At 29.6% G+C, this 72,089-nt stretch overlaps 3 protein-coding genes across 4 annotated transcripts; 2 read left to right on the top strand and 1 right to left on the bottom strand.

The window, feature by feature from the left end:
- Positions 1-6,011: 6,011 nt before the first annotated feature.
- Positions 6,012-46,808, top strand: LOC123302262 (facilitated trehalose transporter Tret1-2 homolog). 2 transcript variants are annotated; one of them, XM_044885120.1, is made up of 11 exons: positions 6,012-6,127; positions 29,681-29,701; positions 37,748-37,874; positions 38,904-39,039; positions 39,861-40,046; positions 40,231-40,329; positions 43,616-43,818; positions 44,545-44,769; positions 44,857-45,043; positions 46,041-46,230; positions 46,495-46,808. In XM_044885120.1, exons 1-11 carry the CDS (start codon positions 6,114-6,116, stop codon positions 46,763-46,765), a joined length of 1,659 nt encoding a protein of 552 aa, XP_044741055.1. In that variant the 5' UTR covers positions 6,012-6,113; the 3' UTR covers positions 46,766-46,808. The 2 variants fall into 2 exon arrangements, with proteins under 2 accessions (XP_044741055.1, XP_044741056.1); XM_044885121.1 differs by lacking the exon at positions 6,012-6,127 and adding an exon at positions 18,038-18,041.
- A 6,668-nt stretch (positions 46,809-53,476) lies between these two features.
- LOC123302563 lies at positions 53,477-55,564 on the top strand. Its single transcript, XM_044885533.1, has 3 exons — positions 53,477-53,647; positions 53,724-53,933; positions 55,390-55,564. Exons 1-3 carry the CDS (start codon positions 53,581-53,583, stop codon positions 55,530-55,532), a joined length of 420 nt encoding a protein of 139 aa, XP_044741468.1. The 5' UTR covers positions 53,477-53,580; the 3' UTR covers positions 55,533-55,564.
- Positions 55,565-60,750: 5,186 nt separating this feature from the next.
- LOC123303053 (proteoglycan 4-like) lies at positions 60,751-66,644 on the bottom strand. The gene is made up of 2 exons (XM_044886151.1): positions 66,566-66,644; positions 60,751-62,995 (listed from the first exon to the last, which is right to left on the bottom strand). Exons 1-2 carry the CDS (start codon positions 66,642-66,644, stop codon positions 60,807-60,809), a joined length of 2,268 nt encoding a protein of 755 aa, XP_044742086.1. The 3' UTR covers positions 60,751-60,806.
- Between the last annotated feature and the right edge of the window lie 5,445 nt (positions 66,645-72,089).

Below are 72,089 nucleotides of genomic sequence, written 5' to 3' on the forward strand. Positions count from 1 at the left end.
ATTATACTATTTTTAGTAAAAATTTTTGAATAAAAATCGGAAATTTCAGTGTAATTTGTAAATATTGGGTTTTCCAAAAATTTTTTACTGCTACAAAGAAAAGAGATATAATTGAATTTAAATTATTTTATTTCGAAATTGATAAAAGCTAGAAAAAAGCAGATGGGTTCGATATAAATTCATTGTAAAAACTAACGTCCTTTTGACTATGATATTTTCCTTTTTTGGAATATATGGGGTCAAAGTTCAAACAAAAGTCATATTAAAAATTGTATTCAATTACACTTACAATTGAGAAGCTGGATGAAATAAGGGCATTAGTTGACAAAGTGAATTTTGAGAAAAACGCTTGGGTGATTGACGTAGTGCAACAAAGTGTAGAGTTAAAATTTATGTAAAAATATACTTAAATATTCTGATTTCGAGTCATAAAAGCACATTTTTCTTTTAAAATATTAAAGTTAAAAATCGTTATTTCTAAACTGTATATCACGTGACCTAAAACGCGGACAAGCCCTGCTGTGATGTCATATCGGTATGAGTCATAAACCATCAATTAGTTCAGTGTAGACAGCTGGGTATAATATATCCATAGGTAATAAGTTTTTATATTTATTATAATCAGATGTCTATGAATATATCTGTCAAACTTATCTGTGTTATTTTGTCTAATGATACCGATATTACGTCACCAAATTGGATGCCCGCGTTTTTGACAGTTTAAAATTTAAGTTTTTGGCAAGAAAGCTTGTGTATTTTTCGAAATAAATTTTTGGTGGCTTTTTATTAGCAAAATCAACATTTTGAGGTACTTTTTAAAAAATAGTAGAATACCCTATTACCTCAGCATGAGTTCCAGTTATGGTGGGTTTCTCACTTAACCAGATCTCACTGTAAATTCATAAATAGCCTCGTATAGTCGTGTTATCTATGCTGCAGGAGTGTGACTTTTAATCAGTTTTTGCAAGTAAAGAACCATAAACCTCCAGGCTATATATTATATACCTCACAAGTGAAGTGCTTTGTGTATTCAGTAAACGTATTTAGTATCATCACATCATAAACTGGCATGGTGTGCTGCGTTCGTACAACGATCAGCTGTTTTATATTGAAAACGACCCTCGTGTTGTGAATTGAGGAATTCAGATCGTGTTTGAACCGCCAGTGGTCAGTATCACAGCAGTACTTCGATATATTTATTATTTAGTGCTTGATATTCTTTTAAGAATAAACAGTGACATTCTCCAGTGAAATCACGCTCCTATTTTACAATGGAATCGTTTAAAAAATTGTGTTGAAAGTTTTCTTAAACTTATTTTATTCAAAACATAAAAAACACTTAATTTGTGAAGTTTTTTTAAATTTTTTATTATTATTTTTGTTTGTGTTTTAATTTAAAGAAATGGATCCAATTAGGTAAGTTTTGAATCTGTTTTTGTTGACTGTATTCTTGTATTTTTATTTCAACCCCTTTGTTGTGTAAAACTACCCCCTTTTTAATAATAGTGCATTAACCTCTACACTTTAACTTCACTGCAATGAAAACAAAGATTTTTGATTTGGACATGTTTACAAATGGGTTTTTTATGTGACAAAGACATATTATTTTGATATAAGGAAATAAAAAAAAAATCATCCCCTTGGATTTTTTCATTATTCCCCATTTACAGAAGTGTTTTGGAAATTTTGTATCGAAAATTACACTCAAAAAAAAAACTAAATAATAATAAAATAAAATAAATATTTCAAGTAATTTTTTATTATTTTAAGTCGGGATAAACCGATTTGCAACCTTTTTCGATTTCTGGTAATACTTGAAAAATTTCTTATTAAAATTTTGTCCGGAAATTTACAAGTTAAAAAAAATTTACAAGCTATATACTAATTTTTGCAAAAAAGGCGGGCAAATACGATTCGGAACATTTTTCGATTCTTTTCGAAAATTTTATACGTGTTTCAAAATAAAGGTTCCATAAAAAAACAAATTTTATAATTTATTGTGTTTTGAATTTGTTTAGGACATAATCTTTGTTTTTTTCGTTTTAAACTCGGAAAATTGTTAAGTTTCTTGTGCTACAGTTATTTTTTTTATTATAAAAGCCCAACTTTAGACCCTTAAAAATTGCAAATCCTTTTAAAAATATTTTGTAAATTTGAAATAATTTAAAATTTGTAAACAAGTGTATATTTCCAAAAAAACAGTCAGCCTGTCTGTCTACCTATTAACGCAATAACACGTAAATGAAAAGAGATAGCAAGCTGAGAAATAATATTGTAATAGTGGTAAACCAGTCAAATTTTACCCACAGAAATCTGTCTTTTTAAACCTTAAGAGATGAAGGAGAGATTCATAAACAAAAATGTTCTTTAAATAAAAAATATATCGTTTGGGTTCGTTTACTTATAATTATTATTATTTGTCTCATTTATCAATTTTTGTCATACCTGTAGCTCGCAAATTAGGGCTCAGATCCAAATTTGGCAAAGGGTTTCTTTGTTGCTCTTGATGAGCTTATTTTGAGAAGTTAGGTTTCTGCAGTTAATAACAGAACACGTTGTATATAGAATATTTAATGAATTAATAATCTGTTTTTGTTTGTGATTGTTTATAACTTTCAAATAAAATTTATTTTTCTGGTCTACGTAGAAATTTTTGATAAATTTTAGAATGATTTTCAAAATCAGACAAATTATGATGCAATTTATTTTTTAACATAAAAATTGTCAAAGTCTAATTTTATTGGACTATAGAAATGTCATATAAAAAATGATGATGTAATCTTTTTTTGAAATTATAACAGATTTGTTAAGTAGATAATATATTATCGATTGAGCCTACTTAACCCTTTTACGTATTTGGGGTCATTTTGACTTAATAAAATATTGAATCATTCGGCATTCGATTCGTTAGTGCGTCAGGAAATTAATATATATTTTATAATTGCATTTTAAATTGGCGGTTAATATTTAATTCACAATTCAATTAATAATGATGAAAATGATTTCAAGCTTGTTACACGGGGGTTTTGGGACCGCTGGACACGAATATTGTGACAGAATTGGTCTAAGGTACCCCTTTGGAAAAATCGAGAAATTCACAAAAATTTTTTTGTTCCTAAATTTGATATAACTGAGTTTATAAGGTAATTTTGACCCAAAAAGTTCAAAAATCGGGTTTATTTGCCGATTGAGCTTCTAGTTTCAGAGAAAAACGATATGACGGATCTTTTTTTAACATTATCTCGAAAAATACTAATTCTATTGTTAAATGAAGCGGATTTTTGAATTTTTTGGGTCAAACTTACCTTATAACATGAGTTTTGTCCAAATCGGAAACAGAAAATTTTTTTCGATTTTTGGCAATTTTTTTAAGGGGTACCCCTTTGAAAAAATCGAAAAATTCTCAAAAAATATTTTGTTTCAGAATTTGATAAAACTGAGTTTTAAAGGTAATTTTTACCCAAAAAATTCAAAAATCGGGTTTATTTGGCGATTGAGCTGATAGTTTCAGAGAAAAACGATATCACGGATCGTTTTTTAACGTTATTTCGAAAAATATTTGTTTAATTGTTAAATGAAGCCGATTTTTGAATTTTTTGGGTCAAACTTACCTTATAACATGAGTTTTGTCCAAATCGGACACAAAAATTTTTTTTCGATTTTTAGCAATTTTATTAAGGGGTACCCTTTGGAAAAATCGAGAAGTCCACAAAATTTTTTTTGTTCCTGAATTTGATATAACTGAGTTTATAAGGTAATTTTGACCCAAAAAGTTCAAAAATCGGGTTTATTTGGCGATTAAGCTGGTAGTTTCATAGAAAAACGATATCACGGATCGATTTTGTTCAAATCAGAACACAGAAAATTTTTTCGATTTTTGGCAATTTTTTTCCGAAGCGAAGGGTCAATTTTATTTATTTGTATAAAAAAAAGTTAGTTTAAACAATATCCTCCCAGATTACCCACCGACAACCTGCATTTTTACGTACAGGAACATTAAAAACCTTCCACTCTACGTTGGGAAATTGCTCGTTTCAGAATTTAAAGAAAAGACACTTATAACCGATTGCTAATTTTATTGGACTATTTCTTTGTTTGGGGGAATTCTTTTTTATTTTGGAATAAAACCCATATGCATATACTGATCGTACACCTGCGTTTGAACTTGTCAAACAAAGAAGTAGCATTTACATGATTTTGAACAGCTTAAAGCCTTAAAATCATTAAAAAAATGGTAAATACTTTTTAATTCTTTTTTTTTTTTGGTTAAAACTTGTTATTCTGTTGTATCAAATGTCTGAGTTTAATTTATTTTTTTTTTTTGGGGAATATTATTTATTACTTATTGAATATTTTGGAGTATTATTTATTTTTAAAAAATTGATAAAGTTTCTCAATATTTATTATTTACAAAATTTTGACATTATTTTGTATATATTGCGAAATATGACGTAACACTAAGATTATTGGGACACTTCCTTTAAAGATAAAAATCTGAAATTTGAAGAAAAAATTACTTCGAGATGTAACATGACTTTCTCGAATTTCTCGAAAATGTGATATTCTGGAGCAATTTTGAGCTTAGATTCGGATTAAGTACGCTAATAGTTTTTCGGAAAGTATACTCATGTAAATTTAACAAAAGAAACATAAACACCAATGACAAATCCAAGTTAAGAGAGAGGGGCTGTTTCTATGAACTTCGCTCTCTTCGTTACGCACATGAACAGGGAATTTCTGAGGTATCCAGTGAAGAAATTGGCACGAAATGACAGCCCTCATGTATGACTCTAGACCGGGCAAAGGCAAACGTAGCTTAGAGAAGACACTCATACATACTTCTGTATCTAAAATACGAGTAAGACAGTGACACCCTAACCATTAACAACCAAAAATACGAGTAAAACAAAGAGACACCATTTTTTTTTTTCTACCTATCTCATTACTATTAGAGAAACTGAGATAGGTATGAGAGTTATATACCCGTCTCGCTTCCTTCTCTATGAGCAATGCGGTCTTGGATAAAGGGACATACAATAAAGTTTATGGCACCCAATAAAGTAATAACAACGGTGGCTTTGACTTAAAATAACTCGTCCATGTCTGCTCTAGATAATATCCCAGAAATTATTCGTTTAATCGTCAAAGAGACCCGATTTATATATTTTTTTGGGGGTCCTAATTACGCTAAATAATTCAAAGACACGAAGATTTTGTTGACTTGGCGAATATCAATCAATTGATACAGACCTAAATATTGCATCTCTGTATATTTATTGCACGTGATATTAGAAATTATGTTTAGATTATTATTTCTAATAAATCTTAAAATTTATGAATAAAGAAATGTCCTTTTTTATGTAATCAGTCAATCATTAACATAATACAAAAATTTTATGCGTTCCAAACAAACATTTTAAACAACAAATTTTTGGCATTCCGTACCAAATTCTATCGAAAATTTATTAAATTTAATCCTATAATAAGAATTACACAAAAAACTCAAGGAATGCCCTCGAGAAGCTGTAGCTATGATTTCAAACGGCCATCGCCCGGATACCGTAAGTTAAGTGGCACTAGACGGCTGCTTCTGTCTTTAAAAATTATTTGCACAGTTTTGAGCAAAAATAATTTTAGTCTCATATCGTTAGATATCTTAAAATGCTCAAATGTTGTCAACCCGAATTTGAATTTTGGGTTTGGAATCTTTATTGGACGGATTATTTTTTTTGTTTTGTTTATAAACATTGTATTTCTATAATTTCAAGTCAAAATTGAATTACATATCATTAACCTTGAAATAAATATAATCAAAAATTTTAGATTGGAAATATTGTTGATTACCCTTCAAATTGTAAACGTCACTTTTTTGATAACATACATTGTTAAGTAGCTAGATAAAAATGAATTTTTCCCAATAAATTTTGATTTAAAACCGTATAATGATTCATCCATTGTCCTAGAAAACACGTGTTTACCTGTTTGTGTGGATTTTTCGTTGAAAAAAAAATCAGTTGCTAAATTTCCTTTAAACACAATTCATCGGAATTGAAATTATTATCTAATATTTATTTGAAAAATTCGATTAGTGCTTCGGATTTCGTTGTGCCAATATGGAATCAATACTGTAAGTAGTAAAATTAATGGTTTTAATCTTGAATTGCATAATGTTTGAAAAATTGACTTTATAGTTATACATAGACTAAGCATCCCCTATCTTTCCGTACAGTGAGTATCGTGCAAACATCTGAGGTGATTGCTTAGGTCAGCTAGGGATATTTACCAAAAAAATACATTTAACAAAAAAGCACATACAATGAATGTTAAATTTTCATATCACAAAATGTTTTACATAAAATATTGTGATTTCGTTGAACTTTTTCGCTTTTTGGCTTAAAAAATACTTATCACGTATCACTTTACATTTTTTCTTACGAATCTACAATGGATTTCACCTAAGCAATTACCTCAGATGTTAACATGCTTACAATCGTTTGATACTCAGTCTATGTAACTCTAACGTCAATGGTTTGATGAATGGTTTGAGAGTGTCAAATATCTAGTTAACCGTGAATATTTATACCCTGAATTTATGTAACCAATCAAGGTATAAGTACTAATTTTAGTCCCAAGTTTGTAACTCTTAGAAATGTTGATGAAAAGAACCAAATTATGGTATAGGCGTGCATAAAATGCACGCCTGTATAATAATAATTAAGTAAAAATACTTTCAAACAATTTCCTTATGATTGGAACAAGTGCAGATAAATAATTATAATATTTTCAATAGAATGGAATTGAATTTCAAATATGAATTCATTGATACAAAATCACTGAAGTTAAATAAACAAAATCATTACTTCTATGAAACAGATTGATTTTAGTTTAAAGTCATGAATTTTATTGATGGAAAATAAAATTGTATGTACTTAGTTGGAATAAATAATCGTGTAAATAAAGCGAATCGACGAATTAAAAGAAAATTTCTTTGCGTTTGCTTTTAAATATAGAATTTGGTTACTACGAACACATATCTGCCATGTCTTGTCTATATGTGGTTGTGTCTACTACATGAATATTTTTGTTACTAACCTACAGAAAGTTTGAAATAAACTTATTGATTGTTGCATTTAAAAAATTGCATTTTATCAATAAAAATTACTGAATTTGGTTTAAGGTGATATTAAAACTATGCCGAGTATGTTTTTATTATCTGCGTCAATTTTATTATAACATTTAGCAAAATTTCCGTAAAAAATTGATTATGAATCTCACATCACTTCCATATGCATGCTAAAAGTTGGCAGGCATTCTTAAATCAGATTTTATTAGTATAGATAAGGAGAATTATTCCAAGGAGGTGAATGGGTCTCGAAATAAACAAGTAAAATTTACCAAATTTTAAAACTCTTGCCAAAATAGGATACCTTAACATTTCGAATTCTCTAGTTATACCATGTATATAAAATATACTAAGGTATACTATGTTTAGTCCCAAGTTTGTAACGCTTAAAAATTTCGAAGCTATGAACAAAATTTTGATATAGATGTTCATAAAATCACCTAAATAGTCCATTTCCGGTTGTCTGTCTGTCTGTCTGTCTGTCTGTCGTCTATCCGCCTGTTATCAAGCTAAAATTTTTATAGCGTGCTTAGGAAGTGAGGGATTTTTATGTCGGTATTTTAAAGTCAGATCGAGTTTGTAAATGAGCAACATAGGTCAATTGGGTCTTGGGTCCGTAGGACCTATCTTGTAAACCGTTAGAGATAGAAAAAAAGTTAAAATGTAAAAAATTCTTATTATAAAAAAATAAACAACTTTTGTATGAAACATTTTTTCGTTAACATCACTGTTTACCCGTGAGAGAGCAAATTATGTGCAAATTGTATAGTATGTATTATATGTTAACATCAGTTATATATGTGTGACACGTATGTCTGTGTAATGTGACAGAGTTATCAACACTGTCTATATATGGTATTTCAACAATTAACTCAGTCAATTGTTTGTTTTCACTTGTTTTAAATAGTTTCTGAGAGATGATCTTAAAATATAAGAATTTTGAAGAGTTATCTGTAGATTATACCCTGGAGTCTATCAGACCTGAAAAATTTGCAAATGTGCAAATTTGGTGAAATTATCTCTTAAATGTGTATTTACTATAACGTATTTATATATGGAGGTTAAGATAAAGAGATTATTATTAAATTTTAATATCCTATCATTTTCAAGTAGTCATTATCGCAAGTTGTCTCCACTTAATAAAAACAATATAATTAATGTCATAGAAATATTTACTAATGGATACACCCTTATTCGGATAAATTCAACGTCATAGAACGCAAAAATTGATAAAGAAGTCTTAAGGACGGACGTTCTCAGAAAGTCACGTTTTCTTAGGATCATCTTTAAATCGTGAATATGCGTTCTCATTAAAACACTTTACAAGCAAGTAAATTTTTTAATATCCCTTAAGGTATAAGGACTCTAGGATATTTCATAGTAATTTAATAACCCAAAATTTTGTTTAAACTTAAAAAAAATGTTATTTTATAAAACGGCATTATAAAATTTATTACTAAAGTATATTTCAAAATAAAAAATTTCTAAATATTTTGATTCTTCCATTTTAAAATATATAAAAGACCTTGAATTTTGTATAATTTTTTTTGCAATATGATTGGTTACCACCTCTGTATCATTTGTGCAATATTGTAAAATTTATATGTAAATTGGATGTTGAGTTTCCAAAGAGTCTCCCTCTTTGGAAAAATCGAGAAATTCAAAAAAAATTTTTTGTTTCTGAAATCGATAAAACTGAGTTTATAAGGTAATTTTGACCCAAAAAATTCAAAAATCCGGTTTGTTTGGCGATTGAGTAGATAATTTCGGAGAAAAACGATATCGCAGGTCGATTTTTGACATTATCTCGAAAAATACTATTTCAATTTTTAAACGACGCCGATTTTTGAATTTTTTGGGTCAAAATAATCTTATAACATGAGTTTTGTCCAAATCGGAAACAGAAAATTTTTTTCGATTTTTGGCAATTTTTTTAAGGGGTACCCCTTTGAAAAAATCGAAAAATTTTAAAAAAATTTTTTGTCTCTGAAATCGATAAAACTGAGTTTATAAGGTAATTTTGACCCAAAAAATTCAAAAATCCGGTTTGTTTGGCGATTGAGTAGATAATTTCGGAGAAAAACGATATCGCAGGTCGATTTTTGACATTATCTCGAAAAATACTATTTCAATTGTTAAACGAAGCCGATTTTTGAATTTTTTGGGTCAAAATAATCTTATAACATGAGTTTTGTCCAAATCGGCAACATAAAATTTTTTTCGATTTTTGGCAATTTTTTAAGGGGTACCCCTTTGAAAAAATCGAAAAATTCTCAAAATTTTTTTTGTTCCTGAATTTGATATAACTGAATTTATAAGGTAATTTTGACCCAAAAAGTTCAAAAATCGGGTTTATTTTTCGATTGAGCTGGTAGTTTCAGAGAAAAACGATATTACGGATCGATTTTTAACGTTATTTCGAAAAGTATTTGTTTAATTGTTAAATGAAGCCGATTTTTGAATTTTTTGGGTCAAAGTTACCGTATAATATGAGTTTTGTCCAAATCGGACACAAAAAATTTTGTTCGATTTTTGGCAATTTTTTTAAGAGGTACCTTGATTTTGGAAAAATCGAGAAATTCACAAAATTTTTGTTGTTCCTGAATTTGATATAACTGAGTTTGTAAGGTCATTTCGACCCCAAAAAATTGAGTTTATTTAGCCATGGATTCCCTCAAAACAGTATACAATATAGCGTACACACCGATACTGACACAGTAATATCCACAAAAAATTTCTTACCATATAAGAGACCTTTTTGAGAGAATGACCCAAAAAGTCTTAAAAATTGTTACTTGGTTCCAGAAGTTAACGTTGAGTGGCTTTCGAAATTTATTAAAAAATTGGACCGGATTTTTATCTGAAAAACTTTTTTTATTCAGGGACGTCTTTACAATGGGAATAACCCAAAAAATCGTTTTGAAAATTTTTCTCAAAAGATGCGCTGATAATATCTATGCTCCACTAAATAAGTGATTTAAAGATCTATAAAACAATAATAGAAATTTCAATGGACTTTGGACCTTTTTATTTTGCTAATGTCTGTACAGAATACACATAAATTATGTAACACATGCAAAAAAAAAAAAAAAAATACATTTATGCCTAAAAATTAAAATTAAGTTCAACGAATGAAACAAAAAAAATTTACATCTAAACCGGTTATTTATGTTAATTAAGTTTAAATAGAATTATTATTTATTTATTGCTTATACTTATTACCTGACTAGAGTGATACCCACCCGCTTCGCTGAGTTTAAAAGTAAAGTATAACACTCGACATAATGGTAAGGATTGTTTTACACAGATAAAATATATGTATGGTTTTTGTATTTTTTTAAATGTATAATAGTCGTAATTATTCATTGAGTATAAAAGAAAAGATGGCCGTGAAATATTTTATATTGACTATTTTTACAGAAATCTGTAATTTATGGTAATGTCAAATTAAATTTATTTTTAATTTTTATTTTATTTTTTATTAATTTATCTTTATAAATTATATCTCATGTGTTATTCTGAAGTATGAGCTATATTGCTGTACAGTTTCATTAAAAACCATTCGCTAGTTTTAGCATGAAATCGTAACAAACAAACAACCAAACAAACATGCTTACTTTCGCATTTATAATATATAGAGATTTATTGCTTTTACTTATTACCTGATAGATTTAAAATTGGTCAAGCATTTGTCGGAATTTTGACAGGCAGGGTTCTGTAAATGTAAATTGCAGACAAATGAGCAAAAACTCGCGAAATGGAGAAAAAAAACAGTATTTTTTTTTATATAAATTTATATAAAAGTATATCTGTCAATTGAGAAGAATAATTTTCAAAATATTGAAAATTGAAAATTTGATTTCATTATTCAGAGTATTACATCCAGATTTCATCCAATTTTAATAAATCAAGTATGTAATCCTACTAAATTTGGGTCATACTTTTCAAATTTGTGGTCAAAATTAACCTAGCTATAATAGATTTCAAGAATGTGGAGTCCTCGTCCCGGAATTAAGCACATAAGTGATAGCTAGCGAAAAACTGACATCACAGCTGAAAAGAATGACCCAAAAATAGTGGGTTTCAAAAAAAATTCCAATAAGATCCGATCAAATTTGCCTGTGTTATCAAAAAAATTAAATTTTTATACTTCATGACGTCATCAAAATCCAAAAAAATTAATTTTGCTCTATCTTTCCCAAATTTTATCCAATTTTGATAAACCAAGTATGGAATCCTACTAACTTTGGGTCATAATTTTCAAATTTTTGGTCAAAATTAATCTAGCTATAAAAGATTTCAAGAATGTGGAGTCCTCGTCCCGGAATTAAGCACATAAGTGATAGTTAGCAAAAAACGGACATCAAAGCTGAAAAGTTCGAGCCAAAATTAGTGGGTTTCAAAAAAAATTCCAATGAAATCGGATCAAATATGCCTCTGTTATCAAAAAAATTAAATTTTTTAACTTCATGACGTCATCAAAATCCAAAAAAATTAATTTTGCTCTATCTTTCCCAAATTTTACCCAATTTTGATAAACCAAGTATGGAATCCTACTAAATTTGGGTCATACTTTTCAAATTTGTTGTCAAAATTAACCTAGCTATAATAGATTTCAAGAATTTGGAGTCCTGGTCCCGAAATTAAGCCCATAAATGATAGCTAGCAAAAAACTAATATCAAAGCTGAAAAGCTCGACCCAAAATTAGTGGGTTTGAAAAAAAATTTCAATAAGATCGGATCAAATATGAATGTGTTATCAAAAAAATTAAATTTTTTAACTTCATGACGTCATCAAAATCCAAAAAAATTAATTTTGCTCTATCTTTCCCAAATTTTACCCAATTTTGACAAACCAAGTATGTAATCCTACTAAATTTGGGTTCTACTTTCCAAATTTGTGATCAAAATTAACCTAGCTCTAATAGATTTCTAGAATGTGGAGTCCTGCTCCCGGAATCAAGCACATTAGTGATAGCTAACGAAAAACTGACATCAGAACTGAAAAGAATAACCAAATATTAGTGTGTTTCAAAAAAAATTCCAATAAAACGAATCAAATTTGCCTGTGTTATCAAAAAAATTAAATTTTTTAACTTCATGACGTCATCAGAATTCAGAAAATTTATTTTTGCTCTATCACATCCAAATTTTATCCAATTTTGATCAATCAAGAAATTAATCCTACTAAATTTGGGTCATACTTTTCAAATTTGTGATCAAAATTAACCTAGCTCTAATAGATTTCTAGAATGTGGATTCCTGCTCCCGGAATTAAGCACATTAGTGATAGCTAACGAAAAACTGACATCACAACTGAAAAGAATGCTTACTTTCGCATTTATAATATGTAGAGATTCACAGAGGTAGAGAAGTAAGAACAATTAGCGAGTTAGCCGGCCACCTTCAAAACCTTCATAAATAATGTATTACACATTTTTAGAAGAAAGAAAACATATTCATATTTTCATTAATTACGACCTTTTTGTTTAATTGTTTATTTATTTTGTTAAGGTTAACTAGAAATAAGCCACAGTAAATTTATTTAATTTCATAGAATATTTTTATTAATTTTTTTTTTTTTAATTAAAGACATTTTAATAAGTTGTTCTAAAGTTTGTTAATAATAATATTATTAAGGTTATTCGAGTTGTACTACAAAAAATTATACTCTTGTAAAAAATCTATTTTCTCGAATGCCATTACATTTACCTCATGTAGGCGACACTAAGGCTTTAAAAGTTTAAAATCTTTTCAGTGAATTTTGATTGAATCTGGATGAAAAATTACTGACATCTATTGTATGCATCGTGGTTCGCTTCGTATGTATCGTATAGTGTGAAGTCCGTTTGGCTTTGTCAGTTTTGGTTGATTTAACGTATATCGAGGGTGTGATATATGATTATCAAGGATTACGAATTTGATAAAACTGAGTTTGTAAGGTAATTTTGACCCAAAAAGTTCAAAAATCGGGTTTACATGGCGAATGGGCTGGTAATTTCAGAGAAAAATGATATCACGGATAGATTTTTAAGGTTATCTGGAAAAATACACGTTGAATTGTTAAATGAAGGCGATTTTTGAATTTTTTGGGTCAAAATAACCTTATAAAATGAGTTTTGTCCAAATCGGCAACAGACAATTTTTTTCGATTTTTGGTAATTTTTTTAAGGGGTACCCCTTTGGAAAAATCGAGAAATCCACAAAATTTTTTTTGTTCTTGAATTTGATATAACTGAGTTTATAAGGTAATTTTGACCCAAAAAGTTCAAAAATCGGGTATACATGACGATTGGGCATGGGGAATTTCAGAGAAAAACGATATCACGGATCCGGAAATGGAGCCGATTTTTAGGCTGTACTCAATATATGATATTCTTTCTTTATTCGTCCATTAAGAGAAAATTTTCTTTACGTTAGCTATCGAACATCCTGAAGATGTCATTACAAATCAAATAAGCCTTGAGTGTATATTAATGTTGATTAAACTATCAAATGAAATCAATTGTTACTATACAACAAGATTTTTTTATTATTATTATTGTTACATATTTTTTAATTATTTTGATTATAATTAAAATCATTTAACGAACATATGGTAAATTATATCATAATATTAATATTTTATTTTTAATAATTATTTGTGATTTATGTGCCCTACAGCCACAACTTTAACACTCATTTTGTTTATGTATTACATTAGTCACGTGCTGCAGCGGCCTTAGAGTGGTACGAATAGTACTCCTACACCTGGTACCGTCATCCGGTAGCACACGAATTTCCCAATTTTTTTTAATTTTATGTATTATACACTGAACAAAACATTCTTAATATGAATCGATATGAGGTTGTGTCAACCTCATTGCAAGTGCAAATATTTAAAAATGGGGCCACCAATGTGATACAACTACCATACGGGGTTGAGTGGTGAAGTTTACACAAGCGCATTAGTTGTTTGTATGAAAGACAAAATTTCAACCACTTTCTACCACTTTTAAATATCATCACAAAATACTAATGTGATTGACACAACCGCATGATCACGTTTGTTAGGTTTATTCAAAAAAACAGAAGAGTTTTCTTCGAGTCGGGCTTGAATTACCGTTGATTTGAGTGTCTTAAGTTCATTGTTGTATCAACTGGGCTACCGATGGTTGTTTTTATATGTTAAAAATATGTTCTCTATTATAAAAATGATCAATATGTTTATTTCAAACTCTCTGTACATTAGTAACAACAATCTTCATGTAGTTGACACAATCGCACATTGGCTAGTCCTGACAGGTATATGTTCGTAATAAAATCCTATATTTACACGATTATATATTCCACCTAAGTACAATTTTATTTTCCATCAATAAAATGCATGACTTTAAACTAAACCCAAGCTCTTTCATAAAAGTAATGATTTTGTTTATTTAAATTCAGTGATTTTGTATCAATGAATTCATATTTTAAATTCAATTCCATTCTGTTGTAAATACAATTATTTAGCTAGACTTGTTCCAATCATTAGGAAATTGTTTGAAAGTATTTTTACTTTATTTCAATATGTTTATTGAATAAAATTGAATAAAAAAGTGTTATTATATCTCGATAACAAATATTCTGATATCACCATTTCATTTTTTTTTTATTGGTCATTAAATCGATACTTTCTAACTAGAAAACGGACATTAATGACAATAATGTTAGTTATTAACCTATTTAAATTTTATAACCCTTAAAACTGACACAGTTCGATAGAATGAAATTTTACAGGATCTAACTCAAAGAAAATTTAATTCTAGGCAATCTGAAGTCTAATTTCTTTCGGTACCCAACGAAAATAAAACCTTTAGTTAATATACGATCAGTTTTGTGGTTTTCAAATTATCAACATTTTTATACTCTGTGTATATGAAATTTATCAGGGTATATAAAATTTAGTCCTAAATTTATAATGCTTAGAAATATTGAATCTACAAACAAAATATTGGTATAGATGTTTATAATATCATCTAATTAATCCATTTCCACCGAAAAGGGAAAAAATAGTGTATTCGAGATTATAACAATTTTAAAATGAAATAATTCAAAATTTTCCCTCGCAATAGGTGCCAAAACTCTGTTTATTGTGATCAAGGGACTTTGAACCGTACTTGCTAAAACATCCGAACTACCTTAAAAAAAATAAAAAAAACTTCATACTTAATAATTAATAACACATTTTTACAACAAGTTACAAATATTGTATTTTCAAAACAATTTCTATCCTCAATTACACATAATTTTATATTCTAAACATTTATAATAGCATTGCTTACGTAATAATTAAAACATAACCTCCTTGAAAAGCATAGCATACTAGTGAGCTGAGTTGATATACAAAGTTTAAAAAAATATTTATCTTACCGGAAGAAAAATTATTACAATAACAATAGCAAATAGATTATAATATAGGCAGCGGTTTGGTTTGTGTTGAATTGTTAGTTTTTATCCTTGGCATTTAACATCAATCTGGGTTAAACATTTATTAGCATCTATTAAATAGCTTTACTCTATACCTGATATCGCTTTCTTCAATATTCATAATAAATTACATAAATATGTTTGTTTAGTTTCTTGTTAGTCGCAGAAATAAAACACTAAAAACGGTCAAAGGCTCCAGGATTAGACATGGATACCGTTGTACCAGGTACCACAATAGGGTATTCTACTATTTTTGAAAAAGTACCTCAAAATGTTGATTTTTCTAATAAAAAGCCACCAAAAATTTATTTCGGAAAAATATACAAACTTTCTTGCCAAAAACTTAAATTTTAAACCTTTTTTAAACTGTCAAAAACGTGGGCATCCAATTTGATGACGTAATATCGGTATCATTATACGAAATAACACAAATAAGTTTGACAGATATATTCATAGACAACTAATTATAATAAACATAAATATTGACTATCTATGGATATATTATACCCAGCTGTCTACACTGAACTTACTGATGGTCTATGGTTGATACCGATATGACAACACATGGGGCCCTAAAACTTGCCCGCGTTTTAGGGCCCCAGAAACCCTTTTGTAACGAGTTTGGACCGATTACATAACAAATTTCCCGAAAACTCAACTAGACGATGAGAAACCGTTTACTCCGAGTACCAGGTACATCTGAAACCAATTCTACCACAATATTCGTGTTCAGCGGACCCAAAAACCCCCCGGGTAACAAGTTTGGAATCATTTTCATCACTATTAACCGAATTGTGAATTTAGTATATTTACGGTTAATTTAAAATGCATACTATTTATGCAAATTGCATATTTTTAATTTCTTATAAATCAATTTAGGTTACAAATTCCCTGACGCTTCGAATCGAACGAATCGAATGTCGAAAACCGCATTAAAATCCGACTTACTGTTCAAATTTTTCGAGCCGCATTGCTTCGTTTCTGAGACTATGTGTATACTTTGTTGGTATACATCTATGTACACAATGACTGTTGCTTATAAATATTTGAAAAGCATGCTTTCATTATTTTATTGTACAGTCAAACCTGTCAATTGTATACAAAATCTTGGATAAAAGTTCAAAAGGGGTACCATAGGAATCAATTCTTGGTATATTGTATTATTCACATAGAGTTAAGAATGTACAAGGTCCAGGACAGTTTTGGATAAGAGGCTTGATTTTTTTTATATAAAGTTGACCTAAATCAATTCTAAAAATTTAAGGGGCGGTTTCCCGATTATTTAAATAAATAAATGACTTTAAAAGTAACCATATTTAACATTGGTTTTATGGTAAAACAGTAGATGGATGATATGTTTTCATAGATTTATCCAAAACTAGTCGGTGGAAATTAAAAAAAAAACTATTTAAATTAAAGTTAACACATTAATAAATTATTGAAAAAAAAAATCCTTTGTGCCAGACAAATTTAAGGTTGTATTAGCACGGTAGTGTCGACACAAATTAAAAAAAAAATATATATATATTTTCAATTTTGATGGAATGAGTAACAAAATTTTCTGTAAGATAAGTAAATTAACTTGTGAAGAGGTTTTACTTTACGCCTCAATAAACTCATATGAAAAAAAATTTTTCTTTATCAAACAATGACACTTTTTTTTGTATTAAAATAAAAATTTCGCAAGATGTGTTAATAGAATTTAGGTAATAAATTTAAAGAATCAATTGTCAATAATTTCTATACTGTAGGGAATAATAAAATGTATTTTTTAAATTTTTGTTGACATTTTGAAAATTTCTCTCATCACGAGAGTAAAGGTGTAAGCAAAATAACGACCAACATGTGTACATATAATAAATTGGCCCTTATCACTGTATTTTCCCTTACTACTTGAGATTCTCTTTATTATGTAAAATTGAAATTACATGAAATCGAACATTATTAAAATAAAAAATTTATATGAAAAAAAAAAACAGAACTAATGATTGATTATTATCATGTTAAAAATGCATTTTTCAAATAAAATTATGTATAATTTTGTAAAATATAAACACACTTGCTTCTTGTTGCATCATATGCAAGTCAAGTAATTGAAATAATATGTTTTTAATTATATCTGTTTGAAAATGTGATTCCTTTCACCATACAATACGAGTTTTATGAAAAAAAAAAAAGAAATATTTTGATAAAGACACTATCAGAATAAAAATTGTTAATACAGTGTCCATAAACCGCAAAAATCGTATATTATAGAAAACAGTAAAATCTATAATTTTTTAAAAATCGGAAACTATCGAGGAATAGGGTATTCTAATATATTTGAGAAAGTACTTCAAAATGTTGATTTTGCTAATGAAAAGCCACCAAAAATTTATTTCGGAAAAATACACACGCTTTCTTGCCAAAAACTAAAATAAAATTTTACATTTTTTTTAAACTGTCAAAAACGCGGGCATCCAATTTGGTGACGTAATATCGGTATCTTTATACGAAATAACACAAATAAGTTTGACAGATATATTCATAGACATCTGATTATAATAATTATAAATACTTATTATCTACACTGTATATATCATACCCAGCTGTCTACACTGTACTAACTGTTGGTCTATGGTTCACACCATTTTTTCGTAAATATCACTGTTTACCCGTGAGAGCGCAAATTATATAGTATGTATTATATGGGAATATCAGTTGTTTGTGTGTGACATGAATGTATGTGTCGTTATTTTTCTTTACTTTCATAACGTAAAACAGTAAATCAATACTCTCTATACATAGTATTTCAACAATTAACTCAGTCAATTGTTTGTTTTCTCTTGTTTTTTCTTAAATTAAAGTTAGGAAAGTCAATTTTAGGATCATTCTTTATAACCATAACTTGTTCGTTAAGTAGAAAGTACCAGATTAGTTACTTTAAATAGGAATGAAAAACTTTAGTCACGTTTTCCATTATACATTTTATTTTTTTCTTAATGAAAATAATAGTTTTTTTTTTTTTTTTTTTAATATTATTTCTAGTTATGCAATTAATTAGCATTCATAATTCATATTTTTATTATGTAGGCTTGTTCTTTTAAATGATTTATATTCCAGAACAACAATTCCTACCCTTTTAAATGTGGGCAGGGTTATTGTTAACATTGTAACAAAGGCATTTCTTCTGTACGTCATGTTAAGGGTAAGATGATATGATATTGAATTTTTACATCCTGCTAATCATTGATTTTATCTATGAGTCACTCATACCCGACTATTTGTAAAAGCTTGAGGTGCTTAATTTAAAATATCAAAAATGAATCGGAACCCCACACCTACTCCACATACGTAGTTATTTTTCGATTCATTCTTGATATTAAGCGCCTCAAGCTTTTACAAATAATCGGATATAAGAGACTCATAGATAAAATTATTTTCTACTTTTTAGTACAATAAAAGCTTGTCTCTTAAAAAGTATTTTTTATTAAAATTTTTAATTTAAGACTAAAAAAAATGCATATATATCAAATATGGTGGAAGCGATGGGAAAATCAGGACGCCACAACCTTACCATGCATTGTTATCCAAACTAAATGTACATGCAAAATTTCAGCTCAATCGCAAACTGGGAAGTGGATCAAATTTGACTTCCAAGATTTGATAAAAGACAGACAACGGGACAGGCGAAACTAAATAAAAGCTTGTAAATTAGTTCAAACAGTAATATATTTGAATTAAACTTAGTATCCATAGAGAATTTAAATACTTAACTTTGTTAGTTGTGATATTTCTCGTTAAATGGTCTATTTACCTTAGGTAAATATTTTTAAATAATTTCAAAACATGTTGTAGACATGCCTGTTAAATTTTAATTTTTTTTTTTTTCGCAATATCAACAAAAAAAAATACACCTCAAAACGATTAAATTTTTATCTGTTGACTTTTTCATGAATCACTTGGTATAAAAAATAAACATAAAATAAATAACATAAAAATTAAATTCACAGTAATCATGATGAAATAAATAATTTTGTAATTAATTACAAATATAAATTATTATTAATTAATTTAAGTATCTCAACAATTTTATAGTTGTATATACAAAGTGAGACGTAAGTGGATATACAGTTTTAAAAGATATTAGTTTCTCTATACTCTTCTAAACTATCTATCTTTCTCTAATGTCACTCCATCTGGTGCTACATTATTGTAAAACTCTAACACTTTAATTCAACCGTTTTGTTTGTCATGACATTTTCAATTTCATCTGAAAGAAATATTAAAAATTAATTGAAAAATTTTATCCCGACTAGAATTTTCGGTTAGGCTTTTATTAGGTTTGCATGAGGCATTCCGAATTCTCGGTTTAAGGCGAATAAGGCAGGCACATAAGGCCCGAATGGAAAACGTAACGCACGTCCAGCTCCCTACCTAAAATAGGAACGTAGAAGAAAAGGAATATTTTTAGGCGTTTTTTTCCCATTTTCGGGGAAAATCCCATCAGCATGTATAGAACAGAAAATCGTAATTTTGGGGGGATTTTTTTTATTTTCCGGAGGGTTTCAATGAAAAACTTGAAGTTTTTCCCGTAGAGTTCAAGCAATTCCCCGTCGAATGTCGAAAACCGCATCTATCTATCATGTCTAAATTAATAAAGGCTAATTTTCTTAAGATGAAACTAATATTTACTAATTAACAGCATGAAAAATATTTTTCTTAAAGTGTGTTATTCTTCTATAAGCGATTTTCTCTTAATCTTTAGACATCAATATTTAAAAAGTTATGATGATGTATCGTAAAATTTTACTTTTAATTTTTTTCTAATTTTCCCAAGGTCTAACAGAATGCATCCCCAAAACATCTAAATTTGCCAAGAAAACTTTCCTCTGTAAGATAGGCAGTCATTTTTTTCATTTTTCTGGTTTTTGAAAAGTCCAGGAAAGAGACTCTACTCAATGCAAACACTGCAAAATTTGGTATCTTATAAAATGAAAAATTATGTTAACTCTTTGATGAAGTGCACAAATGTATCAAATATTTTGGTCGAGATGCTTTTTGTATTCGAAAAAATGTCTCTTAACGTAGAATGACCCATATCTAAGATTATCTGCGTTTAAATTATCATGCAGTACATTTGCATTTGCTGTTAAACAAATGTAAAAAGTTGAATTATAATAAATTTACATTTATTTTACTTACCATAAAATTCATGATTGATAACTCTGCAAAAACTTACAGTATCCAGTAGTTTTCATTTAAAAGGGTATCATTTAGATAGAAATATTGATTATATGTTATTATTCCATCATAGAAAAAGAACTTTCCTATTAAACACAATTGTCAGGCTAAGTGCATTCACTACTGGGGATTGTACACTCTCGTCAAATAAAATTGACTAAATTTATTTTAAAAAAAAGTGAAAACAAACAATTGACTGATTACTCTGTCACATTACATATACATACATGTTATACATATTTAGCTGATATTCCCATATAATACATATTATATAATTTGCGCTCTCACGGATAAACAGTGATGTTTACGAAAAAATGTATCAAACAAAAGTTGTTTATTTCTTTATAGCGAACATTTTTTACATTTTAACTTTTGTTCTATCTCTAACGGTTTACAAGATGGGTCATACGGACCCATAGGTCAAGGCCCAATTGACCTATGTTGCTCATTTACGAACTCGACGTCACTTTTTACGTCCTGAGTACGCTTGATATCTTTTTTCGTTTTTGAGTTATCGTGCCCACAGACGGACGGACGGACAACCGGAATTGGACTAATTAGATGATTTTATGAACACTTGTACCAAAATTTTCTTCGTAGCATCAATATTTTTAAGCGTTACAAACTTGGGACTAAACTTAGTATAGCTTGCATATTACATATATGCATGGTATAAAACTGTTTGAAAGATTTGGAGGTATTTAAAATAACCAGTTCACAAAAAAATGAAAGAATATTTCCACAAAATATATTTAATAAATTGTATGCAGTGGAAAATAATAAGGCAGTTGTTTCAATTTTTTTTATTTTGAGTGTATCTGAATAGTGTTTATATTTTTGGCTTTGAGCCAAAATTTATTTGATGTAGACAATGTGGCGACGAATATTCCGCAATCTAAGATAAAATAAATGACAAAAATACGTCAGATAAAAAAAAAATTATTTCTTGTATAATCTTTAAATTAGAGAAATGTTTTTATTTGTAAGATTAAAAATAAATTACCGAAAACTTCGATACATTAAATTTAACTTTTCAATGAATCGAAAAATTGATTTATTCTGCCTAAGAAAAAATAGTTGAATATCATTATTTGTCATTTTTGATTTTGAATCGATTTTAAAACCAAGATTATACCTACTTAGGGAAAGTTTTAGTAAATAGTAACCGATTTCAAAATAAGAGGATGGTTGTGTATGCATGATTTTTTTAGAAAATATGCGACCGATTTTGATATTTCTGTCATTGGAGCAGTACTGATTTTGACCACCCATAAGCTGGGTTGTTGCTTACAGCCATTAATCGTAAAAAAATAAAAGCGTTTGCAAATCGATCCATTTTACATCTTTTTTGACTAGTCCACCTTCTATTGCCGATTTTCCATGGCAGCGAGTTTTTTTACGTATTTTATGTACTGGATTTTAAATGTTAGAAAGTGTTTTTTTGACTTTAAAAGAAACAATTATATGTATACTTAGAGCTTTAAAACTACGCAACGGATTTTAATGCGATTTTGTCTAATAGAGGAAGGTTTTAATGTTTAATACATGCATAATATAGTAGAGTGAGGGGTTGAAAGGGATGGTCTTCAAAAACTTAAAAATTTGTGCATCGATTAAGCTCAAATATTGACAAGATATTCAACCAACTTCAAAGATTGTTTTTATCTATTTTTAACCTTCATGGGGTGAAAAGTGAGAATGACTAATCGAATATTTTCAAATATACTCAAGTGGGGTATCAAATGCAAGGGCATGACGTGTACATTACAAAACTATAACCCCTACGTAGGGGGATATGAGGGAGGAGTGAAAATGGGGATGTTATCCAGCAAAGCGGGTAGTGCACAGTTTGTATTTCGATACGACTAGAAGTAAGTCGAGATAATGATATACCCTTAGGAAAAGTTTAATGTAGCCATGAAAATTTATCTATCGGCTACGAAATGTGATCTGGCGCCTACAGAATAATACAAAGAAGTTCCACTTCCTCCTGACTTACTAATGGAATAACCTTAATAACAAAAAATGATTTCCTTCCTCAATAATAAAACTAGTGTCCTTAAAAAAAAATAATTGAATATTTATAATGATAATTAATTAGTTGATGATTTTAAAAGAATTATTCACTTCAATAATTAATAATTAAATGATATTTATGATATGGCGGTGTGCGTGTTACATACACACTCAACGCGTAACACACCCACATTTAGCCGACCATGAACAAAACATATGCTGGCTTGGTCGGTTTGTTCGCTCATCGCTGCCTGGCCTATCAGACAGACTGACTTAACAGTGTTGTTCAGTTGTTGTTGAATGTTTTGTTATTGTTCATGATAACAATGTCAAGGAAATTAAATTATACACCGTAAAAATATCAACATTATTAAAATAATTGACGCATCAATATAAACAACAAATCTTTAAGGAGTTTCATGACCTTACCACAATTATCATACGTCATTTTTATGACATCATTTTTATTGTTTTATTTAGATTTGAATTAATAATAGCTGCTACTCGGAACATTTCGAGAGCATATTGTAAGAAATTATCCCTGATTTAAGGATGTATGAACATGGTAGTGGGGGCACAAATTTAAAAAATATATATTTTCAATTTTGATGATAAATTATATTATAACTTGACAATATAAGACGAAAAATAAGAATAAAATTTTTCAATATCTGGCGTTATTTTCGAAATATCGAAAATTGAAAATTTTGTTCAATTATTTAGCTTTCGATATTTCTAAAACCAAGTTACATATCGAAAAATTGTATTCTTATTTTTCGTCTACATTCATGAAGTTATAACAAAATTCATCATCAAATCTGAAAATAAGATAAAAATAATTTCAACCCTTAATCTACCCTGCTCTTACATCCCTTATATGGACGGTGACACTTAGTTTTTTTCTTTTCTAATTCATTGCTAAAATCTTTACTTTCTATTAAAAAGTTTTTTTTTAATTTGTTTTCATTCCAAATGAAAATTATCAAAAACTTCCAAAATATGTCGTTTTTTGAGATTCCTCCATAAGAGCCAATGTATTTTATATCGATTTTTAATGACTTTTTTCTTAAAAATTTGCACGGATACCTAAGCTGAAATTTTAACCACATATTCTTTGAGTAAAAGACTACCTACAAACAAATTTTGAGCCTTTAAATCAAACACTGTTGTCATGCTCATACATCCTTAAACAAATAAAAATAAATTATTCAAATATTATAATTTCTGCCTCCTTCGAGATAATTCACAATTTCTTTAAGTTTTTTTCTACTATAATTGTCACAATTATAGTAAATAATAAGCTTCCAAAATTGTAAATCAACAAATAAAATTACCATAAAACAATTAGTATGATTATCAATTGTTCATGAAAATGACATCAAATAACATCACCTTAAAAATAAAATTCACGAGGTTAATGGGAGACTTATTGTTTTCGTTCTGTTTTGTCCAACAATCCCACGCTGTTGTATGACCTCCCACTCCTCAACCCATCAACTTATTTTATGTCATTTATTTTCCATAAATCCTTTTCAAGTATGGTTACAATATTTTTTACATAGATATTCGATACACGAAAAATAATTCATGGTTATTTACAATTTAATAAATAAATATAACTGATTATATGATTATATTTCTTGCACCAGGTACCTCTGAGACCAATTTTGTTACGATTTTCGTGTTTAGCGACCCCAAAATCCCCCTAGTAACAAGTATGGGCTGATTATATGACGAATTTCTCGAAAATCTCAGGAAGCGACGGGGATACCGTTGCACCAGGTACCTCTGAGACCAATTATATCACGATATTCGTGTTCAGCAGTCCCAAAAACCCCCTAGCAACGAGTTTACACTGATTATATGACGAATTTCTCGAAAACTCCAGTAGATGGCGATAATACTGTTGCACCAGGTACCTCTGAGACCAATTCTGTTACGATATTCGTGTTCAGGGACCCCAAAAAATCTCGTGTAACAAGTTCGACCCGATTTTATAACAAATTTCCCGAAAACTCCACTAGACGACGAGGAGCCGTTTACCCTAAGCCCCAGGTAACTCTTAGACCGATTCTGTAACGATCAGCATCACTTTTAACCGAATTGTGAATTTAATGTGAACGGTCAATTTAAAATGCAATTAAATCAGACTAAGTCACAAAATTTCCTGACGCTCTAACGAATCGAATATCGAAAACCGCATTTAAATTCCACGTACTGCTCAAATTTTTCGAACTTTATTCCATCGTTTCTTCGTCTATTTTTGGCGTTCAATCAAACAAATCAAATTATATGACAATTGTAATATTTTATAACTAAAATGAATATATTTTATGTTTATGAAATGTAATTAAAACTTGTCAAAATAAATCAATAATAGTGTACAAAATAGTTTTTATAATAATAATTATTATTATTACTAGCTCAACCCGTGAGGAACAAATTTCGTGATGAAAATTGGTGAAAATGTATCATGTATTACAAATTGTAATTATATGCTAGAGACTAGCATGTTTGCCTAATAATATTTTGAGAAAAATGTGCCAGATGTCTTCATCAATCAGCAGATAATTGGAATTTTAAGTAAAATTTAAAAAACCCCCGCCAAATTTTTCAGGCACGGAACCCTTAACTCGCACTTAAAGTATATCTATGAAAACTCTCCATTAAATAACCGATTTCCATAAAGACTTTTCCAAATTGAACCAATTTTCAACAATGTCGTCAATTTTTTAGTTTTTTCGGGTGTGAAACCCTAAACTCGCACTTAAAACCTATCTAAGAATACTCCCCATTAAATTACCTTTCAAACGAAACCTAAAAAATCAAAATCGTTTCATCCGTTTAGGCGCTACGATGCCACAGACAGACACACGCACACACAGCGGTCAAACTTATCAACACCCCTTCTTTTTAGTTCGGTTGCTAAAAACTTAACATTTATGAAGAAATAAGGTTATAGAGGTATTATTTAGGTCTTTGCTGAAAGCATGATTTTGTTTTATCAATATTATTGACTCGTTTACCATAAACTGAGTCAATAATATTGGCTGTGCTAGACTAGTCGCAAGATAAGTTATTAAAATTGCCTATGTCTGATTATGACGATAAAGATATTATTCAGTAAGAAATATTTCTTCGAATTTATTAAACTACAATATTAACTACAATTGCAATAATTATTACTATGTGGGTGGCGCCATAGGGGATAACATTTATAATAAATTCACATAAAAAATGATAAACTATTATTGTACCTACAGAGTAATTCACTACAAGCAATGGGACATTTTATTAAGTCCTGACTACACATCACGTAGAATACAAAAACAAATTTCAAATATTGTTGCTTTGAATAATATTAATATTATAACAAAATACTGATGTGATTATCACAACTACACGAGCAGGTGAAAAAAAATATAAGTTTTATAAATCCTAATAGGTTTATTGAAAAAAAATTGATTTCTTCAAGTCGGATTTGAACCAGCGTCATATGGATTACAATTGATTTTGTGTGTCCCAAGTCCACAGCTGAACCAACTGCGCTATCGTTGCATCGCATACGAAAAAAATATAGTTTATGTTATAAACATGATAAATATGTTTATTTCAAACTCTGTTAACTAGTAACAATCTTCATGAAGTTGCCTCAATCCCATATGGACTAGACATGATAGATAAGTTTTCATACTAACCTAATGCTACATTTAAAACAAACGTAAAGATATGTTATTTTAATTCATGGATTCACTTTATTTACACGATTATTTATTCCAACTAAGTACAATTTTATTTTCCATCAATAAAATACATGACTTTAAACTAAAATCAATCTCTTTCATAGAAGTAATGATTTTGTTTATTTAACTTCAGTGATTTTGTATCAATGAATTCATATTTTAAATTCAATCCCATTCTATTGTAAATACAAATATTTAGCTGATGTACTTGTTCCAATCCGCTGACGTTTTTACTTGACCAACATGTATATTTGTAATAAATTACAATAAAATAATCATATAATGAATAAAAATTATAGTTTTTATTGATTTCTAAGTAACCAAGGCTAGTGGTTATTTTCCAAATTGTATAATTGTCATGTCATTTGAATATCAGGTATATTTATGTTATATTTAAATTGTAAATTTTTACAATTGATAACATTTACAATAAAAAAAAAAGTTGTTCAATTATATTTTTAACTAGTTGAAAAACAGGGCCATAATCATGTTATATTTAAGTTTAATATTTCTAACGATATAAGACTAAAATTACACTGAAAAAATTCAAACAATAACAATCTCATCCCGAAGTTGGCCATATTGAAATGAAGTAAAAATACTTTCAAACAATTTCCTAATGATTGGAACAAGTACAGCTAAATATTTGTATTTACAATAGAATGGGATTGAATTTAAAATACGAATTCATTGATACAAAATCACTCAAGTTAAATAAACAATTTACTTCTATGAAAGAGATTGATTTTAGTTTAAAGTCATGCATTTTATTGATGAAAAATAAAATTGTACTTAGTTGAAGTGAAAGTGAATCGATGAATTAAAAGAAAATTTCTTTGCGTTTGCTTTTAATATAGGATTTGTTTACTGCGAACACATACCTGTCATGTCTAGCCAATATGCAGTTGCCTCCACTTCGTTAAGATTGTTGTTACTTATTTACAGAGAGTTTGAGATTAACTTATTGATATTGATGATTGGTAGCCGAATTAGTACAGTGATGGACTGAAGTCACTAAAATCAATAGTAATCCATATGCCACTGGTTCAAATCCGACACGATGAAATTTATTTATTTTTTTTAAATAAATCTAATACACCTGCTTATGTGGTTGTGTTAATCACACCAGTATTTTGTTATAACATTTATAAGTGATAGAACCAATTAAAAAAGATTGTTTAAAATTATGTTGCATTTCAAAACAATAATATTTGAAATTTGTTAGACAGTATTATTTCTTTCATACAAACAACTCATGCGTTTGTGACAACTTCACCACTCAATCCTTTACGGTAGTTGTATCACATTCGCCATATTTGATCTCGGGATGAGGTTGTGAAAACTTCATATCGGTTGATATTAAGAATTTTTTTTCAGTGTACTTATTTTGAAACTTGTGTTAATTATTTTTAGTAACATAGAGAGAGCATACGTCAAAGATTGACAGATATAATTGTCTAAAAATAAACCAGAAAAGAATACTTACAAATTGAAATCAGATGTTTCTCGGTTCCTCCATCACCATTTATACATTTGGCAAACGTTTTCAAGTTTAACCTCCTTTACATTAATAACACTATTGATTTTTTAAGTTTTTTCTTTTTTATTTATTTATTATTATATTATTATTGGCTTCTTTCTATCTCTTTCTAACGTCGAAATGAAAGTTCACTGAACTTATAATGTCTGTATACAGTTTTTACTTTCATGCGAAGGCATGTTGTTTTCGTATGAAAAATGAGGAGATAATTATCGCTTGAAACAGAAGTGAAACTATAAGGTCTTTCAATAAGAATGATACTTTTTATACCATGTATATATGAAATATACATAGTATATTAAATTTAGTCCCAAGTTTGTAACGCTTAAAAGTAATGATGCTAGGAAAAAAATTTTGTCATAGGTGTTCATAAAATTACCTAATTAGTCCATTTCCGGTTGTCCATCCGTCCGTCCGTCTGTGGACACGATAACTCAAAAACGAAAAAAGATATCGAGCTGAAATTTTTACAACGTACTCAGGACGTAAAAAGTGAGGTCAAGTTCGTAAATGAGCATCATAGGTCAATTGGGTCTTGGGTCCGTAAGACCCATTTTGTAAACCGTTAGAGGTAGAACAAAAGTTTAAATGTAAAAAATGTTCCTTATCAAAAATTAAACAACTTTTGTTTGAAACATTTTTTCGTAAACATCACTGCTTACCCGTGAGGGCGCCAATTAGGCGGAAATTTTACAATATGTGCTATACTTGATTATCAGTTATGTTGAATCCGCGGAAATATGTAAAACTAGAGATTTTCCAAATCGGCCCATTACATTAACTTCCTCTGGGAAGTTAATAAAATGAAAAACCACGGCAACTTTTGTCTAAATATCTAGGACACCAAAAAGTTAAATCCGGTGCTGATAAAATTAAAGCCATATATTGCTTTTTTCGAAAACAGATATATGTGAAATGTTATTTTATATTACACAATAAATTTCTTAGAACCTATAATTAGAATTATGCCTTTAGGAGACTTCGGGGGAATTGTATAAAACAATATGGTGAACTCAGTTAGTGACAAAAAAATTAGTTTGCCAAAATTGATTTTCTTTTATTTTATTTAATGTAACGAAAATAAAACACTATTTTGGCACGATTCAATCATTTAATATACTTTCAATTTAAAGTTACCGTACATGATTTTCGTGTGGAAATATTCAACAATTTTTTTAGGGTCAAAGGTCAATTATACCTTTAAAAGTTAAACTTGCAAATTATTTTCTAGAGTCCTGTTAAAAAGAACAGGATAGATTAAGGACGTTCCATAAAACATGCTTGTATGAAAATGTTTGAGACTTTGGAAAATTAGACAGCGCACAGCTTAAACCGCTGATCGTAGGTACTTGAAACTTGGAGTGTGTGTTCTTCGTATGAAGTAGGCATACGATATTCAGAAATTCAACACCAAAAGGGGGGGGGGGTCTGTAGTTTTAAAATATAGTTTCTTTTAATTTAAGCTTCTTTGTCCAAAAGTTTAACAAAGCATTAATTTTTTTAAATTTTTATGTAAATTTTTATTTTTTTATTTATCTTAATAATTATTTAAAATTATTAACAAAATTTTCTTTTTTGTTTCAGTGCCAGCGCTCTCAACCTTCAGTAAGTATCCGAAAAATTATCAAATAGACCCGTATCTAGTTTTAATACAAATTCGAAAAAAAATATCATAAATAGTGTATTAAAAGTAGTATATTTTCATGCTATTATTATTAAACTACCCCCACTCCCATCCACACCGTTTCCGAGAAAAAATTTGTCAAATTGAAAATTGCTTATTACTTGAAAACAGGTAAGGATACAAAGTCGAGTTTTGGTTAGAAATACGTATTTTTGGATTATCTTCAACTTTCTCATTTAATATTATCAACGAAAATCAATTTTTTTCCAAAAAACCCGACTTTTTCAAAAAATCGTTTCGGAACAAATTTTTGTGCAACTTTTTTGAATTTTTGATAACATTAAGAATCCGCCCCCAATGGTCACAAAGTAAATTTCAAATTCAGCAACGAAATGATCTAAAATTTAAGACGGTATTAGTCATTAGTCATGGTTAGGTTGGCTGTCCAGAAGGACACACTTAGGCTATAGAGCCCATTGTGACACCATATATGTGTTTTACCACCTTTCCGATGATAATTTCATTTATCTGCTCCTCAATTTTAGAGGCTAAGTGCACCTCCTACATGCATATACCATGCACTACACCAGCCCATCACAACTATTAATTAAATTAATTGCGACGGCGGGAATCGAACCCGCTACCCTAAGCATACCGCGGGCGGAATTGGTTAAGAAGAATTAGTCATTAATTTAAAAGTTTTCTGATTGAGCCAATATTTTGAGATATCGACACAACCTACCACCCAGAACCTTCCCCAGACTATTGGAGGAACCACATACCATAATATTTCAGGCCACTCATAAAGTTTTCATGAGAATTGCAAAATTCAGATTGGTCTTTCTGACTAGAATATGGGACTTAATAAATTAGTGAACGAATGGTGAAATAAATTTTTTTTTGAAGTATCAAGGTCAAAGTATTTATAATAAACTGGTTTTGTAGTATAAACGATTTGTTTCAAATTCATACATACATCAATTTAAAAACAGCCAGCCGTCCATATTTAATTAAACAACTCTCAATAATTACAGTTCTATACATCAATCTCTCGTTTAATTCTAGAAAACATATGTTCTGAAAAAATTTTTTATTATTATAATTTTTTGTCATAATTAAGTCATACATAAACACAGCTGAGAATGGGAGAGAGTATAGTACAGCAGCCAAGAGCGATTCGATTTATACACGGAGAAAAACGGATTTTTTACGATACTACTATCGTAATTTTACCATGTATATGAAATACACCAAAGTATATTAACTTTAGTCCCAAGGTTGTGACGCTTAACAATATTGATACTATGAACAAAATTTTGGTAAGTGTTCATAAAATCACCTAATTAGTCCATTTTCGGTCGTCTGTCTGTCTGCCTGTCGTCAGTCCGTCTTTCATCACGATAACTCAAAAACGAAAAGAGAAATCAATTTGAAATTTTTATAGCGTGGTAAGGACGTAAAAAGCGCGGTTGAGTTCGTTTATGAGCAACATAGGTCAATTAGGTCTTGGGTCTGTAGGACCAATCTTGTAAGCCGTTAGAGATAGAACAAAAGTTTAAATGTAAAGTTAAAATGTTCCTTATAAAAAAATAAACTACTTTTGTTTGAAACATTTTTTCGTAAACATCATAGTCCAGGATTACGATAGGTTAGGTTAGGTTAGGTTAGAGTGGCTCTCCTGGGGTGGGACACACTTAGACCATAGGGTCCGTTGTGATACCATAAAAGGGGAGGATTACGATAGTAGTATTGGAAATTTTCGTCGAATTTGTTCTCCGTGTAGCATCTATCTATTCGCACCGTGCGTGAGTTTTTTGGAGGCGTTTCCATGGTAACGATACACTACTTTAATTATAGAATTGTATGAATGCATATATAATTGTATGGATTGCATTTATGACTTACATTGAAAATTTAATATTATTGTCTCACAAATTTAAATAAATAATTATGATAATTTATATTTGAAAAATAATATTTGTGCAATTTGATTTCTTATTTTCACAATTTTTAATGCAAGTTTAATTAATTAGTGTTTTTCAATAATTTTAATTTGGCATTTTCTATAACATTAACATATAAAGAATTGCAAATTAGTCATAATAGCCTCCTTTAACGCCAAAATTTTTCACTGGAAGCGCTGGCATCGATTTTATTGTCCCTACCATGACTACGCACACAACGAATATATGTTGCAAAAATTTTTATATTTTGTATGATGGCTCGAAACCCTTCGCCTGCAATCCGGACTCACACTTGTTTTGTTTTTAGTTGCATAACTTCTCATTACAGTCATATGCTATCGAATTTTAAATCACAATAGTTAATGCCTGTAACAAATAGTTACATCAACTGCAGCAAGTATTTTTCTGTGATCATGCAGGAATATAAACTGTACTTAACAAGTGATAATAGTTTAACGTAATATGGCTAAGTATTTTAAGTTGCAATTATTATACGCAACATACACAACGGATAAGGGCTAAAGTTCAAAACAACTTTATAACCCCATCTGTTATGTTTGTTGCCTATAACAGTATCTCCTGCATTGTAAGAACTTCGTTAATCTAGAAAAATCAAATTTTAGTTTTCCCAATATTTAACAGCTGGACCCCACATGATTAGATAGGAAAATGGCTTTCTATGTGAAACTTTTTCAAACTGCCTCCAAAATTTTCTTTGATCATTCTGATCAAAAGCTCTCACGACCACAATAATTTTTATTGGGCAGTTTTGAACTATGGGCAATCAAAGGTACACATATATGATAGGTTTTTGCCTCTTAAAAAATTTCAAAAGATCGGCAAAATCATTTTATCTCCGATTTGGATATAAATCCTTTTCTAGAGTCAGTTTGACCCAAAATATGCAAAAATCGGAACAATTTGGCAAGTATATTCTAGCATATTGACTAAAATCATATAGGGTTGATATCCTGTTCCAATTTCTTCAATTAATACCTCAGAAACTTGCAGTTTGTGGCCTTACCGAGGGCAGTGCAAGTCAGACCAACTGCCTCAACTCTTGGACCTAAATTGGCCAATGATTTAGTTGGCTAAAAAAAATCAACCCTTCCCTAAACTAAAAATTTCTCTTTTGCCTCCCCTTGGATCAAGAGGAGGCAAACTACACCCATGTTCTAAACCAAAGTTTTCCATTCAAAAACTTTTTTCTGTACTTTTTAAATAGAATATTTTTGTCGATTTCGTTTTATTTTATCGGAATTTTCACATATTTTTAATCAAAATTATATTTCATATTGTCTAATAAAATTTGAATAGAGTCTCATAAATTATTCACATAATACTTCTGATAAAATTTTTATGATCAAGGTAATTTCACGAAAATTAATATTCCATTTTAAATAAATTTTTATGTACATACAATTAAGAAAAATATAAAATTCAATTACTTAACCTCCATATTTAGATTGTATGTTATTTATTGAAAAAAATGAATTTTTTTTTGTCTTTGAATCGTTTGAATCAATGGTTGTTATAAAAGTACAAAAATATCCTATATATTATAAAAATGATCAATTAGTTTATTTCAAATGCTCTGTCTATTAGTAACAACAACCTTCATGTAGTTGACACAATCACATATAGACTAGCCATGATATATATGTGTTCATAATAACCAAAACCTCTATTTAAAGGAAACGCAAAGAAATTTTCTTTTAATTCATCCTTTCGCTTTATTTACACGATTATATATTCTAACTAAGTACAATTTTATTTTCCATCAATAAAATGCATGACTTTAAATTTAAAATCAATCTCTTTCATAGAAGTAATGATTTTGTTTATTTAACTTCAGTGATTTTGTATCAATTTAATTCATATTTTAAATTCAATCCCATTCTATTGTAAATACAAATATTTAGCTGTACTTATTCCAATCATTAGCAAATTGAAAGTATTTTGACTGTATTTCAATATGAAACGGCCAACTTCGGGATGAGGTTGTCCTTATTTTAATATTTTTTTAGTGTAGGTAAACTAAAATTTTTTTTTTTTAAATTTGCATTCGAATTTTATTATCATGGTTAAAAAAATACTTGCATTATGATATTTAAATATAGAAGTAAAAATAGTGATTTCAAAATAATTATTTTGTTAATTACATGTAATTACATTTGATTAATTAATATGCTTTCAATAAATAGCTAAATAGCCGCACCAAAGCAACACTGTTGGTAGTAATGTGTTCATTGCGATAACGTTGTTTCAATTATTTTCAATATCTTTTGAATTTTATACAATAATTCTTTTTTATTCGGAATACATAATAATTAAACTAATGGGATAACATAATTATGCAATTTATTTTATTATTAATTACATAAAAATTATTTAAATGGTCGTGTTTTTTTTATTATAATGTAGTGTAGTCTAAAGTACATATTTTTTTGTTTTATTGATAACAATTATTACCAATATAAGTTAATTTTGTGATTTTTTAAAGATGTTCAATTTTCTTTAAGGTATTTCGATATCAAATAAGTGAAAACGATTGAAAAATTTGAAATTTTATTTATCAATCAATCATCCTTTTGTACGTGTGAAAAATTAATATCGATTCTCTGAAAGGTTTATGAGAAGTTATCTATCAAGGTCCGTTTTTTTACCAAAAGATGACACATTTTTCTTTAACCGTACAGAAAATCGATATGAATTTTTCACAAAACTTTTTTATACATACTACATTTTTTTGAGATTAGTCTTTCCTGGCCAATTACAACAGCAACGACTCAAAGGTCATTTTCGTCACTCAAACGTCTGAAAATCTATCCAAGAGTAAAATGGGAAAGGATAGGCTTGCAGGATTGCCTTTGATAGCCATTGAAAGACAAAATACAGCTGTGCTGATGTCAGGACTCGATATGTTGGTCGAAAAATTTACTATGCATGTTAGAAGAATTGATTTACATAAAGATGGGCAGATTTTTTACTATTATTATTGTTATACCGTCCCAAGTTTGTAACGCTTAAAAATATTGATGTTATGAACAAAATTTTGGTATAGGTGCTCATGAAATCATCTAATTAGTCCATTTCCGGTTATCTGTATTTCTGTCGTCCGTCCGTCTGTCATCACAATTACTCAAAAACGAAAGAAGTTATCAAGCTGAAATTTTTATACCGTGCTCAGGGTGTAAAAAGTGAGGTTAAGTTCGTAAATCAGCAACATAGGTCATAGGTCTTGTAAACTGTTAGAGATGGAGCAAAAGTTTAAATGTAAAAAATATTCCTTATAAAAAATTAAACAACTTTTGTTTGAAACATTTTTTTGTAAACATCACTGTTTACCCGTGAGAGCGCAAATTATGCGCAAATTGTATAGTATGTATTATATGGGTATATCAGTTACATGTGTGTGATATGTATGTATGTGTAATGTGATAGAATAATCAACACTTTCTATACATGATATTTCAACAATTTACTCAGTCAATTGTTTGTTTTCATTTGTTATAATTTTAAAAAGGCATACTAATTAGATCAAATATTGAACTACATTTTAAAATAGTAAAATTACGTAATATATTAAATTCGAGATATTTCTATGGTCAATATCATTTAGACTATTAATAATAATAAAACGAAAAAAAAAAGGTTAAATAAAACGATAATAAGATATGTCACATAAAAAAAATGTTTTATAAATTGATAAGATCAATCAATTGACTTGCACACGATAGATGATACAATACACATTACTTTTCATTAATTTGTTATTAATTAATTAAATATTATTTATACTTTTATTAATATACTTTATTTGAGGAAAATTACTTCAAATTATTTTGTTTATCCACATTTTAATCGATCATTGGTGAATCGAAAACTTGCTGAATGGAATATTTTTATCAGAGTCAAAAACTTGATTTTTATAAAACGACTAACAGACCCGACCATGCGTTGCTGTGGCTAGGTTATGCTATTAAATTGTAGCTTATATGAAACGTTTGTATTTTTAACGTAGTGCCATCTATTGAATACTTACTCAATCCAGTCAACAAATATTAGAATGAATTTGGCATGAACATCCTGAATATAGAATCGAAGGGCGGAAATTTTCAGGTTTTAAGAGAACTACTTATTTCCTTTCAAGAAATTCTTTGTGACTACTAGTGAAATTTAGAAAATTTAAAAAACCCCCGACAAATTTTTTGGCTACGGAACCCTAAACTCGTATTTGAAACATATCTAAGAACACTCTCCATTAAATTACCTCAAATTTTCCAAACTGAGCCGATTTGGAATAGCATCGCCAATTTTTGTTTCTTCGGGTACGGAACCCTGCGCTTGAAACATTATGGTTCACCCGTTTAGGCGCTACGATGCCACAGACAGACAGACACACACACACATAGCGGTCAAACTTATAACACTCCTTTTTTTTTTTTATTCGGGGGTTAAAAAAACAAGACGTAGTATTCTGTATACGGAAGTTACATATTGATACTCCCCACTTCAAAAGTACTATACCTTTCATTTCCTCGAAAACACTCCCAAATTTATTAATCTCATCAAATAAACCAGTTTGATAAATTTATATGACAAGCAATATAGTATACGTAAACAAAAATATCCAATTGTGGAAATAATGTTTCTTAGAATTCAGAATTCTAATTACGAAGAATTATATTGATCTTTAATTTCTAAGTAAATGATGTTCCACGAAATAATTGTCGATCATTATATACATTTTTTTTTCAAATATTCGTAATCCTATTTTTTTTTTTAGCTTTTTCAACGGGATGTCCGTCTTTTTGTACCATACATATATGTGATATGCAAGGTATACTAAGTTTAGTCCCAAGTTTGTAACGTTTAAAAATATTGATGTTACGCACAAAATTTTCGTATAGGTGTTCATAGAATCACCTAATTAGTCCATTTCCGGTTGTTTGTCCGTCTGTCTATCAACACGATAACTTAAAAACGAAAAAAGATATCGAGCTGAAATTACAGCATATTCAGGATGTAATAATTGAAGCCGAGGGTGTTTTGGGTCCGTAGGACCCATCTTGTAAACCGTTAGAGATAGAACAAAAGTGTAAATGTAAAAAATAGTCTTTATAAAAAAGTAACCAACTTTTATTTGAAACATTTTTTCGTAAACATCACTGTTTACCCGTGAGGGTAATATATGGGAATATCAGTTATACATGTGTGACGTGTATGTATGTGTAATGTGATAGTATGTCAACACTGTCTGTACATGGTATTACAACAATTAATTCAGTCAATTGTTTGTTTTCACTTGTTGTTATTAATAAACATTTAGTAAATCAATTCACTTTAATTAAATGTATTTTTAAATGTTCAATAAGGTTTCAATTATAAACAATGATGTATTATTTATACAGTAAAACTGTTTATAACGAAATTCTTGGTAAACAGTAGCTTATAACATAAATCATACTAAAGAGTGTCTACGTAGTCTAGCCGCAAAGAGTATTGTTTTATGACTAGACTGATTCGTTTCTCCAAATTTTTTTCACATTTATTAGTCGCGACCAAATCCGTCATTGAACATGCTTAATTTTTGCAAGATCTCGTTAAAGACATGCTCCTGAACGTAAAAGTGCAGCTTGTCACTCGGTAACCCGGTTGCAGTTAACAACAATCAAGATTTACTGCTCTATACATGCTAGAAAGATAGAATTTTCACCAATAGACTCGAAATAAAGTCAAATTAACAGAAATATTCGGCAAATTTCTTTTTTCACAATGCAACCCCCCGGAAAATTGGAAAAACTGTTTTTGGGAAAAAAATTTTGGAGTCAAAATCTAAAATTTTATAGACTTCGGTGTATTGTTGTAATTACGAGTTGGTTGGGTTGAGTTTGCCGGCTATAGAGGGTTCTGAAGTTCTTAGCTCTTAGTTTCCTAAATACAATGAAAACTGTGTTCATCAGTGTCTACAGTTTAAAATTTGAGCGCGAAAGTTATTTAAAAAATTGATAAAATTGGTAAAATAAGTTTTTCTAATTTGATTTTTTGTTTTTATTTTAGTGAGAGCCAACGTATGGCCCCTGATGAAAATCAAAAAGGGGATCATCAAACATTCACTGAAATGATTGTCAGCTGTCGATCGTTAAGTTATTATGAAGGCACCTCAATAAAGACAGCATTTCCTCAAGTAAGTAAAATGTTTTCAATTTCCTTCTTTAGTTTTGACAAACACAGTAAACGTAAATTAAATGACACGGTAAATCGAGAGCAACAATAATAATAACATGGATTCGTAAGAGCAAGTAGATTGCGGCTTACAAACATACGGGGTCGATGTTAAGTTAACTCAAGTTGCCTGTTTGTGATGGAGTGGTTATCTAACTACACCAAAAAAAACAATTTTCAATGCAAAACAAAAGAGTTGAGTTTTCTGACTTTTTTCCGGAAATTTGGTATAAATACTACACATAAATAAAACAATACAAAAAATTCAACATATATTTTCCAACCTTGTTAAAACTTACATTGTATGTATATATTTTCAATAAAACAGATGATACATGGAAAATGTAATGTGAAAATCATGTCAACCTTAATACAGTGACATGTAACAAGAAACATATATCTTCATAGTACGGAAACATCCTTGTAACTTTATTATACATTTTTTCCTTATTCATGATGGAAAAACTATGAACTATTCATTTTCTTGATAATAGAAAAACATTTGCAATTAAATTAAACTAATTCGTTTTCATGGTTCGATTATATTATTTAATTAAAAATTTTCGTAGATATCAAAAAGGTCAATGTCAAATTATAATTGTCAATTGATTGTGAAAATGATGAAAGGTCTTTTTTTACCACATTAGTGATAATGTTTTACACTCGGAAGTTTGATAATGTCTTCCAATATTGATGATAAACTGTGTTAGAAGTCGATTTATATATCCGGCTTAGTCTTCGAAACATCAAAGCCAGAAAATGGAAACAAAATTCATTTGAATTGACGTTAATTACTCCGAATTGCAATCGCTAATAACTCATTCAATGACACTCTTTGCTTAGGATTCATTCCTATAACGATTTCCGTTGTTATTTTCAGCATAAATTTTTCCACCCCCGAGAAGAGGTGGATCCCACCCCCTGGGCCGAATGTGGCCTTAGATTCCGAAATTTTAATATGTTTATACCTAGTAAATTTTTTGTGTTTCAGATTTTAGCTAGTGTATTTGCGGCAAGTTATCACATTGCTGTTGGTATTGCTTTAGCGTACTCAGCAATTTTAATTCCACAATTAGAAGATCCAGCATCTGATATAAAAGTTACACAATCACAAAGCTCATGGCTTGGTAAGTTCAAATTTATTTGTATCTTATACCTAGTCGTATTAAAGTCATAATTATCGATTTCCGCTCTAAATTAGATGGTGAATAAAAAAATTTGTGAAATTACGGCTTCATTGTTAAAAATTCTGACGGAGTGTTCTGACTGATTTAACCTATAAATCACAAAAATCATATCGTCCGCAATGTAGGTGAGAAAATTTAGTCAGTTCGCAATAAAAAAAAACTTTAAACTATAATTCAAAAAGTTTTTTTTCAATTGCGTCTGACCTAATCCTCCGAAAATACTTGACTTCTTTCTTTCTTTTTGAAGTTGACAATTGCATCAAAATTAAATAAAGTCGAGTGCTGACGAGTAGGTGAGAAGATTTAATCAGTTCGCAATCAAAAAAAACTTTAAACTATAATTCAAAAAGTTCTTTCCAATTGCGACTGACCTAATCCCCGAAAAAACTTAACTTCTTTCTTCTAACACACCATTTTTATGATGCGCACGCATAGGGTGACACGAAAACTAAATGTTGAAGTTAGTTACAATTATTTAACATAATGAAGTTAGTCGATTAATAAAATATCACTCACAATAGACAAGGAAAAAATAAACAACTTTTGTTTGAAACATTTTTTTGTAAACATCACCGTTTATCCGTGAGGACGAAAATTAAGCGCAAATTGTCTAGTATATATTATACGGGAATATCATTTATGTATGTGTGACATGTATGTATGTGTAATGTGATGTGAGTAATCAACGCTGTCTTTACATGGTATTTCAACAATTAACTCAGGCAATTGTTTGTTTTAACTTGTTTTATTATTATTTACAGCTAGTGTAATAGTGGTAGTAGTTCCAGTTGGATCGATAATTGCTGGATTAATAATGGAACGATTTGGCCGTTTAAATACAATTAAAATAGCAGCAGTGCCATCTGTATGTGGATGGATTTTAATTGCAATGTCCACAGATTTTTACACTCTTTTATTGGGCCGATTACTTACTGGTTTAGCTTCAGGTAAAAAACAATTTAATTACCTAATTATATAATCCTTTAATTATTAAGTAAGTTATAAATCTTTTTTATTTTCTAAAATTATTATTTCTAAGCATTATAAAAAATAACTATCAAAACTTGAAAAAATAAAATTTTAAAAATTATTTTTTATAATATTGCAAAACTTTTTTATCTTTTTTTGCAGCATTGGGGTCATCGCCAGCAATTGTTTATATAACAGAAGTTGCTCGACCAGACATGCGAGGTTCTCTAATTTCCGCTTGTCCCACATTGGCTTCATTAGGTTTGTACAGAAAAAAGTATATTATTTATTTTTTTTTTTTAATATTCAACTAATAATACGATAGTCAATACATTATACAGCATGATTATAAAGTTACTAGACATATTATTCTTAAACACTTTTAATTATGCGATATTTCCTTAAAGCTATTTTGTTCATAATTTTAAAATTCATGGTTTGGAAGATAAAAATAAACGAAAATCGATAATTCCTTACTTCCCGTATTTTCGAAATTATTGAGCCAATTTTTTAACACCATGAAGTTACTCGATTAACAAAATATCACTCACATTAGACAAGGATAGCTAGATAACAGATTAAGTACCATCTATGAACACAATCAATAGGTTAACTGGAAGATGTATTATTTGTTTATATTATTTATAAATTATTATATTTTTTATTACCAAAAAATTACACACATCCTTTTATTTTAATATTCTCGGGAGTAATTTCACAAAAATCAAAATTTTAAGTCAATTGAAAAATTAAATTGAATTGTTTCCAACCGGAAAATTAAATTTTCTTAAATTAGTATTTGATCTTAATTAAGAAAATGTCAAGGCTGTAAAAATATTTTAACAAATCTTAAAAATCATCTTCTCTTAAATAATAATTAATATTAATCAATTAAATAATTATTCGTTAATTAGTTAGATTTTATAATGATTTAAAAATAGATTAAATTGTCTATATACAGTAGAGTCTCGATAATCGGAAATGTGCAAAAAACGGAACATTTTTCATTTGTTCGCAGTTTCCACAGTGCTCTCTACCAATCGCTCAAAAATGATATTGTTTATTTGTATATACATCTAATATGATTCATTGTTATAATTCTTAAAATATAATAGCATCACAATATTTTTTTTCTACAGGCGCTTAGTTTTCGAAATAAAAATTCTTGGAAAACTAAAAATGCAATATTCGATTTTGAGAAAAATGTTTTATTTTTTCAATCTCTGAGGGAATTCGCGTAGCTAACGCTGCTCCTGCGTTACGAATTTTTTAATTTTTTTTTATTAAGGAAATAAATTTGAAAAAATTTTAATTTAATCAATCTATTTATAAAAGTTTTAACATTTTTATATGTAGGCAACTTTATATACCTGAATGTAATTCATTTGCAATTAAACGAAATAAAACTAAATTTACATTCCAAAGTTGAAATGAATACAAAATATTATTTCTTTTAGGGTTTTCCATTAAATATATTGACAGTATTTTATAAAGACAGTATCCAAAGCGACGGTAGTGTCAGTCACGATTTATTTTACCATTTTTCAATAATTTGTTTTATGTGATTTGGCCCCAGATATTTAAAACCATACAAAAACACTCTCGAACGCAACTTCCCTTTGCTTGTGTCAGTCACATTTGCATTTTGTTAAATAAATCATATATCATGAAGTTTTATGCGCAAATTTCTTACTACAGAGGGATAAATGTAGAATCAACCATAAAACTATACTAAAATTAAAACCGTATTCATTATACAACACAAAATAAGTCCCATTTTGGGTCAAATGTAGTGTCAGTCACGTATGGAATCTCCTTTCTGTTTATTTTTCACCACTGAAAACATTTTTAACTCAACTACTAAATTTAATTTAAATAACGAATCAAATTTGGTGCACTTATAAAAAAAAATTTTTGCTACCTCATTCCCAATTTCAATAAACTGATCATGTAATTCTACTATCTTTGAGCAATATTTAAAAAAAATCTTGTATATCGGATCAAATTTGTCTAACTTACCCAAAGATTGGTTGCTTTTCGTACTTGGTAACGATGAAATTCGGATGCCTTTATGGTGCCTTAAATTACAATTTTTACACTCGTCACTCGTCAAATAATTGAGCTAAACTGATGATAAAAACCTAATTATCGATTCCTAATTTCACTGATAAAATTTCACACCTATTTATAACAGTTTAGAAATGCCTTAATCATAATTGTAAACTAATTAACTTATTAATTGTTTTTGTTGTAAGATATTCCTAAAATGTTACTAATTAAAATAATTTATGCATGCAGTTCCGTCTTTAACATGAGGGTAAAAAAGTTATAATTCTTCGGTAATAACAAATATAATAATTTATAAATAATGTAAACAAATAATACATACTCTCGTTAACCTATCTATTGTGTTCATAGATGGTACTTAATCTGTTTTCTATCTATCCTTGTCTATTGTGAGTGGCATTTTGTTAATCGAATAACTTCATGGTGTTAAAAAATTGTAACTAACTTCAACATGTACTTTTTGTGTCACCTTGAGCGCGCGCATTATAAAAAAGCTGAGAAATTGGCACCTCCAATAGGGACAACTTTGACATTTACTGAACCAACATACAAATTTATAACCCCATAATTTGAAGAAACTGTAAAAATGAGCAAAGCCTCACCCTTGTGGAAATGTTTCAAAAAAATGACTTAAAAAATCTTACTAAATCTGAAAAGCTCTTCTTTTGTATTCTTTTTATCTGAAATATTTCCCACATGAATGTAAACATCGAAAAAACCATTTTTCCAAAACCCTACATACCAAATTTTAGCTCCCTTCTGTATGGCCGAGGGCTCCCTCATAGTTTAGTACGGTCCTGTGTAAATGATAAACTTTAACGATTCCAAAAATTTAATCATATTTCGATTATTAGAAGTAAATTAATAAACATCCGTTGCATATTTGAAAATTTTACAATTTGTAAAATAATACAATTTTTAACATTCCGTACCAAAAAAGGCGATAAAATAACATTTCGTATTAGGGACTTAAATTGAGTAATTTTTCGGTTTAATAAACTCACTCGATAATTAAAAATAAAAACTTATAATCCTTATCTCAAGTGATTTTTTATATTTAGAGGTCCATACCGGAACTGTGGGAAGGAACACGCATATATAGACTGATAAACACTTTACCACTCCTTGGCGTTGCTCAGTCGGGTAAAAATATACAGATTTATGTCCTATGATCCCTAGGGGGGCGTAGGGCATCAACAAATGCTCTCTAACAAACTCGATTCTGTGCCATGGACTTGACTTCTCCCCAGAATTTGCCTTCTTCAGTAATTTCTTGCTCCAGGGTTCCTCCCCAGGTATGACGAGGTCAGCCCACCCTTCTTTTTCCTTGGGGGTTCCACTCAAGTGCTTCTTTGGCAATGCTGTTGACGGGTAAAAATAAGGTACAAATAATTTCAACCCTAAATCTAAAATTGTCTTGGTGCTCGTACTACCTTAAAGTATTCTGATTTTTTTTTAAATAATTATTTTCCTTTTTCAGGGATGGTTCTTGCGTATTGCAAAGGATGGTACTTAAATTGGAGATTAGTAGCATGGTTAAGTAATGTATATGTACTTGTGCCTGCGGTGTTAGTGTACTTAATTCCAGATTCACCTGTTTGGCTGGTATCGCGTGGTCGTATTGACGATGCTAAAAGATCATTAGACTGGTTGAATCGATTACAACCACAACCTGAAAGAAAGGTACACCTTTTCTAATAATATTCTAATTTACCTCCTTTGTTAGACAAAAGCCTTCTCCATTAGTTTCGAGTTTGTTTTTTCAACACTTTACTTGATATTCCATAAATATACCTTCGACTCGCCAAAACGGGAAGCTTTGGGGGTTTTAATCAGTTTTTTACAAATTACAAAAATAAAATCATTCAATTAAAAGTTCTAGCTGAAGTATTTCTACACATTTTCGTTTTTTTTTCGACTTTCTAACTTCAAAATTGATCGAGATATGAGAATTTCGAAATTTTGAGAGATAGAACAAAAGTTTAAATGTAAAAGTTATTCCTTATTAAAAAATTAACAACTTTTATTTGAATTATTCTTTCGTAAACATCACTGTTTACCCCTGGGGTGCAAGTTAGGAAAAAACTTTTGTTCTATCTCTAACGGTTTACAAGATGGATACTTTTTCATTTGATTGAATGAGCAAAAAAATTCCACTTTAAAATTGGCATATCTCGGTTAATTTTGAAGCTAGAAAGTCGAAAAAAACTTTCAGAAATACTTCAGAAAATGTGCAGAAATACTTCAGCTAGAGCTTTTAATTGAATCTGTTTTTGTATTTGATGCATAGTTTTTTTGTAATTTGTAAAAAACTGATTAAAACCCCCCAAAAAAGGGGTGTTAGGTATATATGGGTCAATGTCACCAAATTTTTCATCTTATCTAATTCATATAAATATTTTGTTTCAGACTGAAACGCTTAGTGAGATGCAAATGCAAGTATTATTAAAAGAACGTGAAATAAAATTAGCTGAAAAACGTAATTCATCCCGTGGTGGTTCACCATTTTATAAACTACGTGAATTTTTAAAACCAACTGGATATAAACCATTGATCATATTATTTTTCTTATTTTTCTTCCAACAATATAGTGGAATTTATATTACATTATTCTACGCCGTCACATTCTTCCAGGTAAGAAAAATTTCCAAAAAAATTTGTTTGGCACATTCTGTAAATATTGGGGTAACGATTGTTAATCTGTTCTTTTGTTTTTCACAGGAATCTGGAAGTCAATTTAATCCATATTTAGCATCAATTTTAATTGGTGTCGTCCGATTATTAATGTCTATGGTAAACACATTATTGTTAAAACGTTTCCATCGACGGCCATGTGTAATGATTTCGGCTGTGAGTATGGCAATATGTATGACTGTTTCAGGGTACTTTACGTATCGTATTAAACAAGGTAAATCAATCACTTTTTACTTATAGTACATTTAATAAGCCGGAAAATACCATCAAATGTGAAAAAGTGGTGGAACAACTCCGATCTAAAAAATTTTCCCCGCACTAACCTCGGCATTACAACGAAAACTGAGAAAATTAGGGTAGTTTTCCCATCCCAGGAACGATGGAACGACATTCAGTTGCTTTTTGACCTCAAATTCATGATCAGCGACTCCGAAAGCCACAGAGAGACAATTTCTGAGGTGAAATTCAGAATTTTCTAATTTTTTTTAACATTGACACTTCTACGGATAGTTTTAATGAGGTTGCAACCATCCTCAGTTGCTTTTTGACCTCGGATTCATGAATAGCGATCCTAAAAGCTACTTAAGAGACGATTTCTGAAGTAAAATTTTGAATTTAATAAATTTTTTTGCTGTCACTTCCAGAGATAGTTTTAATGGGATTGCAACCGTATTCAGTTGCTTTTTAACCTTGAATTCATGCTCACGATTTTTGAAGTGAAATTTTGTTTTGTTTTTACTGTTACTATTTGGAGTGCTTTGGAGGTGGGGAAACTACAATAATTTTCTCAATTTTCAGATTTCTCCATAAACTTCTAATGGGTGGTCACCGTAAGCACCCTGTATGTACCTACAGCTTTCACATTTTTTAGTAAAAAAGTCACATCTTTGAGTATATCAGAATAGATGGCCATGATTTGTAATCTTACCCTTTTTAGAGAAATATTATTATAGTTCAAAATAATCCGCATAGATGGCGCAGTTAAATGTCAGACTAAACAATGTTTTTATTAAAAATATCTAAATAAATTATAGCTCATGTGTTATTCTGATGTATGAGCTCATGTGTTATTCTATATTATATTATTGTTAAGTTGCATTCAAATCCATTCATTAGTTTTTGCGTGAAAGCGTAACAAACACACAACAAACAAACATCCTTACTTTGACATCAATCTATTTTCAAGGAAATTACAAGTTGTTTTCTTTTAGGTGACACTGGATACAGTTGGATGCCAGTTATATGTCTGTTGCTGTATGTTTGTTCCAGTATGATAGGATTCTTAACAATACCATGGACAATGACTGCTGAATTGTTCCCAACAGAAATCCGTGGTTTAGCTCATAGTGTATCTTATAGTATGGCTAATTTATTAATGTTTGCGGCAGTACAAAGTTATCGGTAAGTCATTTGCAATTTTTCGAAACATTTAGGGAGTGAACACGTCATACGCCATAAATTCCAGTCTTCGAAACACTTTAAACGGTTATCTATCACGATTTTGGTCAGAATCAGAGGCGGCAAAAGGCCAGTGAGGTCTGATCTGAGATTTAAAATATTATTTTTTGTCCGGAGCGGCTAAATAGCTAGTTCGGGTCCTGTTTTAACTCCCTATCTATAAATTTTTTTAAAATATCGAAATTAATTTTTCTTTTTTTTTTGCAGTGACTTAAATACGATATTAGGTGGATCTCATGGCGTACAATGGTTTTTCGCAGTGATTAGTATATTAGGCGCAATATATGCATTTATATTTTTACCAGAAACTCAGGGAAAGAAATTATCTGATATACAGAAATATTTCTTACATAATACTATTTATTTTGGTTCAAAAAATACACCTTCACATACAACGAAAAAACAAGTACCACGTGTACCAGTTAAAACGGATGTAGAAAAAGGACAAACTGCACGATTAGTTACTAATGTTGAATAGAAACAAATTATTAATTAGTTTAATTAAATCAAATTTACACTTATTTTATCTTCTTTTTTTTAAATATTTAATTATTAATAAAATGTATGTACAGGATGTTCATAAAATTAGTTTTGATGGGCTTATCTAGCTAAATTTTTCGACTACCTCAATTTAAAACTTCGAATTCTATCTAAGGCAATTATAGTTATAGTTATAGAGCAGTGATGGGGCCCTTAGCGATGTGAAAATTAGATCATGTTTTTTTTACTCTTCGTAAATCAATTTGGCGTCCTCTTGTGTGCAGTCTTTTCATAAAAATTTGTCTTTCCTCCTTTTTTATTATGTTTTAGTTTTGTAAATCAACTTGGCACTCCATTCTTTTACAAATTTGTCTTTTTCTCTTTTGGCCTTCCCTCGGAGCCCCTAAACAGGCCTAATCCGCTTCATGGTTGTTTGGTCACTACTTATGAGTAATCAAATACAGAACGTTCGATTAACGACGTGTGTGAGAAGCCTTTAAAGTTCCATATCCAACCAAGAACTGATTTTATAAACATCCTGCGTATATTGAAAATGATACTAAAATTAGTTTTAACCTAATGGATAGTTTTCAAAATATTGCAAACATTTTTTATTTTAAATTTTCATTTCAAAAATTCTTAGCGATTTTTTTTTTTTTAGTAATAATCATCCAAAAAAACACAAAAACGCAAAAAAAATCGATCAATTTATTTCAGTTTGTTTATTTTGTTTTTTGAGTCGATAAATTTTATAGTAACAAGTGCCATTTTTAATTTACTCGAAAAAGGATATTTTTAATTGTGTGGAATATTTGTGGTTAAGAATCTTTCCTATTATTAATTGCCTTCAAAAGTGGAACAACATTCCATTGGATTTAAGCTTTTTATAATTTATTTTTTGTTTTTTTAATTTTATAAATTACAAAAATTATTAATTTATGGGTACTTTTTTTAGGAATTAATATTTTGTTTAAATTTTCATTTTTTGATTAATTAAGGTTAAGAACATTGACTTGATCGTCGAGCTCAGGAGTTTTTAATTCGTTTTTGGAAAGACTCACATGAATATGCCAAATTTTGTGCGAAGTAATCCCTATTTGACGCAATACACGTTAACATTTTCCCCAAGTTCCGAGACGTGAGTTTTGCGAATTCCTTGTACTTCTGGTACGACTTTAGTTACGTGAAAAATCTCGTTGACTCGACTATAAATATTCTTTTCTACGGCCAAGTTTGAATTCTGATATTAGCTAATCAAAATTAAGTACCTTTGTAATTATTAAGCTTACACAACTTACAAGACTGAAAACATAACCACGTCACAATGGAAAAAAGCCGAAGTGTCCTTATCTTTCTAGATATTTTCTAGAACAAAAAAAAAAAAAAAAACGTAAAAAATAATAAATGGAAGGATTCCACAAAAAATGTTGGGAAATAAACAAATTATGAAATAAATTGATTCTGTAAATTATTTTTTATAAACATATTTTTCTACTTTAGAACATAATTTTCTATTTCTAAACATATTTTTGAAAACTGCACCAACAACTACGAGTCCATAACAAATAAACAAGAAATAATTGTCTTTTTTGAAAGTGACAAATTTTTTTAAAGCAGGGTTTTAGAAATTATATGAAGTATTAATTTTTTTTTAGAATACATTTTATTTTGATTTTGTCAAATTTTAATTTTGTTTATTTTTTTTTGTACAAATTTACCTGTAAAAAAATTGATTACAGTGCCGTGAAATTAGAATTGTGGAACGTAAATTATTTAAGGAGTAACACCCGTGTAGAAATTTGATGACAAAATAGTAGTCCGATGTTACATTTCTCTGATTTCGAGAAGAAACTCCCAAATATTAATATTTTGGATGATAGGGAAATATCTTTAAGGCTTTGATGCCCTGTGCAGTAGCAAATAATACATTAAGGACTGGATCTGAGTCTTATATCTTAAAGTTGAACTTTTTCATCAATCTACACAGGTGTGCCTTCTTAAATTTTAAAGTAGGGCTATTTTTGTACTTACTTAAAAATTTAAATTATTGTCTAGTTAATATATTGCGAAATTTGATAAATTTTTACATGGTCCGTAACTTAACACAAGAGAGTAGGAGCTGACAATGGTGTCTCTTCCTAGAAATATTTGAAACAGTGAATTTCAATAAAAATAAAGCTGTAAAATTCAAAATTCTCGAATTAATAAAAAATTTAATAATACCAAATATTAATGTACTTAAAAATGTCCATGTATTATAAAATTTGCAACCACTTTTTTGTCTACTTAAGGCGGGAATTTTGAAAACATAAACACAAAAGAAAGGTTTTCATTTAGGATTTTTAATTTTCAAAAATATTATCATCAAAAATGTTTTTTTCATTATAATTTTTAGTTTTTTGTTTTTAATGTTTTTTTTTTTTTGTAATTTATTTTTTTAAAGTAGTCATTTAGGATTTTTTTTTGAGGAATCTCAAAAAATAAAACAGAAGTATTAAAACAAATTTAACTTACACTTTTATGAAACGTAAATTATATATATTTTATGTTGTATCTTAAAAAAAAAATAAATAATTATAAATCCAAAAATTATGTGCTTTATTTCTAGAATTTCATAATTTGTTGCCATTTTAGAACTTTTAAGATGTAACCTCATGATGACGCTTTTAACGCAAACGATTTTAAGCGTGTCAACAACTGAGGTAATTGCTTAGGTCCAACCATTGTAGATTCGTAAGAAAAAATGTAAAGTGATACGTAATAAGTATTTTTTTAAGTCAAAAAGCGAAAAAGTTCAGTGAAATATTGATGTTTTATGTAAAACATTTTGTGATATGAAAGTTGGACATTCAAAATATGTTTTTTTTATAAATGTCCCTATATTCAATGTGTCCCTAGCTGACCTATGCAATTACCTCAGTTGTTGCCACGCTTCTCACTGTACGGAATGATAGGCGATGCTTAGTCTATTTATAACTTTAAAGTCAATGCGCTTGACGCTGATTTTGAGCGTCCGTCAAATTAGGGTCTAATCATAAACATAGTAATACTAGACTACGCGATTCATTTACTTTCTGAGTTAAAAAGTTTTTCGAACTTCAAAAAGAGAGCCTCTGAATCTGAGGTAGAGAGCTATCTTTGTCCCACTTTGCGGTGAGCATTGCCATATGACAGAGATAACTATACCAGAACTTTCTTCGTATTTCTTTCTAATATTAACATGAATTTCATCGAATGCGCACTCTATCTATATGGCATGAAGAAATTTTATGATCAATATCGAGTTACTCGGGTTAATCGATAAAATGTTTATTAATAATATTCATATCGATATCTCGTGATTAATTTAATTTTAATAAAATACATGATAATGTTACATAAAAAATTGTATCCATAATGGCTGTAGAATATGCACAGCCTTAATGTTCTAGAATAACTTATCGTTTAGATTTTAATCAGAACATTCTTGGAAAAATGCATAATTTGTTTTAAAACGTAAAAGTTTAATATATTTTATTGGACTTGAAATAAAATAATGGATGTTACAAAAGCAAATAAAGGGAATGTTAATTTCTTGGATAATGTTCCAGATAATGTTCCACATATACAAGAAGCCGACGAAGAAAATTCATCGAAAAATCTGGATTTGAAAAAAAAGGTATTTTCTTTAGTTTTATATCGAATACTTATATTTTAATAAACGATTCGAGTATAGTAGATCGAAACTTTAAAATATAAAATCGAATTTTTCGACAGACGAATCGAACCACGTACGTCGTACGAAAGTATAAAGCGAAAATAATTGGCATCTGCGAAGTGGGCCCATGTATTTTTTAATTTAAAAGATTTTTTACATTAAGTATCTCAATGGTTTTTCGCTGCTTTATAATTTCATAATACAAGATCTTTGTCCGATGTACGTCGATAATCTGCGTTGACTCTACAGAGGAATAGACTTTTTGAGGAATGAAAATTTTTTACTCGAAAATTGGACTGAAAAATTTCTAAGAACTTTTTTTGTAACTTTTAACCCCAATTCATGATACAATTTTTTCCGAAGCAATTCGGTTAATATTTCTTATTTGTTTAAAAAAATTAGCAATACAAAACAATATCCCACCGGGTTACCCACGGGAAACCTGCACTTTTACGTTCAGGAACATGTTTTAAACGAGATCCTGTAAAAATTTTCCATGGGAAAATTTTATTTTGCCGGATCTATTATTTAAGTTGCATAAATCATATTCGTTTCGGAAAACAAAGTTTGTTTTTCGGAATTGAATCTTATTATTTGTTTTGAAAACTAATATTAGTTTTTTTTCTTATTTAGGTACTTTATCATGGACTTCCGAAGAGAAGAACAAAAAGGTTATACGCCATTGATGAACGCGAACCATTATATTAACAGTTACAGAAAATTATAATACGTGTTCGAGGAGTAAAAGCTTTTGGTAGAATTACAATTGGTAATGTAATTTTCAACTTTGTGTTACAAAAATAACAAAATTGTAAATTCTTGAATGATTATACCACGTATATGAAATATATCAAGGTATATTAAGTTTAGTCCCAAGTTTGTAACGCTTAAAAATATTGATGCTATGAACAAAATTTTGGTATAGGTGTTCATAAAATCACCTAAATAGTCCATTTCCGGTTGTCTGTCTGTCTATCGTCTGTCCGTCTGTCATCACGATTACTCAAAAACGAAAAGATATATCAAGCTGAAATTTTTATAGCGTGCTGAGGACGTAAAAAGTGAGGTCAAGTTCGTAAATGAGCATCATAGGTCAATTGGATTCGTAGGATCCATCTTGTGAAACGTTAGAGATAGAACAAAAGTTTAAATGTAAAAAATGTTCCTTATAAAAAAATAAACAACTTTTGTTTGAAACATTTTTACGTTAACATCACTGTTTACCCGTGAAAGCGCATTTTATGCTCAAATTCTAGTATTATATGGGTATTTCAGCTATATATGTGTGACATGTATGTATGTGTAATGTGACAGAGTAATTAACGTCTATATACATGGTATTTCAACAATTAGCTTAGTTAATTGTTTCTTTTCAATTGTTTTATACTAATTTGAGTTTCAACATTTTTTTTGTAATTCATAAAAAAAAGGATTGTAAATCAAATTATAACCAGTTTTTGTAAATTTCAAATTATTTATTCCAGAATAAATCAACAGTTTTAGAAAATTACAAAAAACAATTGTAATTTTACAAAAATCTTTAAAAATGTATAATAAAATAATAATTACCTTATAAATATATTTTTTTTACAAAAATAAATTTGTTATTATTAATTTTGAAGAAATACTAAGTTAAAATTTTGTTTTAGCTCAATCTGTGATATTTTTGACCCAACGCTAACGTTTGCCGTCACATAATGCCTCAGCTTATTGTCATGTCATCCTAAAATGTTCTTTGAATTATTCTAATCAAAAATTGCCATGGCCATAAAAATTTTTAACGAATAGTGTTCGAGTTACGGGCGATCAAAGCTACACTTGTATTATTTTTACAGTAACTGTCTTACTAGTAAAATGGCTTTCTGTGAAACATTTTCAAACGCCACCCAAAATGTTCTTTAGATCGGTCTGATCAAAAACTCTCATGGCTTCAAAAATTTTTAACAGATTTTCATGATTTTGGATCCTATTTATGAAATTACATCAAGGTATGTATTTTTTTACCCCGATAAATATTAGTATTAAAATTATCCGCAAATTATTTTAGCATTAATGTTCCCAATTTTAAGAAGGAGCAGTTATCTTGTTTACTCCACAGATGTCACTATTGCTTACACTATTATCTAAGATAATATATATCTTATATATTATCTTACTATTATCCTACATAATTGTTGTGCCATGAGTAAGACTGTGTACAAAACGCTTATTTCTAAAGCAAGTGTTTATAGCGATTTCAAAATTCGAATTTTCATTTCTTTTCAATATGTGAAGCTTTTTGTTGTCTGAATGGTTGTCAGAATCAATTCACAAATTACGTCAAATCTTATGAAGGTTTCAATAAAAATATTACGCAAGCATTGCTATTCAAGCATAGGCAGCGTATTAAACAATTAAATTTGTTATCATCTCGCTATGCAGGGCCGGATTTAATATTTTGCCGCCCTTGGGCACTGAAAAAAATGCCGCCCCATCATTGAAATATCACTCAAAGCTATGTAGTTTTGGTATCTTATTAAAAAAAAAAAACATATTGAGTCTCTTTGCACTCATTGTAGAACGTAAGTAGTTTTTAACCTTTTTCTAAAAACGATCGTTCTGCACTACAGTTTGTTACAGCTAACGTAATAAATATTCTATTATTGCGATTTCTACGTTTGGAAACTCAGTGTGAAGGTCGTTTAAATTTAATTATTATCATTAAATCCGGACATACAATAATGAATAATTCCAGACTGTTTCGGTAGTGACTAATTAAAGAATAGTCATTACCGACTGACATTTTCAAAAAGGTTTGTTTCCATAATGTCCCACAAGTCACAAGTGCGATTGTTGAAAGTGAACTAGTTGGTTTTATATTTGTTTGTAGACAATTTAAAAAAAAAAAGCTGTTGAGACATTCAGGCTTCCGTAGGCACAGACCTTACAAGTTTTATGTATTTGTTACGCAGCCATTTATATGTTATGAAAACAGTTGGCATTATTGATAATAATTCTTTTTTTACATGACAGAACGACACTGTCAAACACAAAGCTTATTCATAAAAATAATAAAGAATATTAAATTATTGGTGAAATTAATAAATTTGAAACGATAATTTTAATAAACAATAATTATGTCAATTGTTGCTGAAAAACTTCAAGATGATACAAATATTCCGTTGGCTGATGACGATCCACAAGGTAGCATATAATTTTTTAATTTGTTTAAAATTGATTTTTTTTTTGTTGTAATGACTAATACCTGGTTATTGTTTAGTTATCATTCAAGATGATCCAGAAACTGGATCAGATTTGTTACATGCACGAAGTATAGATTCAATTCCATCGTCGTTTACAAATGGTAGCACCAGTCCGCATAATTTAGTGATGGGTCCGAATAGTTTAGATGTGGATGTTAGTATTGATGAACAAGAGGAGAAAGCTCGATTGATATCACAAGTTTTAGAATTGCAAAATACACTTGATGGTAGGTGATTTGATATTTTTTGAAATTTCAAACTTACCCAAAGAAAAAACCCACGTCTAATTTGTTTTGATGAGTCATTAGTTTTATAATTAATCTTAAAGATTGTAGTTTTTTATTATAAGCGATCGAGACGAAATTTTTTTTGGAGAAAACCGAAATTATTAGGGAATAATATGTATTAAAATAATAATTCCGTCATGTCCGTCTGTGTTACAAAAAATTGTTAAATTTTGATAGATAGAATGTCCTTCAATTTCACTTTCAGAGAAGAAAAAAAGGTTTCTAATAACTTTTCTGCTTAAATTAACAGCGACAGATACGAATCTCCAAAAAATGCAAAAATTGTGTTCCTCTCCTCGTAATTTTTATGCCATGTGATATAGAAATCTGAAAAATTTATCATTAGTAGTACTCGTCAAAGGTAGCACAGGACTGTCGTACGTCCTTAAATGAGCTGGCGGAACGAATGAATGTAGACCTGGTATGGGTACCGGGACACAGGGACATTCCAGGAAATTGTGAAGCCGACGAGCTTGCCTGAAATGGCACGATGCTGCCGGACACAAGCATTAATAAATACCCGGGAGTTCCATTTGCGAACTGCAAGTTACTCCTGAAAGAGGATATTCTGAAAAAGGCCAATCTTAGATGGAGGGAAGAACGTACTTGTGGTACTACAAGATATGGTCTGAGTACAATCGCAGACGTTCCGAAGTTTTCATATCACTTCCAAGGGCCTCTGTTCTCAAAGTTGTTGCGGCTATCACAGGACACTGGCTGGGCGGCAAGCATGCTGAACGCTTAGGCCTGGCAGTGTATCACGACTACTGCAGGAGCTGTCACAGTGGTGACGAGGAGGAGACAATGTCTCATCTTCTCTGTCACTGCCCAACTCTTGTCATGAGGAGATAGACTGACTTGAACCAGCCTCTCTTTGACGACCTCTCCGATGTAAAGTCAGTCGACATCAAAGCCCTCCTGCTGTTCTTAAACAGCTCCAAATGGTTCACGGAGTAGTGGTCGGGGAGGGGCCAACCCATTTACGGCATCACAACGGAACCTATGGTCTAAGTGTGTCCCATCCCAGGACAGCCACTCTAACCTAACTTAACCTAACCTAGTACTCGATAAATACTGTCAACGAAAATAATTTCAAGCTTGGAATGTTAATACGGGGCGACAAGGGGAACATGATACTTTAAACATTTGGAGAGCGTACATTATGTGAAATTTTCACCTGAGAAAAAAGTTATTTTAAACATTTTATTGCATTTTTAAATAAATCTTTCTTTATTTACGTGACGTCAAAAAACAAACAATTGCGTCATCAAAACTGTCGAAATACATGGTATTTCAACAATTAACTCAGTCAATTATTTGTTTTCACTTGTTTTTAATTTAATTTTGTTGTACTATTTATCTATAATTTATAAAGCATATATTTTCTTTATCCCAGATTTATCAAGACGAGTTGATAGTGTGAAAGAAGAAAATTTAAAACTTCGTTCAGAAAATCAAGTATTAAGTCAATATATTGAAAACTTGATGTCCGCTTCATCTGTATTTCAATCGACATCACCAAAGAGTAAAAAAAATTAAAGGGAAAAACCAAAAAAGAAGAAAATTTACAATTAAAAATTAATATATATTTATTATTTAAAATTTTTTAAGGAAAAACAATTTAGTTACACAACTGCCTCTAAAATAAATTTTAAAAAAAATTGTTAAAATATAATTGCGAATTAATTATCGTGAAAATTTAGTTTTCACTAAGAAAAAAATTATTGAATAACAATTTTTTTGAAAAAAAAAAGAAGAAATTTTCTATAACGCTGGATCAGACAATATTTGAAACATTTGATAGTTACACCATCAAAAAAATGGAAAGTATCTATCAAAAAAATTGCTTAAATACACTTTTTACTTAAATATTGCTAGGTATGTGTTTCTCCTTTTGATCAAGTCAAGTTGTTCTATTCTCGTAATCTCCAGGACTCTCGAAATTAGATTAGTTTTCGAAGCTAGTCAATGTAATAGTTTTTTCCATTGTACAAAAGAAAATTATGTATTTAGAATATTTGAAATATGAAAATTTATATAAATGTGAACTTGTAATTTGATGAAGGACGACTCGATAATTTTGGCAAGCCCAATTTTTCCATAAGATTCACGTACTCAAATTGTTTTCGCCCTTAATATTGATAATCCGTGTGCTAGTAAGCTAAAAATTATGGCATATTTTGCAGATCAGAATAATACCTTTACATATGGTTTCCAATCCCCCGAGTCTTACTTGAGGTGTTTTCCTTTAAAGAGGGATTCGTTTTCTATGAACAAATTAGTTTATTTAAACACGATTTTTGGAATTCATAGACTTGCCAAATATTTTAGTCGTCCATCTCAAATAAAATTCAAAGTTGATGTGAAAATATTTATTTGACATGCGTAGAATGTTTTTTAAATATATAGAAACAAATTCTAGATGTATATCAAACTCGAAATGTTAAATGTTTACTTAATATCTGGATTTTTTCCACTCAAAGTAGAGCTTCTTTTAGAATGATGGATTTTGATCAATCCAGGAATTTTTAATCCCATATTCACGTCGAATAAATCTAGTTTAGTTTAAAAAACTTTGGAATATTTTCCAATATGCACTGTAAGATCTATCGTAAATCCAGACCATGCTTTTATTTCAGAATGCGTTACGAATATTGCACTGTAGATAAAAATACTATCAGTAGAGAAAATCAGATGAATCACCGGAAAACCGGACAATGACGTTGAATTGATCCAGCATTGCTCAGTGCTCGAACCAATATGACAGCCCTAGACACGCTGTATTGAAAATGATGTCGATAATGGTATTCTTAGACCTGATATTCTCTATTATAGTGCCTCAGCTCCATCGACATGTCAAATGTCGTTAAGCGTTAAACACGGTAACCAAATGAAGCCTTATTTACTCATCGTCGCGTCATAAATGGCAATTAACGTAGCTTTTGATTGATTACCACCATCGAACGCCTATGTTTGCGATATCAATGGAATGCAAGTTTTACGTCTTCACCATAGACATATAAGAATAGACTACACTAGTAACGGACGATCGTGTAAGTGGGATTCCAGATTCGATAAAAAGAGAACGATGCTCTGACGTACGTTTTGTCTCTTACAGTAAGCACTTGTCCAAGACTGTTAATGCGCAAACGTAACTAAAAAGAAACAAAACGTACGTCAGAGCATCTTTCTCTTTTTATCGAGTCTGGACAGATCACGTCCACTTCTTCAATCTATTCTTATATGTCTATGGTACTCACAGTGTATATTGGAACTTATCCACCACAAAATGACCATAACCTAAAAAAAAAACACAGGATAAAAACTCACGATATTATCCATAAATCATCTTGATCAATTGGGAATACTAGCCTAGTTTCAGTGTGGATCCATCACATCATATAAATTTTTGTGCTCTCTGGCCCTCTCCACGTTCCCTCCTTTCTCTCTTATTAAATAAATAAATATACATACTGTTGTAACTAAAAGAAAAAGTAAAAAATATAACTGTTATGTTGCTCACTTCTCAAAATATTTGCTATAAAAAAAAAATTTGCTAAACTAAAATCCATAATTGTTTGTTTGTGGTAGAAATGCACTTGAAAATTTTACTACACAAGTAAAAGACATAAGCCCAGCACTTAATTGTAAACATATTTTAGGACCGTTTCATGCGACAGTTGATACTGTAATTATTTCGATGCTTGATCTTAAACGACAAAGCAAAATTATCTTTTGACGGTTTTATTTTGATACATCGATTTTTGAGTGAATTTGTATGATGCGCGCGCACAGGATAACCCGAAATGCCAAATATTGTTGGGCTGCTTTGACAAATTCATATTCAAAATATTTCGCTCTAGTTATGCTGAGATTTATGGCGTGTTAGATTGCCCAAAATCGAAGTCGGGTAAGAAGATATTTTCTGATTTATTCATTAAGTTTTTCTTTGTTGTTTAAGATCAAATGAATAAATTGTCACAGTATTAAATGTTATTTGAAATGGGCATTAGTTATTTGGTTGTTTTTTAGTTTAATCGTCAAATTTTGATCATCCAAAATTTACATTTTTTTGCGTTGTGAATCAAATTATTAAAAAAAAAAAATGAAATATTTAAAATATTTTTATAAACAAACGATAATTCTTTTGTGTTCAAAAAAAAAAGTTAATTTTATTTATATTTATACAAAATTTTTTATTATTGATTTAAAAAAATTTTCTTTAATTTAAGCATATGACTATTTTTGGTAAATTTTTAAATGGTTGACGCTTTTCTGCCACTATTGTGGCAGTTCTAAACTTCTTTGTGATTTCACTAGCTCTGACTACTCGCTTATGGAAAAACAGACTTTAAATGAATTGAACGTGCCTTAGTCGTATGAGACTTTTTGAAAAATCAATAAAATCATGATGGCGATCGATCTGTAAGACCTGGACAGGACAGGGAATTTTAAAATTTTGGAACAGTTGGAACAGGAACAGATAAAAAATACTCCTAGACTACGAGTTTCTAGAATTGGCTTTTGAAAACCCAATTTTTAAACGATATTTATAAATGTATTCAGAGTATTCTGTACTTGACAGTAAAACCTTGAACTTCTTGTATAAATTAGCCAGGACGAACGAAAACGCTTTTAATAAAATTTCAAACTGAGGCCAAATGTATTATATATAAGAAAGTGGATTCCCAGAAATTGTAAGATAAAATGAGGTTGGCGATCGATCTGTAAGACCTGGACCTTCTAAGGTATATTCAATTCAAGTCTGTGAATTAATAATGAAGATATATCCAAATTGAAGAACGTCCAATTTCTGGCTAAATCTCCCTCATAATTTAAGATATATCGAAAATGTGATAAAAGTAGTTGAATACCAGAAAGTGTCACGAATTAGTAACTCGAGAGCGTCATCATTTATAAATTTTGCATTTATTACTTCGATTATTTTAATGATTTGTATATTTCTGTATATTTTGTACAATTTAAGAAAAAAAAAATTTTTTGTTAATGCCAAAATAGGACCATTATATGTACGCCTTGCAAGCCTTCTAAGGCTTTATTTATTTATATTTAAAAAAAAATAATAAAAACTGTTTACAAAATTTTCAGTTTATTATTTAATCCCAAGTTTGCCAAAAAATTTTCTTTCAGCTTTGTGCGATATTTTTGGTAAATTATACTTAAATCATAGAGTCCGTTATGATACCGAAAAAAGGTTGACCCATCCCCGATCACTTGAGCTATTTGAGAACAGCAGGAGTGCTTTTTTAAGCAGGAGTGACCTAAAACGCGGGTAAACCCTGCTGTGATGTCATAGCGGTATGAGTCATAGACCTTTTATTAGCAAAATCAACATTTTGAAGTTCTTTTTCAAAAATAGTGGAATACTCTAATGTCAAACTTTTAATATTTAATGTTAGTTTTTCGCTACCGTTCACCTTTGTGCGAAATATCGGGACCAGGACACAAAATTTAATGATCATTTTAGTTTTAGATCAAGTATAGGACGAAGAACTTTAAGGTAAGAAATAAATACATTAACGAGCTTTGAATTTTTTTTATTAAAGTAAAAATATTTATTTTCTTTGTTTTTAATATAAATAAATAAATAAAATTAACAAAATAAATTACTACAGAAATAAATAAGATTGTTTAAATAATAAGAAAAAATCGTAATCTGGTAACTGACTTTTATGATTTTTTTTACAGAAAAATTAATCATTTTTGTTTTTTTTTTCGACACCAGAATGTTATATTAAAAAGTAGAAGTATTTTTTAGCACACTTTTTTTTAAATGAAAAATTGGATATGTTTAGGTTTATTCAGATCAACTTGAACCTTAAACTTTTATAAAAATTAGAATGGAAAATTAAAAGTTACCAGGTAATTTAGGAATTTAATAATTTTTGAAGTTAAACTTCTTTGGCAGACCAAAATTACAAGGTAACATAAATTTTTTAAGTATTGGTGAAGCGATTTGGATTTATTGGTAGAAGATCAGTACCGGATTTACTTTACAAAGGCCCGTAGGTGGAATTTTTGTGGGGGCCTACTTGAGACGAAAATTTTTGATAGGAACGGGGAAATAACAGTAATAAATGAAATGACTGATATTTGAAGTTGATTAAAAGTTTACAGAGTATTATTTTAAAATCATTTTCCGATTCTTCTGCTCAGCAAAACTATCAATTTTTCAAAATTTACTTTCAAATTTTTTCATTTTGTGGAGGCCCATATACGCCGCCTAGTAAACCTATATGTAAATCCGGCACTGTAGAAGATAGGCTAGCAATCAGAAGCTTGGACGATCTACTTAGATGAACATCAGGGCAATTAAATTTCTTGTGGATAAGTCTGACTCCGGAATTTTTTTAACTACGATCTTTGAAAAGTTATGCGTTTTTAAATCAAACGTTTTGCAGGGTTTTATATGAAATATCTGAAAATCTGAGAAATCTTGGTACACCGTTGAATACTGAATAAATCTTAATATACCCAATATTAATGTTTTCGTTTAATTTATCCACCCTTAAAAAGCAATATTGAAGATTTTCACCTTTCAAAAAAAGCAACTTAAACCGTTTTAGCGATTTACTGCCTGAAAAACTATGAGACTTAAATCACATAAGTTTCAGTCTATATTCAAAATCTTCGGAATTGATTCTTAGGCGAAAAACCATCAATCGAAAACATTAACCAGTTGAAAGGAAAAGACAACACCAAGTACTTAAACATTTTCGCCGTTAAGTTTTTGGTTTGGTTCATATGGCGTAAAACGTTTAACATAAAGAGACCACATTGATATTCATAAAATTAATATTCCCAAGGCCATTTAAATCTGAATATTCGACTTTCTTCGACTAATTCCGATGGATCATATTTTTTAAATTCCTGCACTTCTCCATCTCCAGTTGCATCATCATTTTCAACATCCTCTTCTGGTTCGGCATCATCTTCATGTTCCTCAAATTCTTCGTCATTTTCTTCGGATTCTTCATCGTTTTCAATGTCATCATCTTCGTCAATTTCTTCGTCATTATCGTCATCATCATCACGTTCAATCATGTCTAGGTGTTCGTTTGAATCATCACCATCGAATTCGTCATTTAAATCAACTGTACTGTCTTCAGGATGCGCTTCTGTCGTTACCAATAATTGCTGTTTATCGGCACCGTTTTTTAAGGAACTTTCAACTGTTGAGACCCCTGTTGAATCACTTGTAGTTGACTCATCAACGATTATCACTTGAGGCGAAGTTTCATTTAGCTGAGCAATATTAATATTCTCAAAATCTGCTGGATTCATTAACAGTTGTGATGTTAAAATTTGAATGGCTTCCTCATTTTGATCATCAATAAACTTTTCAGTTGTACTTTCAGTTTGCATTAGTTCCGTCGTACTTTCAGATTTTACGTTAATTTTTTCAGTTTGCATACTAGTTTCAAGTTTTTCGTTTACATTTTCAGTGTTAAGAGTGGGAATGAAGGTTATAAACTTTTGAGTTGTACTCTCAGGTTGAATTTTTTGTGTAGTAGTTTCAGTTTGAATAATCAATTTTTCTGAAGTCGTTTCAGGTTGAATATATTTATGTGTATTGATTTCAGTTTGCATAATCAGTTTTTCTGAAGTAGTTTCAGGTTGCATTATTTTTTGTGTAGTAGTTTCAGTTTGCATAATCATTTGTTCTGAAGTAGTTTCAGGTTGCACGTATTTTAATGAAGTTGATTCCGGTTGCACAGATGTGATTATCATTTCAGGTTCTTTGTCGAAATGCATTTCAGGTTGGGTTTCTTTTTCAGGTATTACATTTTGGGTTATTTCAGTTTCAACAATCGGTTGAGGAGTAGTAGTGGTTGTAGGTTCTTGAACCTGAGGTGTTTTTACAATTGCTGTAAAATAGCTCAAGTCACCTGCAATTGGAGCGGGTTTTTTGAGTTCGTCAGGAATTATCACCGGTTTTGGATAACTTGGTGTAACTTGAGTGGTGGTTGATGGTTCAATTTTAATTGCTTCAGTGGTTGAGGTAATTGGTGTGGACGTGCTGGAAGGTAAAGTTGGTTGTTTTTTTGGTGGACGAGGAGTTGTGCTTGATGTTTTGCTTGGTTTACGGCTAGGTTTTCTACGATTTGGACGCTTCTTTTTTGGTGTAGTTGTACGCACTGTTGTTGAAGTTGGAATTTTATTCGCTGGTTTCTTAGAAGGTTTAGAAGGTACAGCAGGTCTTCGTGATGGTCTTTTAGTTAACGGTTTTTTTGTAGTTGTAGAAATCACTTTTCTTCGTGAAGCTGGTCGTGGAGGAGACGAATCACTATCACCTCCACCTAAGAATGCACCTAATATATCATCACCAAACACACTAAATCCGGTATAATCGACACTATCTACATCGTTATTCGAATCATCTGCATCTGAATCATCGTCATCTTCGTCTAGATCAAAATCATCATCTGCGTCTAGTTCGAATTCGTCATCATCATCGTCATCATCGTCATCGTCATCGTCATCATCTTCGTTCGAGTTCAGTTCAGAAACTGGAATTGGTTGAGCTGGTTCTAAGCGAAGTCCATTCGAGCCAAATTTAAAGCATGATACCCGTAAAGCAGCTTCGATGTCATTCAACGATTGTAATTCCAGACTTAAGCAAGCGTTAAAATCATCTCCTTGACGTCCCACTGAATATAACCTGCCGCAAAATTTCGATATACTACCCGGTAATTCCATACAAACTGGTTTCGGTTTACGACCAGAAACTGTTGTGTTGGTTATAATTCGATTACCAAAACTCATACTAATCGCGATACGATCGTTTTTCAAGTATTGTAACGATGCACATCCGGGTCCATTTATTCGGACAATCGGGATTTGAAAATCTCGACAACAGTTACATTTGGTGTTCGTGCAGGTACAATATTGATTTGCGGTTGTAATCTGTTTCTGTTGATGGTTCACCTTTTTTCGAAGTTGGTTTTTTGTTGTACGTAAGTTTGTATGATGGTTTTTATCTGTAATCAAATAGAAAAAAGAATATGAATTATTTTATTATATTTTTTTGAAATGAGAAGTTATGGAATGATCAGAGTTTACAGCGTGTTTCAGTAAAAGGTTTACATATTTATCAGTGTATTATTCCTAATATTCATGAAAAATCTATTATCTCGGAAACACTGTAATACACAAAAATATATCAATAATGAACTGGACTACATTACAACTAAACAATCATTCAACTAAATTATAATATAGGCAACTTTCATTACTAATGATTAAACAAATTGCCTGTATGTCAGAAATTAAAAATTTTATTCTGTAAATTAATTATTTGAATTAAGATAGCATTATTAGTAATCGAAAAATAATAAATAATCGTCTTTTGACTGTGTCTTGGCGAACGAAAAATTTTGTGATTTTTTCATCTTGTTAAATAAGATATTTAGAGCGACAGCACCTATACCAAAACTTTGTTTTTAGCATCAATATTTCTAAGCATCACAAATTTGGAACTAAATTAATATACCTTGATATATTTATGTCGACCTCTTTTTGAATATCAATCTAGTAAGTTTAACAGATGGATATTAGGTATTAACATTTAACCGCTATAAACGAATCAATAAATAATATATCAAAAATACCAACAATTATTTTTTTCTAAAAAACCGTTCCAGTTTCCGTAAACAAATTATTAATTAGAAACATATTACTTATTTTTTTAACTAAACCAGTTTTTGCAAATGTTTTTTTTGTTCTTAATAGTTAAAATTTTTAGTTTAAAATCATTGATAATAATCAATAATAATTTAACATTAACATACTAATAATAAATAATTAAAACAAGTATATTTATTAGCTTAGTTCTCATAACTCAACATTTTACTTTGCTCATAATAAACTAACAAGTTCAGGTTAATTTAAATATAAATTAGGTTAATTTTGGTTATCTCAAACAAAACTATTTATCAGTATTACCTATAAGTGATAAGCATGTTTTATTGATAATTATAAAAACTACTAAATCAATTACCTAATTAAGATTTAAAAACTAAAAAAAAGACATCACCTATTGGTTTAACATTAATTTCGCACGTGGAAATTTTTAAACATAAAATTAATTGTGTAAGTAACATTGACTTTAGAGTATACATTGACTGAGCATCGCCTATCTTTCCATACAGTGAGAAGCATGCCAACAACTGAGGTAATTGCTTAGGCCAGCTAGGGATATTTATCCAAAAAAATACATTTATCAAAAGAATATAGGGATATTTATCAATAAAACATACATTGAATGTTAAATTTTCATATCACAAACTCTTTTACATAAAACATCGTGATTTCAATAAACTTTTTCGCTTTTTGGCTTAATTTGGCTTAAAAAATACTTATCACGTATCACTTTACATTTTTTCTTACGAATTTACAATGGTTGGACCTAAGCAATTACCTCAGTTGTTGACACGTTTAAAATCGTTTGACACTCAGTCTATGTAACTCTAACGTCAATGAGATAAATAAACAAAGAAATAAATACACTTTCCAATTCATAATAATTTCATATTTGGTTTTTACCATTTCAGAATAATAAATAATAATGCTCCTTATTTGAGTACAAAGTAAAATTTTTAAAAAATGTCAGATTTCAAATAGATTAGGTATGTTTAAAAAGTTAAATTATGAATTATTTCATATTTTTATTTTCACTTTATGAGTAATCGAATAACTTTCATGTAAATTTCAATTTGATTATGGGTTAAACCACGTTTGTTAAATCAAAAAAAATATAAAATTAAAATCCGGGTCAATTTATCAAAATTACAACATAAATGTTATGAAATTTCACTTTAACAAAAATTCAAATAAGATCCGGGTAGATACTTTTATTATTATGCCCGGGTACAATTTTTTATCGAAAACAGTTTTTTATCGAAAGTTCAGTATCTTTTAAATTATTGACAAAAAAAATTATTTAGGCAATTACAAGCTTTTATTGTACAAAAAGTAGAAAATAATTTTATCTCTGAGTCCCTCTTACCCGACTATTTGTAAAAGCTTGAGGCGCTCAATTTAAAATATCAAAAATGAATTGGAACGCTTCATCTACTCTACATAATTTTTCTAATTATTTTTCGATTCATTCTTGATGTTAATCGCCTCAAGCTTTTACCAATAGTCGGGTATGAGTGACTCATAGATTATTTTCTTCTTTTTAGTATAATAAAAGCTTGTCCCTTGATAAAAAGTAAATTTGTATTCACTTTTGATTTTAAATAAATTCAAGTGTTGTTTATAAACCTTAACAGCCTTAATTAAACCAAACATTGTATTTTAATCGCCAAAATTACAAAAGGTTTGTAGAATCCCGCCATTTCTGCATAAGTAAGTCGGTATCATCGGAATAGGCTCTTATTTTGATAATTTATGCCTTAATTACAAAATGACGTATATTTAAAATCCATTCATGAAATTCTTTTAACAAATCTCTTCGTTCGAAGTTTTCCTAAACTTCTATAACTTTCTCACAATAAGATAAAATGGCGCGATTTTTAATTTTTATAAAATTTAATACCTCTTACGGTGTTAGATTTTTAAATTTCATATAAATTCTATATTGAAGTGTTTTTAAAGGTATGCTTTATTATGTAACAAGGATAATTTTTCTTAAGATTAATTTGAAAAACTTATATTTATTAGTTAAAAGCATCACAAATATTTTCCTATAAAGAAAATTATAACAAGAGACACTCGTTTTTCCATAAAATACATTTAAAGTGATGAAATGAAGTGGCATTTGTGTGATATTTACTTCTACAAGTAATTTTCTCTAAATCTTCAGGTATCAATATTTTCAAAAACTATGGTATATATCGAACAATTTTACTCCTAACTTTCCTCAAAATTTGAAACGTATGTCTCAAATATTCGATGAACGCCCTTGAGTAGGTACTCATGAATTATACACTTAAAAAAAATAGCACAAAAAAAATCTTGAATTCCTACCAAAAGTACGTCAAGAGTATAGGATATAGAGAACGTCATTATAGAGAATTTTATGGTTTTTAAATTACTTTTCTATAACTTTTTTCAAATTTTGTATATTTTTGAGGATTTTTCGAGATATTCGATTTTTAGGGTACCTATATTCAATAACCGCTTACAAAATCGCTTACAGCTGAGTAACATACATTTAATTGAAAGGAAAAAATTAGACTCTCTAAACACCATAACAGTTTTCATAAAAGAGGCGCTTCTTTACCCTTAAAATAAGCATTGGTAGAGCCCGAAAATAACAAGGATTATAAATAAAAGTCCTGCAAATATTGAATTTTTTGCAACAAAAAGAGTATCTTTTTTTTTTGTGTAGTGTATTACCAAAAAAAAAAAAAAATTTACTTTTTAAGAATAATTTAAGAAACCTTCTTATAAATTCAAAAATTTATTCGTGCGTACCAAAATAAAACAATATACGCACTTTGTTAAAACAAATTTCAAGTTTCAGAAAGAAAGTTCTCAAGAGAGTTTCATTCAAAAAAAACGAAATGTAGGTCACCGGATTATTAAAAAAATTAGAATCTTACCGATACTTCGTCCCCAAGCAGCAAACGCCAATAATAAAAATATTAAAAGTAGTTCAAAAACAGTGGATAATTTCACCATTGTAAGTTTAAAAAAAAACTGCACTCGAAAGACACGGAAGAAGTTTAAGTAAATCACTTAAGAAAGTTTTTGATTCTTATTGTTTTAATAACTCATTGAATAAAATGAATGTACACAACGGCAATGAACTTGATTCTTTCTCTTTGAACAGTCTACAATCAACTAAACACTGTTAGACCAACTGAAGAAGAATATTTTAACTTTACCATCGAACTGAATTTAAAAAAAAATATAAATGAAACTTTAAAACAATTTCAAAGATGCCCCACATAGCCTCTATATATGAAAGTAAAAGAATATATGTAATCCGGAACACTTTCAAAAGTTCAAAATTTTGTCCGGTTTTGAAAAATGGTCCTGCAAAGGAACCCCGGACACAATACATTGATTTTTGGTTTCGGTTAAAATTTTTTGAAATCGAAATCGATTTGAAATCATGCTGATCAAAAGATTTTAGGAGCTCAATTCTCAAAAAGGCTTCCCCTTCCGAGCTACGACCCTTCAAAGGTTATGCCTATATGAAGTGCTCGTAAGGGAAGGGTTTTTGAAGGTTGAGTCTTTAAGAACTTTTGATCAGCATGAAAAATAAATGCATGTAACGTTTGCAACAGAAATTTTATGGGCCTTTTGACGATTGGGCGAATAATTTTTGAGAGATTAAGTAAAATCGTATTGATATTCCGGACCAGTTTCATTAATCGATACCTCAGAAACTTGGATCCATGGGCGTAACGATGAGAGGACAGGTCAGAGCTATTAACCCCTCTTCTGGAACTGATTGGCCGTTGATTTAATTGGCTAAGTATGTGTTTTAAGGTTTTTACAAACTAGTGTTGATTTTATGAAAATTTTAGACTAGAATTATCTGATTTTCCCGCCTCTAAAAAAGTCTAAAGAAGAGACTTCCTGTTTTGCCTCCCCTTAGACCAAAAGGTGATTGATTTAGATCTTTCCATTTTGGATGAATGAACACCAATGGCAAAATTTGTACCTACTTTTAGAATCAATTTTAAAATCTGATAACCTCAAAACGCAACGAAACAAATGTTAGCCTGGTATGGGTACCTAGACACAGGGACATTCCGGGAAATTGTGAAGCCGAGAAGCTTGCTAGAAATGGTACAATGCTGCTGTAAACAAGTATCAATAGACATTCGGGAATTCCATTTGCGATCTGCCAGTTGCTTTTCAAAGAGGATATCTTAAAAAGGCCAATCTTAGATGGAAAGAGGAATGTACTTGTGATACTACAAGACAGATATGGTCAGAGTGTAATCGCAGGCGTTCCGAAGATCTTGTATCACTTCTAAGGACCTCTATTAGCAAAATAGTTGCGGTTTCTACAGATCACTGGTTAGGTGACAGGCACGCTGAAGTCACAGTGAGAAGGAGGAAGAAACGATGTCTCATCTTCTCTGTCAGTGCCAAGCTCTTGCCTCCATGAAGTGCCTTGCCTCACTTCAGAAAACTTAAGTCCTACCTGAAATCCGTTGACGCCAAAGCACTCCTGTTGTTTTTAAACAGCTCCAAATGGTTCATGGAGTAGTGGCCGAGGATGAACCAACCCTTTTTTGGTATCACAACGGACCCTAGGGTCTAAGTGTGTCCCACCCCAGGACAGCCACTCTCACCTAACCTAACCTAGAAATTTGAAGAAAACTTCAAATGAATTTTCGAGAAAAAATTACCTCCATATATGACTACTTACATGGAGGTACAGGTAATAATATAAATGAAACTTAAAACAATGTAAAAGACATGTTTGGAATCAGAACTCTATAGTCTAGGTGTAAAATCTATGTCAATGTCTCTACGAGTACGGGAACTAGGCTTCACCACCATATATTGAATATTTTATTAAAACAATACTTTTAATAAATAATAAAAAATGATGCTTAAATTTTACTTTTTTTAAAATTTTTATTTTTTTATTCAAATAACGAATCAAATGGTCCAATCTAATTATAATGTTTATTGGGTAATATTTAATTTATTTAATTATTTTATTGTTTTTAAATTTTTAATTTTTCGTTTATTGTTTGTTTTTTTAAATAGTTATTGCACGGAAATTGTGATGAAATTGTCACAGATTAGCAAATTAATTAAAATATTATTCAATGCATCTTTGTTTATCAATTTCATTTATAATTTATGGACCATCCATAAATTACGTCACACCAATTTTACGATTTTTAATATCCCCTCCCCACTTGTCACAGATGGTCACATTTTTTAAGACCCCCAACCACTGAAAAAAAATGTCCAATTCCGATTTGATTATAGCTCATATTATAAGGTAATTTTGACCCAAAAAATTCAAAAATCGATTTTATTGGACGGTAGAGCTAGTAATTTCCTAGAAAAGTGAAATTCAAAAACAAAAAGAGATATCAAGTTGAAAGTTTTATAGCGTGTTCAGGACGTAAATAGAGGATATGAGTTCATAAATGCGCAACATAGATCAATTATGTGTTGGGTCTATAATTGCGTGTTGGAATTCACATCACGAGAAAAGCAGGGCACAAATTTTAGTTTTTAAACTAATATTTTAAATAAAATTATAAAAAATTAACATTTTCGAAATGAATTCACTATCTCATCCTAGACTAAAAACATCTGTATCTTCAACTTCAAAGGTATGTAATTATGAGATTTTATTGTCATTATCGTGATTGTAAAGCCAGTATCACACCAAAATGTTAGTGTTTGAAAATCGATTTATTACGAGCATGGGCGTCCTTACGGGGGACACGTGCGCCTTCAATAATTTTCGAAATTTTTGAAAACATAATAAAAATGGGGATAATGCATTTATGATTCATTTTTTCGTAAACATCACTGTGTACCCGTGAGAGCGCAAATTAGGCGTAAATTGTATATTAGGTATTATATGGGAATATCAGTTATATTAGTTATGTATGTGAGACATGCATTTATGTGTAATGTGATAGAGTAATCAACACTGTCTATGCATGGTATTTCAACAATTAGTTCAGTCAATTGTTCGTTTTCACTTGTTAAAATAAGATTTAAGTAAATCCATGCATACTACATTTTTTTGAGATTAGTCTTTCCTGGCCAATTACCACAGCAACGGCTGAAAGACGTCTAAAAACCTATCTAAGTAGTAAAATGCGAGAGGATAGCCCAGCAAGATTGACTTTGATGGTCATTGAAAGACAAAATACAGCTGTGCCGATGTTAGATGAAGGTAGCTCGATATCTTGGTCGAAAAACTTGCTATGTATGTTATAAGAATTGACTTACATTAAGATGTAAATCCATTTTTTCTACTATTGGTGCCTCTATCCATTTTTCCTACTATTGGTGCCCCCCGAATACTTTGATCCTAGGAACGTCTATGGTGAGATCATAAAATAAATCGAAAGATTACGGTGCAAGTAGCAACAATCGACCATTAGAACAAGCATATTAAAAAAAATAAACAAGTAAAAAGACAAGATTATTTAAAAAATTACACTATCTCATAAAAAGAAGATTATATAAAAAAAGATTTATTTCCTTTATTACACCCGGAAATAAAACGATACAACTATCTTTGTTTATTTTAGAGATGGAGAGCAGTTATATTTATTGTCTGTCCGTTATTTTGATTTGAAGTGAAATGGTGGGACTATAATAAGTCGGTCAAAGACTCTTGGTCACTGAAGCGGGTCATCCTGAAACCACCTTCTTACGTTTTATTATTGTGTATTGCATGTATTAAAAACCGTTTACAACGTCTTATAAATGTGTTTATGTATATATTGGTGATTCATAAGTCTCTATCTATTTTAAGGTATTTTTAAGGCGAATAAAGTTGTAAGATAAAGTTGTAAAAAAATTTGTAGAAGCATTGTCCGCCTCTGTTAGCTGTATACAAGTTATTAAGTATTATTTTTACGATTTTACTTGATTTTTTCTGATTTAATCGGTAAACTTAAAATTTCCGGAAATCGATTCAAGAAATATCTCGAATTATGCAATTTTGAAAAAAATCCATATAATCGAAAAAAATTGTTCGTTTCCAATTTGATTCAAACTCATTTTATAAGGTAATTTTGACCCAAAAAATTCAAAAATCGGGTTCATTTGGCGATTGAGATAGTAGTTTCTAAGAAAAAGGATATTTCGGATTGATTTTTGACGTTATCTCGAAAACTACTCCTTCAAATATTAAATGAACCTGATTTTTGAATTTTTTGGCTCTAAATTAGCTTATAAACCGAGTTTTATTCAAATAGGAAATGAAAAATTTTTTTCGATTTTCGGCAATTTTTTTAAGGGGTACCCCTTTGAAAAAAATCGATATATTCGAAAAAAATTGTTAGTTTCCGATTTGGTTCAAACTCATGTTATAAGGTAATTTTGACCCAAAAAATTCAAAAATCGGGTTCATTTGGCGATATAGCTAGTAATTTCTTAGAAAAATGATATTTCGGATCGATTTTTGACGTTATCTCGAAAACTACTCCTCCAAATATTAAATGAACCCGATTTTTGATTTTTTTGGCTCAAAATTACCTTATAAACTGAGTTTTATTCAAATAGGAAACGAAAAATTTTTCTCGATTTTTGGCAATTTTTTTAAGGGGTACCCCTTTGAAAAAATCAATAAAATCAAAACTTGCTTCGAACACGCTCATTAAATGAAACATGGACTTTTGAATCATCTGTATATGCGTACATATTTAAAGAAATCATTACCAAGGTATCACATAAATTATTTACTAAAAAACCTCTAAGGTAAACCACCTTAAGATTAATAATTTCTTTATTGTAATCAGTCTAGTTTTTTATTTATTTTTAGAATAGTTTTGATCGAAATTCGAGTTTCATTTTTACCTCTATATACAGATTATAACAATTGATTGAAGAGGTTTTTTATTTATGTCAAAAACTAAACTCAATTCTTGATAAATGCTTGAGGCGTTCATTGTTTTTATTAAAAGCCAAGGACAAGGTCTTGTTGAAAGTACTTTCACCAACCCTCATTCTTTTAGAAAATATAAAGTTTCTTTAAATTAAATGGTAATGTAAACCTTTAACATTTAGCGTTACTCCAACTGGCTTTTTTTGACATGATTACAAAATTTTTACAATTTTTACTCTTCAGTGGCGGATATATTGTATTTATTAAAATATTAGACAGCTAAATTACTAAAGTATTATATTTTCAAAATCTTATCTGAAAATTTCAAGAGAAATCGGCGAAAACTTTTCGAGTCATTCAACAATAAACGGCGAGCACTCTTAAACGCGCGTTTCTCAAAACTATGTTTTTCAGGTCGCTGATCACTGTCATTTAAAACCTACTCGGCGGATTTAAATGAAATTATACAACTTTTTAAAACATATTAAACTAGTGCCTGATTTTTCAAAACTTTTTTTATAAACAATTTACTGTTGCCTTTTTTATTGAAAATTCGAGAGTAAATAGTCTGG

This window comes from Chrysoperla carnea, chromosome X (assembly GCF_905475395.1).
Source record: "Chrysoperla carnea chromosome X, inChrCarn1.1, whole genome shotgun sequence".
Classification (NCBI taxonomy): domain Eukaryota; kingdom Metazoa; phylum Arthropoda; class Insecta; order Neuroptera; family Chrysopidae; genus Chrysoperla; species Chrysoperla carnea.

Excerpts from the sequence above, each read along its gene's own strand:
- LOC123302262 (XM_044885120.1), top strand. Across the intron at positions 39,040-39,860 it reads ATCACAAAGCTCATGGCTTG|CTAGTGTAATAGTGGTAGTA; the intron begins GTAAGTTCAAAT and ends TATTATTTACAG. Across the intron at positions 40,330-43,615 it reads TCCCACATTGGCTTCATTAG|GGATGGTTCTTGCGTATTGC; the intron begins GTTTGTACAGAA and ends TTCCTTTTTCAG.
- LOC123303053 (XM_044886151.1), bottom strand. The coding sequence starts at position 66,644 with ATGGTGAAATTATCCACTGTTTTTGAACTACTTTTAATATTTTTATTA. Across the intron at positions 62,996-66,565 it reads TGCTTGGGGACGAAGTATCG|ATAAAAACCATCATACAAAC; the intron begins GTAAGATTCTAA and ends ATTTGATTACAG.
- LOC123302563 (XM_044885533.1), top strand. The coding sequence starts at position 53,581 with ATGTCAATTGTTGCTGAAAAACTTCAAGATGATACAAATATTCCGTTG. Across the intron at positions 53,648-53,723 it reads GGCTGATGACGATCCACAAG|TTATCATTCAAGATGATCCA; the intron begins GTAGCATATAAT and ends GTTATTGTTTAG. Across the intron at positions 53,934-55,389 it reads ATTGCAAAATACACTTGATG|ATTTATCAAGACGAGTTGAT; the intron begins GTAGGTGATTTG and ends TCTTTATCCCAG.